Raw genomic sequence first — 72089 nt, forward strand, 5'->3', positions numbered from 1 at the left:
CAAGGATGCCCTGCATGTACCGTCACAGCCTAGAGCATCACATCTCCACGCTGTGACGTTGCACATAAAGTAGCAAAAGCGCATTCCGGTTGCATTCATAAGCGAATCAGGGTGCGCTTAAAGCAGACCAAGAACCACGATTTTTTGAGAGGACCAGAGTTCGGTTGTTTGGTCCGAACTAGAGTTTTGATGCGTGTTCACATATACAAAACGAAGCGGACTAGCTGAGAAAAAGAACTCTGGTTTGTTTTGAACGGACCGAACAGGGCTAGTGTGAAAGTGCCCTTTATGTCAAATCTGCACACTGTTACTTCTTCTGACTGATATTTACACCTCACCAGTCATGAAGCTCACCACACGTCCCTGTAAAACACTGTCAAAACCAAAAAGGTAAGCAGAGTCGTGTTATACTTTGTTTAAAGCAATAGTTATCTTTTAGTATAAATGACTTTAATGTGAAAGATGGTTACTATAAGAACCTAAATATGCAGGGGTGCACATAATTTTTTTGCCCAGGTTCTCAGAGGAGGACCTGGAGATGTGACCTGGTCCTCATTGAGCTTTAGAGCCGACCCGCCTGATGCGATAACTTTATGACAAGCTTTACTTAGAGCCAATTAACTTTAATTAATTATATTAACAATTAATGCTTGATTAACATCAACTGGCACAACAATATTGCCATTACTTTGAAGTGAAATGTAAAGAAATAAAAAGCACCAATTCAAAATAAAGAGCATTATGCGGCTCCCACATTAACTCCAAGCCTTTTTAAAAGTGGGATGTCCTCCTCATAAGACCTCATTGAACGTGCGTGTTTAGCTTTGTAAAATGCGAGCAAAAACACGTTTGTCAGTGCATGTCGCTGTTCATTACCTTTATTCCGCGACTTGTCCATAGGGCGAGTGGGGTCGTGTCTGACATCGATAGTTTGCTTAATTGCCACATGCTCTCTGTTTTTTTCGTGCTTTTCAAAGTTTGGATGGCTGAAATTCTTTGACCTTACACAAAATGCGCTGCTCTTATCGGCAACATTGGGATTCTCACGGCACATTTTGTACCGCATTTCCGTGCGAGCATCATTTGCTTCTAGCCATGGTACCTCCTTTAGCCACTTTTCAGCAAAAGTCCTTTTTTTCGGTAGCTCCGGTGACGTCTCTGTCGTCTGTCTGTCTTTTGACGGGGGTAGGGGAACACGGAAGTAATTACTCAGTGTGGCCTGCCTCTTCGACATTTTGAGAAGTTATTTTCTCGTGTCCGCCGCAAATACAGTGGTCAGCCATCGGTACGCAAAAGCGTATGGAAACCGTTGAGGGCCAGCGCGTTTGTCTACGTCCAGTACGCATGCGCGCATGCGGACCACTTATGTGCACCCCTGTAAATATGCAAGTCAGACACAAAAACACTGATAGACTCATGTATAAAGAAGCAAAATAAAATGAGCGCACACTCCTTCAAGTTACCACACCTCTCCTGGTGTAGCATCCATCCTCTTTTTTCCATTTTCAATGCAGATGTAGCCTATGGTTGGGCGAAAAGGAACACCATATTGGAATCTTTTTTCCACCTGCTCATTGCCTTTCTTTCCCCCATAACATTGTCTTCGTCACACAGCCAAAAGCCAAACACTGTGGCATTCTGACAGCCTGTTCTCCTTGCCGTTTTTCCTGAGCAAAATCCATGTATGAAACAATTATACACTACATGACTGTGGTACAAGCAGATCATCGGTACTATTACCTCGATTTACAAATTAGCCTCAGCTAACTTAATTTGTATGAAAAAACAAGGCCATAAAATTTTAATGTAACAATCCCTACCTGATGAGACAAGCCAAAAGCTATTACAAAAAACAATGATTTGGGTATACTGTATGTATTTAAATTGGGGCAGTTTAAATTGTGTTGTTATTTTATTCAACCGCTGTCCAAATTTCTGCTCAGTGAGGGCTAATTTGGCTTTTGACCTAGTGGCAGTTGAAAAAAACCGAGACTCTCTTTGCTTATGTAAACAAGGGTACAGGGCACACATAGCAAAGCCACCATGACAACAGAAATCTTTACCAACACAGAATACAAATACCAATTCTACCAAATCATTAGTGGTAGCTCATGGAAGAAAATTATTGTGTTTCATTATGTGTTTTGTATCTGTTATTTATTTTCCTTTGTTTTTACTTTATATTTTGTACGTCAACACAGCTGCTACAAGGACTTTAAGCCAAGAGGACATATATACGTAGGATAGGGACAGATTGTCCCCACCAACTTTTGAGCCACCTTATTTGCATTATATAATGAGTTTAGATGGGTAATTTAGATTGTCTTCCCATATGTTGTAAGGATAGAATAGACGCTACCATTATTAAGTGAATTATTTTCATTATGTTCAGACTTACATTTAACCCTTTTCACTTGCTGTATGTGTCCGGTCCATTTTTTTCCCCCCTCAAACGCACGTTGATTGGCTGATGACTTGACCCCCCCCCCCCCCAACCCCTCCTCCCGCCACACAGACAAACACTCACACAACCCTGCCGACAGAAATATAACATGCAGCCTCCTCTACCCCATTCGAAGAGGAGGGATATAAAAAGTTTTTTGGGGGCCAGCACAAGCCACTGTAAGTAAAGTGAAAAGTAGTCAATGTTGTGAAGGTGGGGGAAACACCACTCATTTTGCTACTAAAAAGTTAGCATAGCATTAATCTGTGTGAACTTGCTAACTTGCAAAACTACTGCGGTCAAGACAGCCTCCACAAGGTACAATGAAGGCAAGCTAGCAGTCCCTCATTTGGATCATTATCTGCATTATGTGCATTACCGTAATGCAACCCGGTGGCTTCAGAGTGCAAGTCCAAAGAATGGGTCCACTTTTGAGGGACCCTGACATTAACATGAACTGACATGAAAAAAGAGAAATCTGTGAAATGACATCACATTTCAGAATTTCATGAGAGTACTTTGGTTCGAGTCTGGGGTAGTCTAGGATGCCTCAGATGTAGCACAGTCCTTGGATATCTCAGATTTCTTTTCATGAATTTTTTTCCTAAATCACTTTTGTATTACAAAACTTTAGTTTTGAGTCTAGGGGTGCTCTAGTGTCCCTCAGAAGTGGACAAATTATTGGATTATTGGGTTTTTTTAATAAAGGGACTTGCTTTTCAAAATGTTTTAGTAGTTGTAATAGTAGTAGTAGTAGTCGTAGTGCTAGTAGTTTAGTTTGTTTTAGTACTTTTTGAAACAAAGGTTTGAATCAAATGTTGTATCACGTGAACCAATTCACATAAAAGTTAGTATAGTCAAAACAGATTTATTTTGCTTTGATCCTTTCGCCTATAAATCAATTAGGTTCATATTCATTAGAAATGTGGCCATGACCTCCGTTCAATAATCTCTTTAGTCTTATTAATGTCTCCTATCCAGCAAAAAGTTTACATGGAGGTTATGCTGTTATAGCGTCCCTCAATGTTGAGACCAAACCTACACCATTGCTTTGTTTTACAGTTCCCTGCAGGCACAATTTGATAAAATGTATTGTATTAGTTTGTTTACAATAGGGAATAATTTGGAGGGGGGAACAAATCCGGTGTTACATTTTAATGCTGGGTAAAACTAAAATTGTCATGCTAATTCCAAAGTTACACGCGAGTTTTCACAAGCATTGCTTTAGCTACGTTGCCTCTGTTGTCTTGCATTAATATTATAATTCATATAAAAAGGATGTATTTAGTCGTAAATAATTGTATGGTTTTGGGCATCCCAAAATCAGTTTTTCACTATCCACACTGACTGACTTGTGAATGTAAAACTTCTGTTGACTCTTGAGTTGAAACATGGCCGCAGTATCACGTGAAGAAAAGTTCAACGTATTGACTTCTTTGTAGTTTGAGATTGAACCGGATATTTTACCCTGTAGCCATGAAGAATTTTTGCTGCGGCTCATGCTGCGCTCCGCTGATTGGTGCGTTTTGTTTCCTAAAAAAATGGAACACCCAACACGCAATGATTGCGAACTGTTCATGCCTTCCGTAGGTCAGATGCAAAGCTCACGCATCCCAAGGAACTACACACATTGATTATAATAGTTGCTAATTTAATCCAGCTGGCGTTTGCCGGCGGATTGCAACTGTTCCGCATGCTGTGGAATTAAAGGCCAAATTCTACTGGATGCGTGTGCAGTACCGATCCGCCAAGTTCCGTGTTGACTGCGTGCTCCGCAGTACGTCAAAAATAGGACAAAACATACTGGCTACTCACAACTGCGGGTCGCCAGCTCCGTCCCGTCGTGAGCTCTTGCATGACCGCACGTGATGATGTGGCATTAAAAACAACAACAAACACACCGAGTCTGTACTCAACAGAGAAGTGGACTTGATTTGACTCAACATTTTTTTTCACTTTTACCATGGGTTTGTGACACCTCGATCAAGTCAAAAAGCCGTTCTCTACTTTTTAATTACTGTTTTAAATTACCTAACTTGCACAACTCACCGTCAATCTTCAGAGCTTCTGCAATGGTGTTCGATACAGATTCCTTTTTAAAGTTGTCCTTGTGAAAAGGATCTGCTGTGTCGTAAATCACTTTGTGACTTTCCACTTCCATAATGAATTGTTCATCTTCCATGTTCGCTGGTGTTTAAACGTTGAATAAGCACCTGGCCTGTTGACTCCAGGCCTGGCTCTGCCCATTTGGACAGATGCGTCCCCGGCAAAATTGAAAAATAGCACAAACCATCCGGCGGGTTCCTGCACGGCGGAGCTTGTCCGCAGTCAATCCATAGCGCATATACAGTGGGGCAAATAAGTATTTAGTCAACCACTAATTGTGCAAGTTCGCCCACTTGAAAATATTACAAAGGCCTGCAATTGTCAACATGGGTAAACCTCAACCATGAGAGACAGAATGTAGAAAAAAAAAACAGAAAATCACATTGTTTGATTTTTTAAAGAATTTATTTGCAAATCATTGTGGAAAATATGTACCAAAAGTACCAGTCAATACCAAAAGTTCATCTCAATACTTTGTTATGTACCCTTTGTTGGCAATAACGGAGGCCAAAAGTTTTCTGTAACCCTTCACAAGCTTTTCACACACTGTTGCTGGTATTTTGGCCCATTACTCCACGCAGATCTCCTCTAGAGCAGTGATGTTTTGGGGCTGTCGTTGGGCAACACTGACTTTCAACCCCCTCCACAGATTTTCTATGGGGTTGAGATCTGGAGACTGGCTAGGCCACTCCAGGACCTTGAAATGCTTCTTACGAAGCCACTCTTTTGTTGCCCTGGCTGTGCGTTTCGGATCATTGTTATGCTGAAAAACCCAGCAACGTCTCATCTTCAATGCCCTTGCAGATGGAAGGAAATTTTCACTCAAAATCTCTCGATACATGGCCCCATTTATTCTTTCCTTTACACAGCTGTCCTGGTCCCTCAACAGAAAATTAGCCCCAAAGCATGATGTTTCCACTCCCATGCTTCACAGTGGGTATGGTGTTCTTCTGCAATTCACTATTCTTTCTCCTCCAAACACGAGAACCTGTGTTTCTACCAAAACGTTCTATTTTCGTTTCATCTGACCATAACACATTCTCCCAGTCCTCTTCTGAATCATCCAAATGCTCTCTAGCGAACCACAGATTGGCATGGACATGTACTGGCTTCAGCAGGGGGACACGTCTGGCAGTGGAGGATTTGAGTCCCTGGCGGCGCATTTTGTTTCTGATAGTAGGCTTTGTTACTGTGGTCCCAAAAAATGAATTGAAAATTTGTTACTGTGGTCCCAGCTCTCTGTAGGTCATTCACTAGGTCCCCCCATGTGGTTCTGGGATTTTTGCTCACCGTTCTTGTTATCATTTTGACGCCATGGATAGAGCCCCAGATCGAGGGAGATAATCAGTGGACTTGTATGTCTTCCATTTTCTAATAATTGCTTCCACAGTTGATTTCTTTACACCAAGTATTTTACCTATTGCAGATTCAGTCTTCTCAGCCTGGTGCAGGTCTACAATTTTGTCTCTGGTTTCCTTCGACGGCTCTTTTGTCTTGGCCATAGTGGAGTTTGGAGTGTGACTGACTGAGGGTTGTGGACAGGTGTCTTTTATACCGATAATGAGTTAAAACAGGTGCCATTAATACAGGTAACGAGTGGAGCCTCGTTAGACCTCGTTAGAAGTTAGACCTCTTTGACAGCCAGAAATCTTGCTTGTTTGTAGGTGACCAAATACTTATTTTCCATTCTAATTTGGAAATAAATTCTTTGAAAATTAAACAATTTGATTTTCTGTTTTTTTTCACATTCTGTCTCTCATGGTTGAGGTTTACCCATGTTGACAATAACAGGCCTCTCTAATCTTTTCAAGTGGGAGAACTTGCACAATTGGTGGTTGACTAAATACTTATTTGCCCCACTGTACAGCCGGTATAATTTAAACAATATAATAGAATGGAAACGGATTGGCTCCGCTGCTATATGTGGCGCATCCATACCGCACACACATCCGGTGTAATTTGGCCTTAATTCCTTCAAATTGTGAATTTTTATCCTTATCTGATTACAAATAAGAAATCTTAGTGTGTAACATGTATGCACACTTCTGGAAATGAATTAGTTTAACGTCACACGGGATACATTTGTTATGTCAATCAGATGAACACACAATTGCTCAAAACTGTATGCTATTACAATTTGTTTTGGAAAAATACCAAAATCATCAATGTTATTTTCATTTCAGCTATTTAAATGCATTGATATTCTTAATGTTAGGGTTCAGTGACCCAAGATAACTACCCAACGATTATTTCTCCATATTTATGTGTAGTATAGTTTATGCAAATGTGGAACGCAATGCATTAATTCATAGAAGAAATATACTGTTTAATCAATGTATTGATTTAAAGAAGAAATCTCCTTTTTAACCTATAAAACATTCTTGCGTGTGAAAATGAACTAAGGTAGACATCTCGTGGCGAAATACTAGATTACAGCCTGATAATACAATTCAGTACCAAACATCGGTAAATTACAATCCCAACTCCGACGAAATTGGGACGTTTTGTTTGTTATTAGCTGCCCTCAGTTTTCTCACTCTTTTATACTATCAGTCCCTTTTTTTTTTTTTTTTTTTTTTTTTTTAACCTGTGCAGCCTTACAATTCTAAATGAATGATTATTTGCTAAAAACAACATAATGTATCTGTTTGAACATTAAATACATTGTCTTTGATAAATTTAGGTTGAACATGATTTACAAATCATTGTATCCTGTTTTTATTTATGCTTAACACAAAGTCACATAGTCACTGGAATTGGGGTTGTACAATGTCTTAGAAAAGTAAATTTAATTCAGTGGTACAGTAAAAATGAAAATAATGTACTGTGCTACTTTTATTTCTTCTTCATGAAAAAGGAAAACATATACCAGGAAGCTAATTCACATAACAAAAAAACTTAGATATCATATTATTTATCTCATATTTAATCAGTGTCTAACTAATGTAATACTGTAATCAGCATTTCTGAACAAGAACTGAACAAAAGTCACAACTCCACACTTCTTTAGGACTAAAGAAAATGTTTTCTACAATTGAATGAAAAATTTAAAAGATGTAAAAGATTGTAATATACAAGTTTACCACTAGGTGCCACTGTGGTTTTTGCATTTGGGGCATCAGAACCCGGACCGGAAATGCTGTTGGAAAAACCACCCACAAGGAGGGAAATTGAAAGAGAAAAGTACGTTTCGTTCTTAAAAACAACGTACCTGTAGTAATTATTAATAGACATAAAAGGCACGCGTTTCAGAGCAGTTTTCAAACAAACGAAGCAACTACAAAGGAAGTAACTTTCCTTGGCTTTCGACTCGCTCTTGGAGAGGCACTGCTCTACTGTCTGAAGTAAGCTTCATTGACACTGTTTTACGTTTTTATTTTATGTCGCGTTAGCTCTCCTTTAACATATTTTAGTCGGAATGTTAATGAAGGTTCTCGGTTTGTGGCAGTCATTTATTTTGATGTTACGAACGACGTTTCGGCATAAATGCTGTCCCGCGGTACAAAATTCAATGCTCGATTAGTTTTTCTTTCATGTTAATTGCTTCGAAATGAATGAGGCACAAATGATGATACTCAACTGGACTTAGATGATAGTATGTTGGAAATGTGATTAATGACGTCACGAGAATGATGACCAGTTGTCCAGCATAATTAATACAAACGTAAAAGTTTGGGATATTCTATTGTTGACTAAAGTCACCCAGCCCATCCATTCTCTAAATACAATATACAGTTGCAGTGATGGAACACTTTAAAAATAATAATAATAATTTCTTTCTCAAAGTTTGAAGGAGTAGTCAACGGAATTTTGGTGTCAAGATGAAAAGTGGGACCACCTTCCTCTCGCCTCCCCCTTCTCCATCTGTGCCCCCAATCCCCCTGTCTTCCTCACCTGCACTGACGCTTTGTTCTGAACTTGATTTGTCTGTACTGGCCAGCCCAGGCCCGGAGCACCCCAAAAGACACATGAAAAAAAAAGGAGGAAGAAAGAGAAATACAAAGGTGACCATTAGATGAAATCATTACGTTTTAGCTGTGCTTGAAATGAATGCATGTGACTGAAATTGAAAAACTGTTTGTTAGCAACTAGTCATGTAATCATTGCATTTCACAGGTGCATTGTGAGGAGCCTGCTGTGGTGAAAGTAATATCAGAGCCACAAGTTTCACTGCAGAGTCTCGCACAACCTCAGCAACCAACCAGCAATCAAAGGAGGTGGAGAGATAATTTCCATAGGAACCAGAATCCAAATAGTGAGTCACTCCCATGTTTTATTTTTTTACTGTTTTAGTGTACCATACTTTTGTAGCAATTTCAAAACCTACTGTTTGCAAACGCAATTGTAATAATTAGGCTCGAGCGTTTACGTCACAGCAATGGGGGATCTCGAGAGATTTCGTGAGATTTGACAACAACGCAGCCGTATTGGAAGCAGGTCTGGATCGTGGGACATTTAAACAGCAAATACAATTCAGCTACAAGTGCCACAAGATGGAAAAACTTAGGAGAACTTGCCAGTTCGATACAGAGACAAACTCGTTACTAAGGCGAAGGAAAGATATCTGTTCAAACTTAAGGATGTGAACAATGTTGACCCTTACGAGCAAGCCGAAGACAAATGGAGTAAAGACGTCGACACGCTTCCACCATTACGTGAAATGGACATTCTGCTGTATTTAGTGTTTGGTGTAAGTTACTACACTCATCAGCAATTCCGAAATTACAAATCGCTACAAAGCTACGAACAGTTTTGCTGCAGATGGGTGCAGGACCTGCACATTATGACCGTATCAAACGGCAACACCATCTTTCTTGCAAAGGTAGACTATGTGTGTTTACTATTTTCATTGACATGAACATCTGAATTTGTGCCGTGCTGAGCTGTGATTGTTAAGTGACAAATCAATGCTGTGTTTTAGAAAACAGATTTACCTTGCTCAATGTTTCTCAGTTGGCCTACTGCCAGCAAACTCCAGAAATTTGCATAGACAAATGAAATGAATTTAACGGAGTGGAAGTGCATAGAGCAAACTCTGTGTGTAACTGTAGAATTAAACGTTATGTGCTTTCTTCTGATCGAGGCAACCCATGCCATTCTTCGACGTTTGGTAAGTTCAGATATGAGCTTTCCCTTGCCTTTTCTCCATGTAGGGATCCGGAAGAAGCTCAATGGGGTTCCGTCGATCTGTACATTCTCCTTTCTATTCGATCGGTTGTTGCAATTCTTTACCGCACAATAATTTCCAACCATTTTTAAAGAGCGACCTGTGTCGAAATGCCTCACTGTTTGTTTCCCGGGGTTCTGATACGGAACTTCCTGCTTCCAAAATGGCGAGAGGGGCGGAAATCTCACGGATGGGGGGGCTACATTATACACATGAGCCTAATAATAATAATAATGAAACACACACACAACGCAATTTAAGCAGGGCAAGCTTGTTTGTATGAGCAATTTACAATAGTGGAAAATGAAAGTTCACTTGTTGAAACCTGTACGAACCCTGTAACTTTATCCAGGTAATGTACCGAAAACTGTTTGATGTCACATTATAACAGCAATGTCATGTTTGAATCATCAACTATGAAAACGAACTGCACAAACACTTGGTGACATGACCCCCTTAGCTTTAGCCAGCCTCCATTCGCTCCCCACTGACAAGCGCCATGTTTTTCATCTGCGTTGGTCAAGCCTGCATTCTGTATGTGGTACAGAATGCAACCTGGAACTGTTTGAATTTTAAAATTTCGATTCAATGTTTGGATGCACTGACCGCCGAGTGGGAAAAAAAATGCTGCTGAAAACCACGAAGAAGAAGCCACGAGAAGCGTGTGTTTGTGCATTGCACAACCATAGACACGGTGCGGCGGCACTCAAAAGTTTTGCTTAACTTCACCAAAAAAAAAAAAAAAAAAAGACCAGTCAGCTCAGTGCAACATTTGCAACACAACTATATCATGCAAAGGTCGTTGCATGACCAATTATGCATGACCTGCTTCATGGACTATAGCCTAAGTGCCAAGTTCAAAGCTAGCTGAGTGCTACGTAGTTGGCACGCTGCGCCATCAGAACCAGGTAAGTAAAACAATACATTACGTCTGTCTTCTGCTGTCCCAGCAACCCGACCCCGGATTAAGCAGAAGATGATGGATGGATGGACCTAAGACTGATATTTATATACAAGTTAAAAATAAACCCGTGAGAAGTTCATATAATTCATTATAAATTTCATTTTAATTGTATTAATAATAATAATACTTTTTAAATTCAGATAATTTTTAAAATCGAGAAGTTAAGACATTAATATAAACTAATAAATTTTTAAACTATAGATTTTTTTTACCTTGCCCTTTTTTTTTGACCCTGCCTCTTAAAAAAATCGGAATCGAGAATCGTTCGGAATCGGACTTGAAACATGGAATCGGAACCGGAATCGTTCAGTTTCAAACGATGCCCAACCCTACGAATGAGTATGCAGAGCCCTGATATTTTAACTGAGACTGCCTCCAAAAGTCTCTTTTCTTACATTCAATTGCGAGTGTTCGGGTCGAACAGTCTGGGCGAGCATGCCCCTGTGTACGTCCGTGTGAGTTCCCCGTGGCAGCAGTGCTGTTTCCCCTAGACTCATAGTAGTCTCAACTTGGCGAAAACACTTTTGTGACCCACTTAAGACTTGCTCCTAACTGTTTTTACGTTTCCGGTGCTGATTCTTTGGGCCAAACGCTCGTTGCTTTATTTTCGTGCTTGTACAAGCATGCGCGTCATGCAGAAGCTGCAGTTACGCTTAAGGTTGGAGGTGGCAATGGTGTGTAAAAAAGAGACAAACTGTATTGTCCCTTTAAAAGAATTAAATTTAAAAGAATATAAAGAATTAAACCTTCCAATTACAACTTTGGACCGCTACACAACTGTAGTTTAATGTTTTTCATCAGAGTGGCAAATGCAAAGCCAAGTATTTCTTGAAGTTATCCATGAACGGGTAGGTTTGAGAACCAGTTGACTAGCATGACTGCCGGTGGGCAACTACATGTGTAAAAATGTTCATTGCTAACGCGTTACTGAAAATTGCATTTATGATGCCCTCTCCTTAATAGATGGAGCCACAATCCAGAGTGCGGCGCTAAACGCTGCGGCGTTCTATGACCACCCAGACAATCTTGAGGAGGTGGAGCTCAACACTACATTGGCTCTAAGAGCAAAGATGTTGGCGTTGCAGGTTTGTTCTTCAAGCTGTGATTTAAAAAATTAAAACATATTACGTGAGCATTTATTTACCATATGTATTCTTATCCAGGTGGAAGAGTTTGACACACACAAAGCTGTTCAAGAGACCTTACAAAAAGTGGAGAGAAAAAAACAGATAAACAACAGAGCAACACAAGGTAACCTGAATGTTTTCTGAAAGCTACTGTGAAGTAAAAACAAAAATGTATATCTTGAGAAATTTGAACGGGAAAAAAAAAAGCCAAAAATACCATGACATTAAAATTCATGAAAAATGAAGCCCCACTACATTATTACATGCTCATCATAACGCTTTATTTTTCCACGTTGCGGTAACCTGAATCATAATTTACCGGAATCAGTGTGTTTGTATTTTCATCTGTCTGTGTCAGGCTTTACTCGGAGACTATGAATCACACAGTCGGCGAACTTACTGAGAGGGTCAGTCTTCATCTTGTAAAACAACATAAAAATAACACGTGGGATTTTTTTTTGCCGAGTTAGCAAGGTAGTGCCACAGTATAGTGGTAGAAATATGCCAAATTGTTATCACTAAGTAACTTGCAATTTTACCGCATAGCAATTGATGTGAACAGTGATGCTTAGTTCTAAAACAGTGGGTGAGGGTTGACTTATGTTAAGCCCCTTTCAGACATTCCTTGAACTCCGGTAATGGGACTGTGTTTAGCCGGTTTACGCTCATGTGTGAACACAATGTGCCAGGTCAGTTTACTAAGATATTACTCTGAAATTTACCTCTTTGGAACCTAGTCACAAATCTGCATCCTTTTTCAGAATGCGTTGTCTCAATGCAGCCAGTAATTTTCCCCATCAAAGCGCAGAGGTTGGTAACGTAGCTATCATGTGACTACAGCACCCTCCGGATGTGGGCAGTGATTTCCTCATTCATCTTCACCAAAATGGAATAACAACATTTGACAAAGCAGTACAGTTGTATTAAAAATTATTCAACCCCTATAGACCCTACTCACCAACGTCACAGAATGACGTGTCGCTGTATCCGGCCGCCATATTGTCCGTCTTTGTTTATCCGTATTCTCAATGGTTTCAATTTGTCGTGCAATTCATGGAAGCCCCGGTGCTTTCAGACGCTGTAAACTCATTGGATGCGTTGCATAAAAGGCGTTATGTGGAAAAGCTTCAGTCTATCTATTCGCCAGATCCATATTTGATGCCTAAATCGATATTTTTTGACCCACTGTCTTCGCCCTCTCTGCCTGACATCTGCTACCCTGATATCTACAACTATCTTGTCCACACAAAATCAGCCTATTCTCACGAAAGTTTGAAAAACTTTAAGAGCAGCACTCTAAGCAACATTACCTCGTGTGACCCTTCCAATGTTCTAAAATGGCGACAATCGATAAAAAAAAAAAGTTGACTGCGATGGCCGACGCTTCAAGGATAGGTGGATATTGGACTATTTCTTCAATAAAACACGCAACAACTGTGTCTGCCTCATTTGCAAAGAGACAGTTGCTGTTTTCAAAGAGTTCGATGTGAGGCGATAATGATATTACCGAACAAGACACGCTGACATATACGACAACATTACAGGGAAGATACGCAGCGAGAAATTATAGCAATTTGAAGCTAGTTTAATTTCACAGCAGCAGTATTTCGCAAGAGCCCGAGTGTCGAAAGACAACGCCACAAAGACGAGACTGTTGAAATTATGAATTAAAAAAATAATAACGCAAATGTGACACACAGAAGGGCTTGCTAAAATGTGTTTAAATATATTGTTCTATGTAAATCAGCCAAGGTAGCCCCCCGTATTTTTACCACATCAAATCTGGCCCCCTTTGCAAAAGGTTTGGACACACCTGTTTAACTGATGATCCGTAGACGAGGCCAGCTTCTTTCACTTGGTACCAGCTAAATATTATTCAAAATGTAATGATGGTGGAAGAAATAAGCATCTTGAATTTGAAACTGTATGTTGTCGGCGATTAGCCTCGCAATATCTTAATTGTGGTTGTCAGCCCAAAACCCTCTAAATATATATTAAATGCATCTTACCAGATATAAAATGGCTACTACATAATCTGTGGTAATCGTTTGGAGCCCAGTTTTCTCGTCGAATTGCAGCAGTCCATCTCGCTCTCCTCTCCGGGTCTCTCGGAATACGGTAGAACTTCAAGTCTCTCCGTCTATCTTCTCTGTTATTGCAACCAACCGCCACACACGCCTTCACCATTTTGATTATTAATGTTAACGAGCAAAAAAACACGCCATAATAGGAAGAATTTACGTAGCGGTAATGCGTCAACACGACGAGTTGACGGACAATATGGCGCGGAGGCGTGGTTGTGACGTCATGTGAGTAGGGTCTATTGCTGTCTCGTGTAGCAATTTGACATTGTTGCATCTATCTTCTTTAGTACCAATTTTCTGCCCAACATTAATGAACATCTCTTCTTTCACAGGAATCAACGTCTCTTTGTCTCAGACCCTTTTCAGCTCATTGGTCAGCGTGGATGTGCCTGACAGTGATCTGATAAGCCACGCTGTTAAAGAGAAGCTGGTTTTAGCCCCACCAACCCGAAGTCTTGACAACAAAGCAGCAGCAAGCCCCTCCCCACACATCTTTTTTACCTCTGACTTGTTCAGACAGAAGCCACTCCCCCTGGAGGATGAGCGAGTCAATAGCAACCCTGTCCCGTCACCTCGTCCGGGCTCCTCTACGTTTGACCTTTACAGACGACGTTGTCGTTGGGAAGCCACCCCTTAACACCCCTTTTATTTATATTGTGCATTTGAAGCTGCTTTTATTTATTTCATCCAATATTTTCATTAGCATATGTCCTAATTTTTTGTCAAAGGCAAGCTGAAGCATATCTCAACTAAGTCTGGGCCAGAAGTGCAGAACACCCTAGAAAAGTGCAATTGTTTAAATAAAGTATATTTTTACATGACTTTAATGGTGGAAGTGACTTTCTTTTTATTAATCATATGCTTACCCTGCAGAGGGAAAATTTACACTGATCCATACCAAACTGCTGAAAACATTAGCTGTATCACCAGTATCTTCAAGCAACTAGAGCATATTACATCAGTAAATCTGTAACAGCAGCAAAAGCTCGTCATAAAGTATATGCTACCTAGTGTAAGTAGCGCTGCAGTCACAGTTTATTCCAAGGGGAAGTGTCTTGGAAGTAGTTGTGAGTCACCTAGTGTTGAAATGTTGCCCCCTAAAGGTACAGCACCACACTGCAAGTTTTCTCTATTGGCACAGACGGATTTGTCCTTTCAGGAACACCGGTCACTACAGCAGACAGCTATTCAAAAGTTGGCAAATAAAGACTTCTACCCTTTATAGAGCAGATTGCTTATTTATAATATATGTGTAAATATATATATATATATGTATACATATGTGTATGTATATATATATGTATATATATATGTATATACTGTATATGTATTGGGGCACTTCAGCTCTTTAAACATTTGTATGATAAGTGACTTCATTTAAAAAATGTATGTGGCGGAAAACACTCAGTTGACTCGAAGTTCCGCTCTTGAAACCCCCAATTTGGCCAAATTTCAAAATTGTCCTATATGCATGTGTAATACATCATTGGAAAGCTTAAAATTTCAATTTTCTGAGGGAAGAGCAGAATTAAAGACGCCACAATTTTAACGAGATATTATCGCGTACTTACCTTGTTTCGATCAAAAAACTCCATGTAGCATGTATCACTGAGAGTCAAGACACAGCTGTGAATGGCCACAGCTGGATTTTTTGGGGGATTTTATGGGTGAAACATAGTAATATAACAAGGGTCGCGATGCAGAAATCACAGACATCAAGGAGTGGTTGAGATATTCATATATTTAACCTTTTAAACATTTTTTTTTTCAATTCTTCTTTGGATCGATTATCATCTAAAATATTGAAAATGCGACAGCAACGAAAAAAAATACAATTAAGCGATAGTTATGAGGTAGATATCCGTGACTTTTTTACGAACGCCAATTTTTTCATTGTGATGTAATTTGTTTAAAAGTTTAAAATATGCGAATCATTTTTTTTAAGTCGTTTTTTTTTTTTTTTTTTTAACTAAATATTACACATCAGTTAATGATTCTAAGCTAAAAACGACAGACATTTCGAATAATAAATACGATTACTTTTTTATGGCTAGGTCGAAACAAAAGCGGTTGCGCGACGTCTGTAAACGGGGATTTTCAGGGTAAAACGGACAAATTACAAATCGTTTGGGGGCTTATTGCGCCATGAATCTGTTATGGGCAGCATATAGACATATTGATCTATCAAACTTTTGTTTAAGAGCAGGAGTTGAATCAGTGCTTTGAAAAGTCTTTTCACCATAGGCGGAGTTTTACTTTTGGGGGAGTGGGCAAAACAGTTGATGACCCCGAAACGCAGTGTCAGCAATACAATTAACTTATAAGATATATGCTCGGTTAGTAGCTTAGCCCATGGTCGTAGATGCAAGCATTCCCAGCTATATATATGTGGGTGTTCGTGCGTGTGTGAGCGCGCGAGTTTTTCTGTGGAGAAGTGGATGCCGATTTTTGCGTTCAGCGTAGATATCCAATTTAATGCCAAGTTTTTCCAGTCACTCACACTCTTGTGAAACGAACCCTCAACGTGGTGAGTTTGGAAATGGAAATGACTGAATATTCCATCCAGGAATATTTATAACAATACGTTGAAATGTTTTTTTATTCCCCATCAATTTTATCGAGATTTCTAAGTCAGGCTGCTTAGGACAGCTATGCTTTTTACCAGGAACGTCGTCCATTGAATATGGTACACCTAGAGGTGGCTCTGTTGTACAATTAGTGTGTGTTTCGTGGGACAAACTGAAACTCCGCTCACCCTTTTGGTGGTGCTCTCCGGCGTTTCATGGTCCACATCTTCAATCCTTGGTTCTTGCTCAGTTGTTGTTGCTTTTGAAAGCTTAGGTTTGAAAAAATTATATCCATCTCGCCTATTCTGTCCTCAGGTGGTTTTGGCTAAGCAAAGCAAATGACCGTCTCTAAGGTGCTAGTCACAGGATCTGTTCGAAAATTAATGTTGACCCTTTTTAAAAAAATACTTTGTTCATTTGATTCATTTTTGTTGTTTTATTTCTTTACTGCTTTTAGAGACAAGAATTTACCTGCAAAGTCTTGATTTTAAATTCATATTTAAGAAAGTCAATAACATGCAATGACATTTTTCGGCCACGGGGGCACAGCCCCTTCCTTAAAGTGCTTGTGACACGAAAAAGCATGTTTATTTCATAATACACGCGGTATTTTATGCTCCTGAATGATATGGACCGCTTGGATGTGTGTGGAAGCGATCGCTATATTTATTTAGTTTTTTGAATCCCGCGCCAGGAAAATGAGTGACTTCCGGCTTCGGTCTCGCATTGAGGAGGAGGGCGCTGTGACGTGTACGGTAGAAGACGTCCTCTTCACGCTACAGTGTACTGTTGTGTATGAGGACGAAGGATTCAGCTCATTTTGCGGATTAATACTTTTATTTTTTGCATCACGCCAGCCAAACGGCTGCAGAAAAATCATTCTGTATGCGGGAGAGGCGTATGCGCCTTTTTGGAGTTTCAAAAGGTTCCCATTCACCGTGGATATTTACTGTGGGACCATTGGACTTACAAGGAAGTGAGTAAACATCTTGTTTTGTATTATGTCAAATACGAATACAGTGATTACAAAGTAAACACTATAAAATTCCTTTAAATAAAGGACTACTTACGTTTGATCATTGATAGGCATGTAAAAAGCTATCCTCACGCTCATTAGCAGTTAGCTGTTAGCACGTTAGCTACACAACAATTCCAGCCACCCTCCTCCAGGGAACGAATTGTAAATTGCTCTCCACCGGGCGGTTTGCCGATCCGCAAAGAAACTCGACAACCGGGTCGTCATGTCAAATAATCCAGGCTAGTTATGTGTGATTTTCCACTTCGAAGACTTTGAAACATCCCTCGGTTCGGGTTAGCATGTCGGCTAGCTGTCACTCCTTCTGGTCTGTTTACATTCTCCGAAGCCGGGGAAGGGAAATGACATATGTCCGATTTTGGTGTCATAAAATATCGTTCGGCAGGTGTGACAGTAAAGGTAAAGTCGACTGTTTTGACCATTATGGAGTAATTTTGCCATGTCGTCTTGAATAAATGGATTTTTATTATTTTATATTCCATTTAGCACAAGTTATTTGTCATGACCATGCCATTTATTTAGCAATTGGGGAAAGTACTTGGGTAAAAAGAATATCCTGTAAAAATATTGAAGTAAAGAGACAGAAACAATGACATTTTGCCGCTCTCTTCGTCGCGTTTTCCTCATTGTGAATAGTTCCCCCTCGACGGGCTGACTGGTCCTTCTCAAGCCATTTATATAGCTATTGGGGAAAAATACTTGGATAAAAAGAATATCCTGTAAAAATATAGAAGTAAAGAGACAGAAACAATGACATTTTGCCGCTCTCATCGTCGCGTTTTCCTCATTGTGAATAGTTCCCCCTCGACGGGCTGACTGGTCCTTCTCAAGCCATTTATATAGCTATTGGGGAAAATACTTGGATAAAAAGAATATCCTGTAAAAATATTGGGAGTAGAGAGACTGAAACAATGACATTTTTCAGCTCTCTTCGTCTCGTTTTCCTCGTTCTGAACAATTCCCCCTCAATGGGCTGAATAGTAAAACCGATGAGCCTAGTCTACCGCTGACGTCATCCACCTGTTGGGGACGCTAAAGCCCTATAATTGTAGGCGTGGCTAACCGGCAGATTAAAAGACTAATTTCTCGTCATCTGCGCTTTGCTAAATTGTTGTATATGGTCGAATCGTCTCAAAATATGATTCTAATTCACATAATAATGCCATTTAAGACTTTTTAAAGAGCATACGACACCAGAAAAAAAGTCTTAAATGGCATTATTATGTGAATTAGAATCATATTTTGAGACGATTCGACCATATACAACAATTTAGCAAAGCGCAGATGACGAGAAATTAGTCTTTTAATCTGCCGGTTAGCCACGCCTACAATTATAGGGCTTTAGCGTCCCCAACAGGTGGATGACGTCAGCGGTAGACTAGGCTCATCGGTTTTACTATTCAGCCCATTGAGGGGGAATTGTTCAGAACGAGGAAAACGAGACGAAGAGAGCTGAAAAATGTCATTGTTTCAGTCTCTCTACTCCCAATATTTTTACAGGATATTCTTTTTATCCAAGTATTTTCCCCAATAGCTATATAAATGGCTTGAGAAGGACCAGTCAGCCCGTCGAGGGGGAACTATTCACAATGAGGAAAACGCGACGAAGAGAGCGGCAAAATGTCACTGTTTCTGTCTCTTTACTTCAATATTTTTACAGGATATTCTTTTTATCCAAGTATTTTTCCCCAATAGCTATATAAATGGCTTGAGAAGGACCAGTCAGCCCGTCGAGGGGGAACTATTCACAATGAGGAAAACGCGACGAAGAGAGCGGCAAAATGTCATTGTTTCTGTCTCTCTACTTCAATATTTTTACAGGATATTCTTTTTACCCAAGTACTTTCCCCAATTGCTAAATAAATGGCATGGTCATGACAAATAACTTGTGCTAAATGGAATATAAAATAATAAAAATCCATTTATTCAAGACGACATGGCAAAATTACTCCATAATGGTCAAAACAGTCGACTTTACCTTTACTGTCACACCTGCCGAACGATATTTTATGACACCTAAATCGGACATATGTCATTTCCCTTCCCCGGCTTCGGAGAATGTAAACAGACCAGAAGGAGTGACAGCTAGCCGACATGCTAACCCGAACCGAGGGATGTTTCAAAGTCTTCGAAGTGGAAAATCACACATAACTAGCCTGGATTATTTGACATGACGACCCGGTTGTCGAGTTTCTTTGCGGATCGGCAAACCGCCCGGCGGAGAGCAATTTACAGTTCGTTCCCTGGAGGAGGGTGGCTGGAATTGTTGTGTAGCTAACGTGCTAACAGCTAACTGCTAATGAGCGTGAGGATAGCTTTTCACATGCCTATCAATGATCAAACGTAAGTAGTCCTTTATTTAAAGGAATTTTATAGTGTTTACTTTGTAATCACTGTATTCGTATTTGACATAATACAAAACAAGATGTTTACTCACTTCCTTGTAAGTCCAATGGTCCCACAGTAAATATCCACGGTGAATGGGAACCTTTTGAAACTCCAAAAAGGCGCATACGCCTCTCCCGCATACAGAATGATTTTTCTGCAGCCGTTTGGCTGGCGTGATGCAAAAAATAAAAGTATTAATCCGCAAAATCAGCTGAATCCTTAGTCCTCATACACAACAGTACACTGTAGCGTGAAGAGGACGTCTTCTACCGTACACGTCACAGCGCCCTCCTCCTCAATGCGAGACCGAAGCCGGAAGTCACTCATTTTCCTGGCGCGGGATTCAAAAAACTAAATAAATATGGCGATCGCTTCCACACACATCCAAGCGGTCCATATCATTCAGGAGCATAAAATACCGCGTGTATTATGAAATAAACATGCTTTTTCGTGTCACAAGCACTTTAATCTCCGTGTATGCTTTTCACCTTCAACAATCTTTTTTTGCACGTGTCTCTGATTTTGGTGACCACTAACTTTTTATGTTGTTGTAGAATTGACCTCTAGAGGGTAGTCTTTTACAATCTGTCAGCATACTCTCTTGCGAGACACATTTTATGGTAGGTACAGTAAGTAATTTAGAATAATTAAGATAACTCCGTATAGCCTGTAACTAACAAACATTCCTGGACAGATACACCTCGTGGACATGAAGGATATAAGGATAATAATGCATTCACAAATATGCAATGAACAATCCACACAGTCATGTTTAAAGGAATTTTATTATAAAGTCTGAAGCATACAAAATTTATTTTGGGAGAATAAGATAGGCCTCGTACTCAAAGATAAACAGGACTGATTTCTTCATATACTGTACATTCGTGTGTACGTATCCGTGTATAAAAATGTACATAAATAAATAATTTCCCTGCAGACTTAAATGATTGCCTTTTACTTTCGAACCTGATTCATACATTATACTTCACGAAAAAAAAAACCTCAGGCTTGACCTACAATGCGCACCTTGTTACATTTTTCATGTTTGCCAACATGAGACAATTTTGAGTTTAAAAAAAAAAAGTACAGCTGCAAAATTCAGGAGGTATCTAAGATGCCAACATTAAAAAGTAAAAATAAATGCGCAGCATAGTGCATTCTGGGTCCTGCCCAACGTGCAGCCCCTCTGTAATGTAGTCTTATTAAGGCAACAGTCAATAACTTATTTGAAGGCAGCTAAAATTCGTCATAATTTAGCTCAATGTATGCACATATGTACAATGCTTGTGAAGGCACACCAATGGAGATGAGGCAATCGCTGTAAAGTCTACATGTGTCTTTTCATGTGGAGGGCCAGGTGGTCCGAGCGAGAGAAAGCCCTTTCACAGAGGTGACACTGGAACGGCCGGTGACCAGTGTGTTTACGAAAATGACGTGTGAGCTCGTCTGACCTCGCGAACTTCCACCCGCAGCCTTCCCAGTTGCAGTGGTAAGGTTTCTCACCTGTAGGACGACATGATCAGGATATTCAGAAATTAAATATAGCCATATCTTTTAGAATGTCATTAAAATCACGGGGCTCACCTGTATGAGTCCTCATGTGGGCTTTGAGGTGCGAGCTTTTGGTGTACGTTTTCCCACACCCAGGGAATTCGCAGTTGTGCGTGGCAGCCCTCTTTCGGGCCCACGACCTGCGCCCTCTCTTCTGCTTGATAACGCCCGTTTCATCTTGCCCGTAGAAATCCATCAGAGCCGGTGAGGCTGGCGGGGTAAGCATGGCGCCTTGCGTGGAAGCCCCCTGCCTCTGATGCTGCTGGTGATCGTGGTGGTTGATGAGCGCGAGCTCCGCGTTCATGCTGTACTGCCCCTGGAAGCGCGTGTGCATGTTGTGATGAGTGTAATGGTAAGAGTTGCTCAAGTAATTGTTTTGGAGGTGATTAGTGAGGTTGAGCTGCACTAAACGACAGTCTGTGCGCCCCAGGGGTCCCTGCTGCATGCCGTGCGTACCGAACCCAATACTTGTCGAGTGATTCTGCGGTTGCACGAAAGTGGTTGGCCCCGTAAAGTCCCCACCGGCCAACATACATGACTGGCCACTGGGCTCGGTTTTAATTTTGTATCCAATCGATGATGGATGGTAGTGAGCCGAGTGTGTAGCCGGATTCATCGCACCTAGCTCCATGTACTCTCGGTCATCTCTCGCCATGTTGTCCGCGCACTCCGGTGAACTCTCCCGTGGGTAGCCGACGTCAGGGGCGAGAAGTTCCGTCATGAGACTGGGGCTCGCTTCTGTGAAGCGGATCCCACCGTGGTAGTTGTGGAGTTGCTGCGGGGAAAGCCGATCGGCGCGCTCCGACACTGAGCTGCCGCCGCAGCTCTCCGGGGACTCGGGCAGGGCATAGGCGCACGGCTGGGGCGGAGACGTGTCCCCGCTGCCATCTGCGCCGCTATTCACAACGTTGGAACCGAGGGTGTTTGATAAGATGAAATCAATGTCCAAGAATTTCCCCAGCTCGTCCTCGTCTTTGGAGGACAAAACCGGTGATTTGACAATGCTGAATTCCACTTGGATGTCCGTCGCACCATGATCATCTTGAACACGCTGAATAGTAGAACATTGATTTGATAAGTTTGTAAAGAATAAAGACACGAGAGCAGAGATAAGAAAATAAGTAGTGAGCGACACTCGCAACTTGGCAAAAGTTTTGAATACTTACATTGATGTGAGGTCCCAGCGATTGAAGACATGGAAACGACGCAGTGGTGGTGGACATTGTCAAGCCACTCAAAGCCATGCAGACGACGTAGTTGAAATCACACAAATAATAATAGTAAAAAAGGAATTATCAATAGGAAAACGCACGAAGTGGCCCCTCTTTCCATGGGTTGCCGCGTCTTTTTGGTTGCCGAATGAGTTGTCAGAGTCTCCCATAAGTACCTTGGCTCATACTGTGGGGAGGGGGCGTGGCAACACCTCCCCCCTTCCATCAACGCAAACTTATCATAACATCATGCTCAATCAGGTCAGGTAATTTATCCAGATGTACAATTTAGTCCACTGATGAAATTATGTTCGTCGTTCAGATTCTTTTCAATTATTTTCATCGTTTTACATTCGAGTCAGAATAAACTGAGATACAACTTTATTGTCTCACATATTAAAATACACTCCTACTGTAGTTACACACGGTGCTCGATACCATGTTTTCTAAATGATCAAACTCGAAATAAATATCTTTATCAACCTATACCCCCACCCAACCCCAGTTCCAAACAGCGCCATTAATTTGTCCTGAATTTATCCGCCTGAATGTGCGTTGAGTTAGGGGCCCATCGAAACGACCTGTTAATCTGACTGACAAACAAAGGACTACATGTTTCTTTAATGATCCCTCCTCCTCCGTCCCAACTGCCCTGAAAGGCCCCGCAGTCATGGCTATGATAATGTTGGCCTACAGGTGCTTGTCGAGGAGGGCACACAAAACAGTGGAAATGCATAAACGTACGTTGGATTTTACGGTTATTCATTTATTTGATTTTGCCAGTCAAACACAATCAGTTAAAATTAATACAGCTCCATGTAAAACAATGCAAAAGAACACTAATTTAAAATATGAATAGGACCTATTTCAATTTTTGTGTCCACTTTAAATAATTATTTTGGTAATTTAATTTGGTATTAAAGTGCATGTTTCCAAACTACCAATTGTAAGTAGTTGGAAAACATTTGACCCATGCAGTAATTCCTAAATTGGGCTATATTATTGATCAACATGTCTGTATAACATGTCACATTTACTACAAATAATATATTTGACCTATATTTTAATGGGTCAAAAAGGGACCAACTTAACCCTGGGTCATTTTGATCTCAATTATTGAAAAACCCAATTTTTAGAGTAAAATGAACTTGAGGTTAAGCTGTTTTTGAATCATTCGTTTGCTTAATTTATTATTATATTTTTATTTGTACAACACAAGCCCTGAATTGAAAAGTAATTATAATCATAATTTAGCACATATACTTTATATTCAATGGTCGTTATCAAGGATAAAAGCTGTTTTTTCAAGTTTTTAGGAGAAGCATAATTGCTGTTAGGCATAGGTGCATTCCTCTTCTCGACACATACACGTGAATACAAACGCGTGCAAGTGTGACTGTATTTTAGACTGAGTTCTGGCAAGGAGGTGTACAGGCCCCTGGAGCTTTTCCCTACCATGTCATTAATCCAAACTGACTGGGCATATATGCAAAACAAATTACACCTCTGCCTATTGTCGAGCAAATATGTCAGATCTAAGCAGGAAATGCTGCTGCTTCCATAAAATACAAATATTTAAGGCTTTTATAGTAGATAATAGTGCTTGGGCCCCTCACAGAGAATAGCATCTTTTATCACATGCCATCAAAAGTTTGATTTAAAAAAATAATTATTTCAGTTAGGTAAAACAAAACTGGGGGGGGGGCAGATAGAATGAGATAAAGAACCATCTCGGGCTCAGGTTTCTCCCTTTGTGACTCTTCTAAAAGAGAGGAAGCCGTCCAGCTTGAGTGTTTTCTAAACACAATTACTGAAGATTACAGTCAGACAGAGCTGCGGCATGCCATCTTATAGATACAACAAACTGTCTCAGATTTTACCAAGAATAAATAAAAGATGGGTTTGGTTAAGACTGTTTTGCGCCTAAAATCTTGAAAGCATGTTGACTCACAAAATCTTCACTTTGTCTCCAGCCACCTTAATAAGACATAAAAAAATTAAACCAGATATCCTATTTGCTTTCACTTTAGCTTTCCTGTTTTGAACAATTATATAAGTTACATATTTAAGCTACAAAAAGCTGCACTATAGTTCATTCAACTGCCATTCTCACATTCATGGGATACATTATCTTGTTCATACATACCTTTGTTCATGAATGTGTTTGTGTGAAAAAGTGGTATTGTCGTGCAAACGGTTGACCGTTTGTAACAAGCAGTGAAATACACCCATATCTAAAAGCAATTACAGTACTTCATCCAAAGCATGTGGGGGAAAACCAGCTTTTATCATAGATAAATACCCACGCTTGCAATGCAGGAAAAAAACAGCATTGGCTGCTTCATTGGAAAAATACCAGCAGGTGGAGAATGAGAGGAAATAAGAACAAGCCACAATGGGAAAAGAACTTTATCACAAAATTTACCTTAGGACCTACCGGTAAAATTTAGTCAATGTGTCTCTTCTAAAAGGCAAATCAATCAGTATATACACAGTACATAATGAAATGGTCAGTGTTCCATCAATGATGAACAATGTTTTAAACAGGCTCGTTGGCTCCACATGCATATTTGGGATTGCATTGTGCATGCGGGAATAACATTGGTGATCCCTGGCCTAGAATGTAGAGTTGTTTCAAAATATTAAATAAATATACAGTATTGGATCTTTTGTGACATCATGTTTACATTTCTTGCGTTGCATCGTTAGCGTGAGTCAACAACTGGAACTACTGAAAATAAAATATAGGAATTAGTGTTAAATTATGAGGCATATAAAACAATAGATTTGTAATTTGACTTGATAATTTTGTTATGTTCAGAAAAACAACAACACATTAATCCAAGGGACCGGCACAATGTATAAAGCATTTGCAGCATGAGTTTTGGGTGTAAATTCTCTTGAATGAAATCATTTCAGGACAAAGATCAAGTCTCATGTTTGTTATCAGAATTTGGCACGTTTGTCATGTGACATGATCCCGGATGCTAATTAAACCACTTGTTATATCAAACAAAAGATTACTGTCCCACCTCAGTGTTTAGTTGGTGGTGCTAAAAGGTTTATCTTGCACCATTAGGCAGACGGCTCATGGTGGCTAAATGGTTTAAACATGTTCAGCACTAATGAAGATATCAACAGTGAGCCTAATGAGATCAGGTGGCCACATACTAAGTAGTTTTTCGCGTATTGGTGGGATTATTTAGTCGATGATTGGGACATTGCGAAAAAGTTCATATTTTAACAGGGAACCGTTTATTTGAGTTGACTGTCACCATTTTCCAATTCATAAATAACATCAGCAGGTAGTGTATTGTTTGTGCATGTGAAAAAAAGCACAGACACTGAAAAGTGCTTGATGGAGACACATTTACTGTAACACTCTACTTTTTTTTTTGCTGGTTTGCAGCCACTGTTTTAAAAAAAATACTGTAAATATATTAGCACTATTTGACTGTGGCCCAGTTCTAACTACCTACATACATGGACATCTATAGTAAACAAAGAAGGGTGACTTGAAAAAGCTACATGTAAATAATTATAATGATAAATAAACTTCAAAATAATAATTTTGCACTGGTTTGTGATAAGGAGATTCTCTTCTATACTGCAGGCATGGTGACCTGCAATCGTGTAAATTTTCTACAACTACACTATTTCATTACGATATAATATTGGCGGACCAGCCAGGACATTTGTTGTTCTAATGGTAGTGTCTGAGGTTCTGTTAATTACTTGTAACACTTTAAAAATATACCAGAAAATTGAACAATGTCAGTCATTATTTTTTCTATATTCACTACATTAAAGCAACCTTATCAATAATATGACTGAGCTTTTTGTTTTAAAGTATTTTTGTGAGCAGCACATGGAGGCTTCAAACCCCCCCTTGGTTTACATCGCTGCTGTAAAATAATACAAGTGATCATCTTGAATCGCTATTGTTGCACCGTCATAGTCTTAATCCCCAGGCGAACCTAGTTCCTGTTTAGCCTAGGGATTTGTGGCAGCTTTAGCACTGATGTTACATGACTTCTTACTTTAATCTAGTTTGTTGTATTATCTGCTGATACTAAAATTACTGGGAGAGGTTTTGTGTGTTCGTTGGAGTCACATTGCTTTCAGTAGCTACTTGCCTTCGACAGCATTTTATAGCCTATTCCTTTTCACTGGTTTTAGTATCTTGTCCACTCGTTAATTCATGCTAAACCCAATCACAATATAAACTACACAATCGTAAACAACCTTGCAGTGCTGCTCCCTTCTACTTACAGTATCTCATAACAATGTGTGTTTTATGAACAAATAAATGTTTAAGTTTGATTTAGTCACACATATTTAAATCCCATGTTTCTGGTTCTTGGCCAATTTTTCATTAAGATTGTAAAATATGATGACAAACAGCCCCTATGTACTTTGAATTCCAAAAAGAAAATTGTTTGTGTACTTAAAACCCCAACTCAGCTTTAGCTGCTGTTATTCAACCTGATCTTGCACTTTAAGCTAGGAAGAAACCGGTCTCGCTTCTTTTTTCCTTTTTTTTTTTTTTTTTTTTTTTTTAAATGTAGTTTCAGCTCCCCTCCCCCTAAGTGTTTCTAGCAGACATTGAAGATGCGACCATTGCCTATTTCCAGCTAACATACCTCCAGTGATTATTTACCAGTTCCACCTGTTTGTTGTGGTTTAATGTTTAACAAGAAAACAGTGCTATTAAAGTTTAAACAAATGATAAATGAAGTTCAAATCTGGATCAATGCACAATTCAATAGAAGTGGAATATTAAAAACATATGCCTGTTTAATTTTTGCACAGTCACAGTATTGTGAGAAATATCCAAATGCACGCACACTTAATAATTCACATACAATTGATAGTGGAAAATACCGAGAACTAAAAGAGGTACATCTTACATTTTATAAAATAACTGGCCTGCAATGTGCTGCTTTCCATTTAAGAAGGATTCATTTTTTGTTTCATTCTGAAAATAAAATATTATTGGTGTATATTGAGGACAGACAGGACAAGTCAAAGAAACTAGTGCCTGACTCAGGTTACGTCTACACTAGGACGGATAATTTTTTGCCTTTTAATTTGGACAATATTTTATAACTGTTCGCACTACGTTTAAGGTGTGTTTATAAACGCCCTGCACGGGAGGCCTGCATTTGCGCAGACTACGCATACGCAAAAAAGGAGCAGCCTCATGTGTGACGTCATCATCGGCGTGGGTCACCTCTGAACCAAAAGCTCATCATTTTTCAGCGTTGTTCGATGTCTTGTCCGCACATATCCAAGCATAAGATTTACAAGCTCTTCCAGTTGTAAAAAGAGGAGCAGTAGAGCTGCATCTGTACCATTTGCCTCAGTTTACAATGCTTTAATGCCACAGGAAAAAATGGCAATGGCACGCTCCATGACGTCACTTCCTTTGTATCCGATTATTATACGGATACCTCGGCTATACTAGGCAGCGGGTTCCGTACTTCATAAAATTACATAGCGTAGGAGGCTATATAAATAAAATAAAATCTCCAGACAAACGGTACATTAGTGTAGCTAACCTGCCATATAGTAAATTAATTACACCTTTGAGGCCATTATCCGTCCTAGTGTAGACATAGCCATGGACAACACGGTTTCAGCCTGAATTTAGCCCTGCCATAGCAGATTCATGGCGCATTAAGTTCCCGAACTATTTTTAATTTGTCCGTTTTACCCTGGAAACCCCTGTTAACAGACGTCGCGTAACCGCTTTTGTTTCAACCTAGCCATAAAAAGAAGGTAAGTAATTGTATTCGAAATGTCTGTCATTTTTAGCTTAGAATCCTTAATTGATGTCTAATATTTAGTTTGAAAAAATGACCTTAAAAAACTGTTCAGTCGCATATTTTAAAATTTTAAACAAATTAGGTCACAATGAAAAAATTAGCGTCTGTAGGAAAAAAAAAAACATTTAAAAGGGTAAATGAAAATCTCGACCATTCCTTGATGTCTGCGATTTCTGCATTGCGACCCTTGATATATGATCATGTTTCACCCATAAAATCCCCCCAAAAATCTGGCTGTGGCCATTCACAGATTTGTCTTGACCCTCGGTGATATATGCTACATGGAGTTTTTGGATCGAAAAGAGGTAAGTACGCCATAATATCGCGTTAAAATCATGGCGTCTTTAATTATGCTCTCGGGTGCACTCACTTCCAGTAAGGTTTTTGCGGTTTAAATATATATATATATATTTTTTTTTTCTTTTCAAAATGCCATCCTGTTCAACATTTTCTTCCCCCAGAAAATTGAGATTTTAAACTTTAGCAATGATGTATCACACATGCATATAGGACAATTTTGAAAATTGGCCAAATTGGGGGTCTCAGAGCGGAACTTCAAGTCACCTGAGTGTTTTCCCGCCATATGCATTATCATCACCAAGTGGGCATTGTCATTGTAGATGCTACAATATAATAATAATGAGTTTTTTGTTTTCATTACAAAAAAATAGTCACTTGCCCTAAACTTTTCTTGAATGACGAATCCATAAACTGTGTTGTTTTTTTTTGTTTTTTTTTCCAAAACAACTACAGCAAAGATAGAAGAGGGAAGAGATTCAGAGCCTCATTTGCATATTGAAAAATATATATGTGTTAGGGGTGTGACGGTACACACAAGTCAGGGTTCGGTACAACCGGAAAAAAGCTTTTTTCTCACAGCGTTTGGAAGTTAAAGTTTGTAGAACATTGCCCTTTATATAGGTAAAAAAAAACTGTAATGGCACTGAGTGGCTCCACCATGGATCACCTTTTGGATCTATCAAAAAAAGTGGGTTGCAGTAGAAGTAAATATCACCTTTAGGGCAGACGAGCAGGCGGAAAAAGATTGAATATACTCCATTGCAGGGAACAACTCGCAGCAAAAACAGGGAAACTAATGCAAACTCATAAATGCTTTAACACTACAGATAGGCAAACAAATTGAAACTCTGAGGCTATTGTCACTAATGAAGCTTCGTGTTTCCTCTCAAAGTGTTGGAGTGACAGACGCCAACTGTCATGTGATGGGTGAAGTCCAAAGCTTCTTTAATCCCAAAACTGCTGTGGACGTCAATCATGTGATAGCTTTTGCTTGGTACAGATAGCTCCAACACTTTAGAATAGAAACGCAGTGGTGAATTTGAATTTTAAATGACACAAGCTGGTATTTGTTTACCCATTTCTAAAAACATAGCATTAAAAAAGAAATATATATATATATATATATTAGGGCTGTCAAACGATTACATTTTTTAATCGAGTTAATTACAGCTTAAAATTTAATTAATCGCAATTAATCGCAATTCAAACCATCTATAAAATATGCCATATTTTTCTGTAAATTATATATATATTCTGTAAAATAAATTGTTGGAATGGAAAGATAAGACACAAGATGGATATATACATTCAACATACGGTACACAAGGACTGTAGTGGGCATTTCACTCTACTGTCATTTAAATCTGTCAATGCTGTCCTCACTCCGAAGCGTAGACAGCTAGTGAACAACGCCTTAATAATCAGACTTCTTCCTTTTTCATCTGATTTATTAATAAAATTGCCTCAAACCATTGTCCTCTTTAGACCGTCGTAAAACTACAAAAAAAAGTACACAAGCATTGCATTAGCAACAACGTTAGCTTAGCACGCTATACAGGTTCACTAAACATAAACAAAAAGTGTCTCATACAAAAAATATAACATTTCACTTACAAACATAATATGTACATTCTTTACAACAACCATACTTACGGACAAATCTTGTCCAAGGATCATATAAGCACAACATTACAACGTAGGCGTCAGCCCGAGACGTCGTGCAGCCATATTGAACTGGCATGAAAACAATAAACCATGTCGCAAAGCGACCACAAGAGTTCGCTGTTAGACAGCACAAAAAGCCTTGCTGTAAAACTTACCAAAAGGCAGAATACTGTCTGAGCGGGACATGTGCGTTAATTGCGTCAAATATTTTAACGTGATTAATTAAAAAAATTAATTACCGCCCGTTAACGCGATAATTTTGACAGCCCTAATATATATATATATTATATATATATATATATATATATATATATATATATATATTAGAGGTGTAACGGTACACAAAAATCTTGGTTCGGTACGTACCTCGGTTTTGAGGTCACGGTTCGGTTCATTTTCGGTACAGTAAGAAAACAAAATGCAAAATATAAATGTGCTAGTTGTTTATTACACACCTTTGTGCTTTCAACAATAGGAACATTAACCTATACAAAGCTAGAATTCTGCTAAAAAAGTAGCGGTTATTTAAAGATAATCCAACAACAATTTGCCTTTAATACCCCGCGTATTGGTCAGCTTTCTTTCTGAAAGAAAGAAGAAAAAATAAGTAGAAAACAAATCCCAATGACAAAGATTTTAACATGTACAGTATTTTTCAAATGATATGCCTCAATGAATCTTTTTTTTTTTCTTATGAACGGTTTTCAAAAGCTTTATTGGTGGATTTTCTCAAGTTAAAGCGCTACACAGAAATTAATAAATTTAATTGTGTAAGCAGGATCTGTGTATTATTATTATTATTATTATTTAATACAGGTGTTTTAGCTCATTTCAATTCATTTTATTTAAATGGGCTGTTATTTATTTTATTATGTGTTTATATTTTACAAATGTGATGTAGTATTCATTTATATTGTATATTTTGTGTTGTATAACTTTAGTTCCTATGTGAATATTAGTTCCTACTTGTTTTGTTGTGGTAGGAGAATTTTGTATTGAACACAGCGCTGTGTTGGTTTTTATTATAGCAGAGAAGACAGCAGTAAATCAACAAAGACAAGTCAACTGTGCCCCGATCTACCACTCAAGAGATCTGATGGACTCAAAAAGTGGGTTACGATTGCATATTGGTTTGAAAATCGACCGGATCCACCGTTTTTTTACACGAGTGACTTCCGGTCTGCCTGATCGTAGCTACCGGTAGCAGTATTAACGCAGGAGGGTCGCGTCTCGCGTCAAATAATAAACTTTCTTTTCGCGTGCGTCGTGTTGAGCCGCTTCTGGGGCGCGTCTAACACACGGCCGCACTGCGACTGGTGTGCATTTGCTGATTGACTTTAACGCCCGTGTTTCACTGCGTTCTCGCGGCGGCCACGTTGTCGCGCCGTTGACGTTTCTGGGTTATACTGTCGTACCGTGTTGGTGCTCATTATAGTTGAGAAGACGGAGTAAATATAATCTACACAAAGAAACTGTAACCCGATCGACTCACAGTCTCGAAAAGTAAGGGTTACATTACGTCAGAAACTCGTTCGGTACGCCTCCGTCCCGAACAGAGCACCACATACCGAAACGGTTCAATACAAATACATGTACCGTGTCTATGTGAGAATGAACCACACTGATATAGCTTAACAGGTAACTCACCAAAACTTAATTTTTCCAATCTCTTAGGTGAAGAATCGAATGCAGTCATGAATAAAGGTTTTTTGTTTGAGATGTAATTTTCAAGCTATATAAAAGATACATTAGACAGCTCACGATAGTTTGTGTACAAGCACATCTATTTACAAGCGTGCATCTTGTAAGAAGTTTTTATCACATTTGCTGATTTGATGTTTTGTGCGACAGCTTTAGTAAAATTATGACGCAGCTACTGTAAATGTATTCTACCGTCAGATGTTGCGGTTCCTTCTCGCAGTGAAGCCCCAAAGCTTTGAATTATTTTTTGGTACAAAATGACTGAAAGCTTTAGCGCTTCACAAAACTGGTTGTACAAAAATTAAAATAAAACACAAACCCTGACAAAATAGTTTTTGAAAATGATTTCTTCTTTATGAAGTAGTATTTGTGGAAAACAGGAAATGGTATTGGGTTGCTGTGGAACCATAATGTGTTCAGGTGCAATCTGTATGCCTTTTTTTTTTCTTTGAGGGGCATAGTGTCTCATCTATCTTGCCTTATGTAGTTCGTCTTTCATTGGCTAAGCTGCCTTACTGCTAACCAACCATGACATTCTAGACACACGCCAAAGGGTCAAAATCAGACCCATTGTTACTCTTTTGTTAGACGCACAAGAAAAAAACACTAATTGTGGCACAATTGCAGCCAACCTGTTCAGTTTAAAAAAAGGTTACATGCGTCAAATGATGAAGTACTCTTGAAAAATACAACTATTCTCTCCTTCCCTGCACGGGCCATAGAGAAGCTGAAGACAGCTGCTTCACTACACGGGTGAGCAAAAGGCCAAGAAGAGATATGTATATTGTGGTCCAACACTGTATTCTGTGTCACTTGACTTTGGTTTGGCATTTACCATTGGTCACCAACTCCATACTTCGAGTCCACCTATCCAGTTGCGTTTTCCATGTCTCTCTCCTCAGACACACCTGAATCAAATGATCAATTCATCAGCAAGCTCTCCAGAAGTCTCATCACAATCCTGATTATTTCATTCATTTTTGATTATTTAGTTTTTGGGAAAGTAATCAATAAGAAAATTAAAGATGAAGACAAATGCAACCGCAGCAGTTTGAACTTTCTGAATTAAGATGATTTACAGAATTTTTAAATTTTCTTTCATTTCCTGAACTAATTCATAGTTCTTTATACCATGCAGTATAGCTTAAAGTGCCTATGACAGCAAAAAGCTTGTTTACTTCATATTTCACGCAGTATTTTATGCTCCTGAATGAAATGGACCGCATGGATGTGTGTGGAAGTGATCGATTTATGTATTTTAATTTTTTGAAATGGCGCGGGAAACAACTTCCTGTATTGAGGAATGCGAATGTGAAGTCACACAGGTCAGCATCTCACAATTCAGCATTGCTTTGTAGCATGCAGATGGACTGCTGGTTCAGCGTATTTTGCGGATTAATTTGTTTTTTTTCGCATCAGGCCAACCAAATGTGCTGCAGGGTTTTGTTGCTGCACCAGGGAGAGGCATTTGAGCCTTTCTGGGATTCAAAAATTTCCCGTTCACTGTGGCTAATGGCCAAAACAAGTCCGATAACTGTGTGACTATTGGACCGTGGATGTGTTTTGTACTGTGTCAAATACTGGGATCATGGCACACGTTTTACCAAGGAGGTGGCTTGCATTTTGTGGCTGACAATGCTCCTTGTCCATCGAGAAGGCCACTCGGCCAACGACCGGTGGTTTGTCGCACACCCCCCCTTGGTTCTCTTCGCGTGGTCGCCGGGAGACTGCTATACTCGGCTTATGCTCGTGCGGTTGTCCAGACTTCCAGCGCCTTCTGCCCTCTTCGTGTGCCCGGCAATAGACCACCATTCTTGGGTTGGGCTCGGGCACCTACGCGCTCCTCCGATGTCAGCCGGCTTGAAGCAGGGGAACGACGAGTTTTAACTTGCTCGCCACCGAGGGGGGAGGGGGCGTGGTTGCCGATCGGTGAAGACAATCGACAACCCCGCCGCCGTGTGGTATGATCCGGGGTTGTTTTGTGTGATTTTTTTTTGCCACTCGGTTCGGGTTAGCATGGCTAGCTGTAACGCCTCGTGGTTTGTTTACGCTCTCCGAAGCTGGGGCAGGGAAATGACAAAAGCCAGACTAACTCCAGTGGCATAAAATACCGTTCAGGAGAGGAAGAAGTTGCCAGTTTTGACCATTATGCAGTAATTTTGCACGGTTGTACGGAAAAACTACATTTTTAATATTTCATATTCCATTCAGCACAAGACTGTTATTTGTCATGACCATACCATACATTTAGTAATAAGGGTAAAAAATACTTCAATAAAAAGAATATGCTGTAAAAATATTGGAGTAGAGCGATTGAAGCAATGACATTTTGCTGCTCTCTTTGTCGCATTTTCCATGTTCTCAATAATTCCCCCTCAATGGGCTGAATGGGCTAGAGCGCTAATTTCTCGTCATCTAGGCTTTGCCAAATTGTTGTATATAGTTGAATCATCTCAAAATATGATTCTAATTCACATGATAATGCTATTCAAGATTTTTTTAATGTTGTCACAGGCACTTTAATACACCTTGATCATTTGTTTTTACATACTCCATGAGTTAAGAAAGAAATTTGTAGCTGTGCTTTCAAGTTTAAAGCTCTTTCAGAATGGAATAAAATGATCTGAAATGTACACTTTTGTTGTGGATTCATATTATGTTGGATACTGCCATTTGTTTGTGTTGGCTATTCGACAAAAAAATAAAAACTTGAGGTGACCCGATGACATTTCTACTTTAAACTATGATTGCTCAGCATTTTTGTGGTTTGGGCTGTGGTGACTTCCATTCTAGTTTCTGTTTCTTTTCAGACATAGCAGCTAAGTGTTCTGAAAGCTGGAAGACAGACAGGAGTGCAAATAATTACCTTTCCCAGGTATCTGGGCTGATTGTTGCGGCTGAGCATGAGTGAAGAGGTCTCTGTGTGTGACTGCGTGTGTGTTGGTCCAAATATTGTGTGTCTTTTTGACCTTGCCATGCTGCAGACACAGATGGAGACGGTTTTGTGTCCTTAGACAAAAGTTGTGCTTTTGTGCTTTCACCTGAGCAGAGAAGCCTAGCCAATTACACCTTTTTACCCCCACCCCAGAAGACACGAGACAAAAGGGAACAGCGATGGTTAAGTGTCTGTGAGACCCTTCATGGGTGGGTAAGGAGAATGGGATTTTTTTTTAATTCAGGAACTTCAGTTTATGCATTGACACCAATTACTGTAACTCATAAAATGAACACCAATAGTCAGACTTCATAAGGTACAGCTTTAGAAATATTTCATTAAAAAAAGTATATCCTGTATATTCATTTACTTTCATTACTACTATGTTTCTAGTTAAAAGCGTTGTAGAAGCACATTGAACCCCACAATGAAAGGTCTTTGTAATATTGTAATTAGTAAATTAGTGAATATGGATACATTAGAAATCAAAGCCATCCATGTGATGTTTGACTACAAGCACAATTGACAACTCAAACAATATAAAAAGTGCTGACATCTAAAGGCCAAATTATACCGCACACGTCTGCGGTACGTATCTGCCTAGATTGCGTGCTCCGCAGTACGTCAAAAATAGGACAAAACATACCAGCTGCGCACCACTGCGGTCCGGCAGCTCCATCCTGTCGTGAGCTCTGGCATGATCAAGCGTGATTATGTGGTATTAAAAACAACGACAAACACAGTGAGTCTGTACTCACCAGAGAAGCAGAGAGAGATGTGGACTTGATTTGACTTAACATTTTTTGCCCGATTTTTTTTGCGTTTACTATGGGTTTGTGACACCCCGACTACGTCAACAACCCGTTCTCTATTGTTTAATTACTGTTTTAAATTAACATAACTTGCATAATTCATCGTCCATCCTCATAGCTTCTGCTATGGCATTCCATGCAGATGGCTTTTTAAACTTTGTGCCTTTCCACCTCTGTAATTATTTGTTTATCGTCCATGTACATCCAGAGATGCCGATCGATCGGGTCCGATCACGTCATTTTCAAAGTATCGGAATCGGCAAAAACATATCGGACATGCCTTTTTTTAATATATATATATATTTTTAATTAAATCGTTTTCTATTTGTATTTAACGTTACAGACATAATATGTTACACTCATCCAGAGTCTTTAGTTCCCTAGCTTAAGGTAGGGTTATCAAATTTATCCCGTTAACGGCGGTAATTAATTAAGAAAAAAAATTTATCACGTTAAAATATTTAACGCAATTAACGCATGAGCTGCACGACCCACTCACGCATTGTCGCGTTCAATCTGTAATGGCGCCGTTTTACCTATATATAGAGCTAAAAGGCAGCGTAAAATGAGTAGAGTGAATTTTGGCAGCTTTTGGTGCCTTTTTTTAATTGGCTAAAGCCTTACAATCCCTCTCCCTACGATTATAAATATCGTGGGAAGCAATGTGGGGAAGAACGGTAGTACTTGATCTTTTTCTTAACACCCTGTGTTATTTCCCAACGCAGAGAAGATATATCAATTGGTACCACTACGCATAGTCATGGTTGCACTTCCCATCATGCATTTGGGCAGAACAGGTAAATGGCTACAGTATCATTTACTGAAAGCTCAACAAATACACTAGATGGCAATATTTAGTAGAGGTGTGCATCGGCACTGCCCTCACGATTCGATTCGATTACGATTCGGAGGGCCACGATTCGATTCAGAAGGCCACGATTCGGTTCGATTCGGCAATGCATCACGATGCATTAAAGCCTGGGATGCATTAAAATGCTAAAGCAAAGCATATTTTTCGTGAATAATGAGGCAACACAAGCGGTCAGACATTAAACAACTTTTTATAGGCTCTTGTGTCATTCCTGGTTGTAGTCAAATGAAAATAGTAATGTATATTAAAAAAAAAAAAAAAAAAACATAACAGCATTTAATTAGTGCTTTGAATGAGACCAGGCCTTTCTTTTCTTTTTTTTTTTTTTTACACACAGTAGCAGCCTTTCATTTTTTACACACCGCATAAGTTTGGTCAAGTTTCCCACCAACCTCATAGAAGCCAAAATGTCTCCATATGCCTGCTTTCAATGTCTTTGGTGCGTCAATAATCTTTCGCGCTCCCTCTTTCTCCGCTTCAGCCATTGTTGTTATGTCTTATCTCTCTGCTTTCTCGATTGGCACTGCACAATTGCGCATGTCTGTGACGTTACTCCCGTGAGGAAGCAAATTTGGGTTCCTCGTCCCCCCTGCATTTCTTGTACAGTAGCTCCCTCTACAGGTAAACATGAGAATAATAATACAAATGGGGAAACCAAATCCATTGCATCACTGGAAGATTTTTGAACGGACTTATATATTTTAATATGTGCTGAATCGATTCGGCTTGTTGCCCGCATCGAATCGCATCGTCCATGGCCCGCATCGGGATGCATCGCCGCATCGATTATTGTTGACACCAGTAATATTTAGTCACAATATACAAAGTCACATTTATCCTTTAAGAATTATAAGTCTTTCTATCCGTGGATCCCTCGCACAGAAAGAATGTTAATAATGTAAATGCCATCTTGAGGATTTATTGTCATAATAAACAAATACAGTACTTATGTACTGTATGTTGAATGTATACATTCGTCCGAGTTTAATTCATTTTTTTCTTAATGCATTGCCAAAATGTATATGATCGGGAAAAATTATCGGGAATGATTGGAATTGAATCGGGAGCAAAAAAAAGCAATCGAATCAGGAAATATCGGGATCAGCAGATACTCAAACTAAAACGATCGGGATGGGATCGGGAGCAAAAAAACATGATCGGAACAACCCTAGCCACAACATAAAAGCAAAAGAAAAACGCAGAAATGCAAAATTCCACAATACGATCCCACATTCCTAAAGCGCGATTGCAAATCGGCAAAAGCACGAATCCCAATTGCCACAACATGAATGCATGAATGAATGAAACTCTCTCAATAACATAGAGGTGTCAAAAGAACTAGCACTAACGTATCAAAAACGATAGGCACCACTTCGGGTCCATTTTGTAGTAAATGAGGGGCTGGTATTATTTGAACAATATGATAGAATGGAAACGGGTTGGCTCCACCGCTATATCTTGGCGGATTTGTACCGCACACGTGTCCGGTATAATTTTGCCTTAAGGCAGTGTCATACGTGTTTTTTTTTTTTTTAATAAGTAACATACTTTTTTTTTTTTACTATTCATCCTTTATTTTCCCCAAAATAGTTTTGAAGTGTGCTCAAACCATTGGCTCCTTTAAACCAGGGCTAAAAACGCGATTGTTTACCAAAGCTTATTCATAATTTTACTTTTACTTCAGATTTCAAGTTAGGTATACTGTATGATTATTGCTTTCATTTTTTTGTTGTTGTGGTTGTATTTCAATTTCATGTTTTAATTGTTTTAGTCTGAAATTTCATGATGATTAACGTGATTTTTAAACATTATTTTATTTGTGTTTGGGTATATTTATGTGATGTAAAGCACTTTGAATTATCTTGTGTGAATTGTACCATACAAATAAATTTGCCAGTGCGATTTATAATCTTGTGCACTTTATGTATGAATTCTATGGTTGTGCTTAATGACTTCGAGATTATTTTGTTGGAGCATAACTGTGTTATACTGCTCCAGTGAAGTGCTCGAAACACACATTCCCATCATTAATGTGATCGCCAACCTTTACAATGAAATTTAAAACAAAAATTATATCTCTTATTAAGGGAGCATAAATTTGAATTTATTATATAATAGAAACTGTTCATTTAATGAAAAAATCATGAAGATATTGTTGTACAAAATTGCACACTCTCTTAAAATAGAACTGACCAGTAACATTCAACCTCATGTTGAAGAGAAATTAGCACACAACTTCGCCAATATAATGTGTGTTGTTTTTACATGGTAATGTAAGGCTTGGCAATATAAAGCCATCCTGCCACCTGTTGTCACAGATAATAAACAGTCAGCTTTTACTGTTGCGGTCAGCCTCTTGGCTGCCTTCCAGATCAGACCTTACTTCTTTTCTTTTTATCCAGTTCTTGATAATGTTACTGTCAGACCATATTATTGCCACTTCATGATAATTGTCATCAATGTGTTTTTTACTAAATCACCCTTGGAAATTATTTTTCTATGTCATTTTCCTGGCTAATACCATTGAGGATCATTGCTTGTGCTGTAAAATGTGACTGCTAATTCGCCTTAATATTAATATTCAAATTATTATGTCTTCGTTTATATACTAGTATATTATTATGATAAATTAAACACCAAGTAAACTCTAATGATAGGAGTAGCAAAGCCTCTGGATACGTTGTTTTTCATCCATCTGCTTGGTCACGGTTGGTCTGTCTACAAAGATTAGAAACGGGAAGAGAGGCTCGATGGTCTAAATTATGGTTTGAATTCCACCACAAACAAAACAAAACAACCCCCCCCTCTCCCCCCCCCCCCCCCCCCCCCATTAAAATTAGGATTGCTTGTCTTTGTGCACCATTGGCCCTAATCACTCAAAGGATTCATGATCATTCAATTTGTGTCACGTACAAACACATTTCCCAAATGTATGCCTTTAACTTTTGAAACAAACTATAATTAAACTTTAAGTAAAACAAAATCTTAATTGCAGTAAATCACCATTTATCAGCTGGCCTGCAAAATTCTCATGAGGACATGTTCTCGCGTCACGCTATCTCCAGTGTCATCAAGCCAAACACATGTACTGACCTTCTTACCAGGCCAAGAAGATCTAATTTGTGAGCTCATCAGGTGGCAACTGAGAACATTTATCTTAACTTTTGCATTTTGTCAGAAAAAGCTGTCATTCTGAACCTCTTCTGTTATTATTCTTGGTTAATGGTCCAATTTTCTTAAGGTTATAGCACTGACAGGGTAATTCCTCTGCGCTGTGTAAACCTCTGTGAAATGCGAAGTGATCTGTAGACATTCTGCACACAACTTAGCCAGCATACATTCATCTTTTTGCCTTTTAAATGGGGTTGACATGTTTTCTCACCCCCAATTTGTCATGATATGAGCTCACTAGGTTTGCTATGTAAAAACCCTCCTGCCCCCAACCTTCTGTCACATTTAGAGGCCTAATGAGATCCACTTCAGATAACCGTTGTTGACCAAGTCTGCCTCCGACCTTTAATGGTATGTTTCAACAAGTAGAGCAACAAAAACAAACCTGAGAATAGAGATAATGCACGGCACCGATATGTGGCTGAGATCCCGATAGAAACTTGTGTACGTGTAATTATTGACTATTGAATACATCAAATGATGGTTTGATGGAAATATTCAAGTGTCGTCAGTGCATTGCTTATTCAACTATAGTCACCACCAGTGTAGTTTTTGGCAGCCTTTTTAACTTTCGTCTTAGTCTTTGTCTTTTGGACTATAATATTTATCAGTCTCAGTCATATTTTAGTCATTTCAAAATGTGTTTGTCTTCGTTTAGTTTTAGTCGACGTTTATTCAATATTTTTGTCTATAAAAGTTGAAAGTTTCACTCCAAAAATAAATAAATATAAAAACGTTTCCAACTATTTCGAATGAACATTGACAGATGAGCACATACTGTAGCATCTACAAGCATCTACAAATTTGTCAGGTGATAGTACAAACTCAGCAGGAAAACAGTCGGCTACATTATTTTCAATTAGTTATACCCACCTGGATGCCACGAACTGTATGGAAAATAAAAGTTGTCCGAGAGTTTAGGAGGACTCTTGCCGTATGCAATACCCTGAAGCTAACGCAAACATGAATGCTATGCTAACACTAAGAGTTACATCAAATGTGTGATGATCGCTCAGTACAGACCTTTAAAGGCTATAGCAACATTACATATTCTCTCTTGCCGAGATAAGAAGACAATTCTTACCGTGTGTGTCTCATACAAGCAATGAGATACATGCCGAAAGTAGACAGAAGGGAAATTATGGAATAACAGGAGCAAATTTAACAACTTTAACGGTTGATTCACATTAAATTAATTGAATGTAGTTTAAAGCTGCTGATACAGAATGGGGACTTGAGTATTTTATTTGCGGTTTTGAACTGCTATAATAGTAAAATAATAATAAAAAAGAATATGTTATTTAAGCCTGAGAGGATTGTTGTTCAATTTTTGTAACTAATATACAAAACATTAAAAGCAGATAATAGCGGGGGGTGGGTGGCATCAATAATCGATTTATAATCGAATCGTAGCCTCTGAATCGTAATCGAATCGTTAGATTCCCACCTCTACTGCGTGGTGCCCCCAGTCACAGAGGCGCGCGATCAGTTTTTTTCATGACATTTCCGCCTGTCAAAACTGTCGCCACTGTTATGCACAAGCACCCCTGGTTGCGGCTTCCAGGAAATATACGCAGCGCCACACCATATGTTTCTATTTGTTATATTCCTACTGGTGAGTGCGAAACTGAGCATCGATTGTAACATCCCAAATAACGATGTCATGCTTTTGTTGTTTTCTAAAGATTAATTTCAATCACAACCCGGCGACTGCTCGTCAAAGCCGAGTGTGCCCTCAGTCCCTTCACTCTAGCTCCCGCGTGATGCTTTCAAATAAGTTCATGAAAAAAACAGTGATCACAAAACGAATTTCCTCACTCCTGCTCTAGAAGGTGTACTAATTTAGAAATTTCCCGCCAGCGAGTAATGAGTTTTTGATTCAGAAGTAAACGGCGCGGGCGATGACGTGACACATGATTCTGCTCCTTTCTACACATTTTAGGGTCGCGCAAATGCAGGCGCACCTCGCAAAAGCGAGGGGGAGCCTTAAACGCACCTCAAACATATGCATATGCATATGCATGCATAAAAATAGTCGGCAAAATACCCTGGAGAAAAATATCTGTCCTAGTGTAGACGTAATCTAACAGTCCTCAGGCAGTACTGACTAATGGCTATCAGTCAATTTTTTTAGCATTGGCAGATGGGTTTCTCAAGGATCTGTCTTAGGTTCTTTTCTTAATTTCCTTGTATATTATTAATTTGGTAACACTTTACAATAAGGGTCCCTTAATTAACATTAGTTAATGCAATTTTAGACAATAACTAATGTTTAGGTAACATTACAATAATTAATATTATTGCTTATCTAACATTAATATATTAATTAACATGAATTAATGCATTAGCTAGTGCATTAGTTAATGCATTATTTAATACATAATCAGACAGTAACTAATGGTTTGGTAAAATTAAAAATGTATATATAGGATTAGCGTTAGGGTTTAGAGTTTGTTAACTTAGCATTTATAATTTCTTAGTTAAGGGACACATGTGCTACACTTTACATTAAGGGTCCAAAAAGCATTCAGTAATGGTTAATGGAGGTTAAGGGGGGGACTTAAGCATTTATAATTTCTTAGTTAAGGGACACATGTGCTACACTTTACAATAAAAGTCCAAAAACATTCAGTAATGGTTAATTAAGGTTAAGTAATACTTCTGAGGTACGTTCACATGAAATAATACCATACTTAAGGTTAGGTTAGCAGCGCCCAAGGTCTCACAGAGCAATGTTTCTAATTTTAAAATATCATAATCACTTACTAGTGCCAGTATACATTAATAACTGTTTATTAATGCACTAATGTATATGTGAATTAATGATAAATAATGTATTATATATATTATATATTATAACCTAACCTTAAATATGGTATTATTTCACATGAACGTACTTCATAAGTATTACTCAACCTTAATTAACCATTACTGAATATTTTTTGGACCCTTAGTTAACAGTTAAGTTAACAAACTCCAAACCCTAACCCTAATCCTATATATACATTTTTAATTTTACCAAACCATTAGTTACTGTCTGGTTATGTATTAACTAATGCATTAACTAATGCATTAGATAATGCATTAACTCATGTTAATTAATATATTAATGTTAGATAAGCAATAGTATTAATTATTGTAATGTTACTTAATGCAATTTTAGACAATGACTAATGTTTAAGTAATGTTAATTAAGGGACCCTTATTGTAATTGAAATTACAATAACTAATTTATTGTATTGAAATTGTTAAATGCTTAAGTCCCCCCCCCCCTTAACCTTTATTAACCATTACTGAATGCTTTTTGGACCCTTAATGTAAAGTGCAGCACATGTCTCCCTTAACTAAGAAATTACGGTATACCCTAACCCTATATAGGCCTATATTTTTTTTTAGTTTGATCAAACTATTAGTTACTGTCTGCTTATGCATTAACTAATGCTTTAACTCATGCAATAACTCATGTTAATTAATATATTAATAAATGTTAGATAAGCAATTATAGAAATTATTCTAATATTTGTTATTGTCTTAAAATGCATTAACTAATGCATTAACTCATGTTAATTAATATATTAATACATGTTAGATAAGGGATTAAATGATTTAATGTCATGTTACTTAAACATGAGTTATTGTCTAAAAATGCATTAACTAATTTTAATTAAGGGACCCTTATTGTAAAGTGTTACCATTAATTTAAACAAAGGAAATGACAATAGTTCATTTCACTTGTGCACTAATGACATGATTGTTTATTCTGTTCAAACTTCTGATCTTGCTTTTGAAAGGCTACACTCCGAATTCGTCACTGTAGCGCAAGCATTAATTAATTAAACTATTACTTAACCCAAACAAGACAAAATTTACATTATCTACAAAAATGCACTAATCTTGCTCCTTACTTGGTGGTGTCTTTACAGTAGATAGTACTACTCAAAAAAAAATAAATAAATAAATTATAAATAATTTTGGCGTCAAGTTAGATGATAGTCTTTTTAATCTCCCATTTATTTTAAAGCTGTAAGGAAATTATTTTTTTTTATTTAACATAGCATGTTTAAAAATAGATTCAAAAATAGAAAATAACTTGTTCAGCCATTTTATAACTGCACTTGACTATGGCGATAATGTTTACATCTATGCCGTTTCCTCTAAACTGACAATTTTACGCTTTAGTTTATTACATGAGATATGTTCCGAACCCATTGCTGTGTTTTTGTCAAAAAACAAAATGGACGGCCAGCCCAAAGTGTAAGGAGGGAGCAACACTTCATGGTTTTTATTTACAAACTTTTACTTTGTGTTTTACCAGGTTATCTTTCCGATTTACTTGGAGTCTGTAAACAGCATACAGAAGATGCATTGGTTTTAAAAATTTCCAGTGTGAGAAAAGAACTGGGGAAAACTCCTTTTCACTTCCATGCCTCCCACTAATTGAATAATATTCAACATCAACTGAAACTGGGTCATCTTATTTCTTTAAATAGCTGGAAGAACTCACATTTGAATGTTATGAAGCATGTATGTAATTGTGAACCACCCTATTCAAAATGGGGAGGGGGTGGATGAACGGCAAATTTATGGTCTGTAGCATCACCAAAAAGTTTGAACAGTTGAGGAGACGGACAGTGACGGAGAGAGTAGGCCTGAACGATATTGGAAAAAACTATTGCTGCGATTTTTTGCAAGGTTGCAATATATTGCGATATTATATTGCGATATTAAAAGAAAAAAAAAAAATATATATATATATATATATATATATTGCGATATTATATTGCGATATTAAAAGAAAAAAAAGAAGAAAAAAAAAAATATATATATATATATATTTTTTTTTTTGCATTGAAAAAAGATACATATTATACATATATTGGACATGTTTTTTTCAAAATGTTCCCCCTAAAATATGCTTTACAAAATGTATATGGCTAACTTTAAAAAATGATTCACTCGCATATTTTCAATTTTTAAACAAATTATGTCACAATGAAAAATATGGCGTCTGTAAAAAAGTCACGGATATCTACCTCATAACTTTCGCTAAATTGTATTTTTTTGTTACTGTCGCATTTTCCCTGCTATGATAGATGATAAATAACTTACCCGAAAAAAGAAAAATTGGGGAAAAAAACGTTTAAAAGGGTAAATATATGAAAAAGAAAATCTCGACCACTCCTTGATGTCTGCGATTTCTGCTATAGTACCATGTTTCACCCATAAAATAAAATGAAATAATCCAGCTGCGGCCAGTCACAGCTGTGTCTTGACACTCAGTGATACATGCGACATGGAGCTTTTGGATCGAAACAAGATAAGTACGCGATAATATCTCGTTAAAGTCATGGTGTCTGTAATTCTGCTCTCGCATGCTCTCACCTCCAACTAGGGTTTTGCTGTTTAAAAAACATTTCAAAAAACATTTCTTTTTTTTAAAAAAATGCCCTCCTGTTAAAAATTTTTCTTCCCCCAGAAAGTTGAGATTTTAAGCTTTCCAATCATGGACCACACGTGCAGATCATCGAATCATTTTTAAACAAGAATAATGTACTGTAGTAGAAAAATGCTTTGCTTTATTTAATGCTTCTGTTTATCTACCTTGGCTGCAGAATCACTTCTAGTGTTTATTTCCAGGACACAACACAACAGGTGTACAAAGCATACCCATTCGTCAGAACACCGGCTGTCCCCAACGTTTCCACGCACACACATTCATTCCAGCGCACGCTTCCTTCATGCAACACGTGCTTAACAAGTTAAACGACGACTGAAAGATGCGGTGTGATTGAAGTCCGCCTCTGTGGCAAGATCAAACACAACCATCGTTAACTTTAATAAGCAAGTGCGCAGAGGAACAAAGACCTAGGAGAGGGAGGGAGGGAGAGGGACAGGGAGGTTGTGTGAGTGTCACTAAAGCGATCAACTCAGGACAGAGAAAGCATGGAGCAACATACATTTGTGGATTAAAAAAAATAAAACTATTGCAAGTACTTGCGATGGGACTATTGCACACGTGCACATCGCGATGGCGATGTTTAAACGATATATCGTTCAGGCCTAGGAGAGAGGGTGATTGAGAGAGGGAGAACATGAATATTTTCTGGTCATTTGAAGAGCAAGACAGACAAAATGAAACTCATCATTTACCAGCTTGACTGGATCACCAGGATGTTTCTTTCATGTGCTTCTAAAATTTATCTTTCATTTAGGCAGAGCTATACTACGCAAATCATCAAGGCGTAGTGACTGAACTGGGGGAAAAAAAAAAAAAAAAAAAAAATCTGCTCGCAATTAAAAACCAAGAACAAAATTATCCACACAAAACTTGGTTAAACTGCTCATAAATTGTGGGACCTGCCAGTCAACACTTGGTGCTTTGTCATGGTTTCTGTGAAGCTGATTATCACCTCACACCAATAATGCTTTTCAGAAGGGTGGAATTTTATCAGAATCTGGCTTCTTGCATTTTCGTTAGTGGCAGGACGGTATCGCTCTCGTCCAGCATTCTGGCATCCACTGATTATTGATATGAAAGATATGACTCATTTAATTTTGTCAGGCCGAGAAGATGAGGCGGACTCAGTTGCGGAGGTGCAGGCAAAAAACTTTATTTTGAAAACAGAGGTTCTTCCGCTGACATGCGGGGATGAGAAAAAATACAAACAAAAAGCTCTCCAACGGAGGAATAAGTCAGGGCAACCACAGTTCAAACAAAAACGCACTCCAAAAGGGAGGAAAGGCAAAACCTAAAAACACTCCTAATGGATGAAAAAGTCAAGATGGCTAAGATCAAAAAAGGCTCAAACACAAAGCGCTCCAAGTGGAGGATAATATTCAGTATCACTATGATAGGCTATGGCAAGAGGCTGACGTGACTGACCTTGGTAGAAAGACACTTCTGCACAAGACTAGGGGAACTAGGCCATTATATACACACAAGGTAATTGGGAACAGGTGGAAACAATAGGTAATTAGATGACAAGAGGAAGGGCAAGTACGCAACTATGAAGAGGGTGAAGCCTTCAAAATAAAACAGGAAATTACGTGACAACTCCCCCATGACGTGACAATTTTTTAAAAATTTTGAACTGAAAGGGGTGGAAGACATATCAATATATAATCACCATCCCTTTAAAAACTGCAAATAACACTTGGCAAAGCCATACTTTTTAATAATTGTGGTAAAAATAAATAATCATACATACAATAGTGGTTCGAGCAAATGCTTTTTATACAAGTCTACAAGTCATAATTATTAACCTTATAGAAGATTTTTTTTTTTATTACTATTAGGGGTGTCAAAATTATCGCGTTAACGGGCGGTCATTAATTTTTTAAAATTAATCACGTTAAAATATTTGACGCAATTAACGCACATGCCCCGCTCAAATAGATTAAAACGACAGAACAGTGTCATGGCCACTTGTTACTTGTGTTTTTTGTCTCCCTCTGTTGGTGCTTTGGTGCGACTGATTTTATGGTGAGCATTGTTTATTTTTTGATTGAAAATTTTACAAATTTTATTAAAACGAAAACATTAAGAGGGGTTTCAATATAAAATTTCTATAACTTGTACTAACATTTATCTTTTAAGAACTACAAGTCTTTCTATCCATGGATCGCTTCAACAGAATGTTAATGTTAATGCCATTTTGTTGATTTATTGTTATAATAAACAAATACAGTACTTATGTACAGTATGTTGAATGTATATATCCGTCTTGTGTCTTATATTTCCATTCCAACAATAATTTACAGAAAAATATGGCATATTTTATAGATGGTTTGAATTGCGATTAATTACGATTAAATAATTTTTAAGCTGTGATTAACTCGAATAAAATTGATTAAATAAACTCGATTTCAATCGTTTGACAGCCCTAATACTATCTTACAGGTTGGTGCTAATGTTATCAACTCAATTCAATTTCCTTTTCAAGTACTGTATGTACTTGCACAAGAATAGCACAAATGTGGTAGTGTGGTAGTGATGCATGAATAAAAATGCAGGGGACTGTTGCAGATTGTTAATTGAACAACAAAAATATTTTGACCAAATAATAGGAATTTTTATGAATATCACCACAGACAATAAATTAACAACTAGTTTTTGTGGTCAAGACCAAACTATCTGAGACATTGCCTGAGATCAGACTCAGATAGCTATCCAACACGTCTTTAATATGAACGCATATCTACAGTGCTGGCCAAAAGTATTGGCACCCCTGCAATTCTGTCAGATAATGATAAATTTCTCCCAGAATATGATTGTAATTAAAAATGCTAGGATAGTAATATCTTCATTTATTTTGCTTGCAATGAAAAAACACAAAAGAGAATGAAAAACAAAAATGAAATCGTTATCATTTTACACAAAACTCCAAAAATGAGCCGGAAAAAAGTATTGGCACCCTCAGCCTAATACTTGGTAGCACAAGCTTTAGACAAAATAATTGCGAACAACCGCTTCCGGTATCCATCAGTGAGATTCTTACAACGCTCTGCGGGAATTTTAGACCATTCTTCTTTGGCCAACTACTCCAGGTCTCTGAGATTTGAAGGGTGCCTTCTCCAACCTGCCTATTTCAGATCTCGCCGCAGGTGTTCTATGGGATTTAGGTCTGGACACATTGCTGGCCACTTTAGAAGTCTCCAGTGCTTTCTCTCAAACCATTTCCTAGTGCTTTTTGAAGTGTGTTTTGGGTCATTGTCCTGCTGGAAGACCCATGAACTCTGAGGGAGACCCAGCTTTCTCACACTGGGCCCTACATTATGCTGCAAAATTTTTTGGTAGTCTTCAGATTTGCACACGGTCAAGCAGTCCAGTACCAGAGGCAGCAAAGCAACACCAAAACATCAGGGAACCTCCGCCATGTTTGACCGTGGGCACAGTGTTCTTTCCTTTGAAGGCCTGTTTTTTGCCCCCTGTAAACTCTATGTTGATGCCGTTTCCCAAAAAGCTCTACTTTTGTCTCATCTGACCAGATAACATTCTTCCAAAATGTTTTTGGCTTTCTCAGGTAAGTTTGGGCAAACTCCAGCCTGGCTTTTTTATGTCTCTGGGTCAGAAGTGGGGTTTTGAGCGCCTTGAAAGGTGGAAAAGTGCTATACAAGTATAACACCATTTACCATTCCTCGGTATCCTACCATAGAGTCCCTTTTCATTCAGACGCTGACAGATAGTACGGGTTGACACTGTTATAGCCTCAGACTGCAGGACAACTTGAACTTGTTTGAATCTTAGTCAAGGTTCTTTATCACCATCCGCACAATCTTTCGTTGAAATCTCTCATCAATTTTTCGTTTCCGTCCACATTTAGGGAGGTTAGCAACAGTGCCATGGGCTTTACACTTATTGATGACACTGCGCACGGTAGACACAGGAACATTCAGTTTTTTTTTTTCAGATGGACTTGTAGCCTTGAGATTGCACATGCTTCCTCACAATTTTTTCTTCTCAAGTACTCAGACAGTTCTTTGGTCTTTTTCTTTTCTCCATGCTCAATGTGGTACACACAAGGAAACAGGACAGAGGTTGAGTCAACTTTAATCCATTTTAACTGGCTTTACGTGTGATTTAGTTATTGCCACCACCTGTTATGTGCCACAGATAAGTAACAGGTGCTGTTAATTACACAAATTAGAGAAGCATCACATGATTTTTCAAAGGGTGCCAGTACTTTTGTCCGGTCCATTATTGGAGTGTTGTGTAAAATGATAATAAAATTTTTTTTAAAAATCCATTCTGTTTTGTGTTTTTTAATTGCAAGCAAAATAAATGACGATATTAATTCCAAAGCATTTGTAGTTGCAATACTTTTCTGGGAGAAATTGAGCATTATCTGACAGAATTGCAGGGGTGCCAATACTTTTGGCCAGCAGTGTACATGAATGCAACCTGTACACTATCAACAAGTGAGATACGTAATGAATGACAAAACAAACAGCAGACACAAATGAGCAATCATGGACAAAGGCACAGTGAATATCTTTTCCTTCTTCATGCCATACATGAAGCTATCAGGTATAAAAATGTTGGCTCAGGTAGCATAAAATCCTCAAAATTGTCACAAAACACAAAAGTATGATGGCGGAGTCCTCACCAAAACTCCATAAACACTGCGACACGTGAGGACATGTTACAGTACTTACGCGTGTAATGTCATGGACAAATCCATGTCACACTGTGAGATGCATATGATTTTGCAATATGATATGCACAAAAAAATCTGAATAAACAAAAAATCAGAATTGGGCATCAAGCCTTGCAGAGGGAATGTAGCCTAAGACAGGCTGAGACTGAGATGAGACCAAATGAGATAAACATTTATGTTTTTGTCACGACGTTAAGGTTACAGTAGTGATGGAAGCGCTGATCTTGGTCAGTTTGGACATACAATCCTAAATCCCAAGAGTTTTTGGAGACAGAAAAGACCAAGATGCTCAAGATGTGGTCTTGAAAGCAGCCTTCAAAATTACAATACCAGTTTTATAGGATAAATACTTTCACTTAAAAAGTGCAAAATTATTTGAGAAGAAAGACAACAAGCTCATAGATGAGAGGTGAGGCAAAATTTATTTGAATAATAAATAATGGCAAAATGGAGTGGTTCACAGGTATTTATTGACCCTTCTTGATTTTTTTCTTAGACATTTCATGGAAAACGAATTAACTTAACATGGGTGAAACCTTTCAGGGCTAAATTGAATGTAATGTACAACTTTTGACTTTGAACGTTTGTAAAGTATTTGGACTTGAAATGAGTCACCAGTGATATCCATCATGATGATTTGGTGATGCAAAGAGGAATTTTTAAATTCACGTTTACCCCAGAATGGACCATAATAAGTTACGTGATGTGTAACTGATGCTGAAGACTACTATCATTCCACAAAACACATTTATTGTTCCTTCTCTCCCATACCCAGACATCAGCAGAAACAGGCGCCCATCTTTCATTAACAGACCACACATTTTGCCACAAAGGAGATTAGCAGTTTCTGTATTTGATCCACAAATGGCGCCTGCGGTTTAGAGATAGCATCACTCCCTGTGACCACATGAAGAAGAAGAAGAAAAAAAACCAACATCACCAAACCAACAGTCATTTACTACATACAGCATTAGTGCTGCAGGAAGGAAAATGACCAGAGGTGGGTCGAGAAGCCAAAAATTTTGATCGAGTGGCTTTACTTTAAAATAATATTACTCAAGTATAAGTAAAATTAGTCATCCAAAAAATGTACTCAAGTACAAGTCAAAAAGTATTTGGTGGATAGAATACTCAAGTAATGAGTAACATTTTGAGTAACTGCTTACGATGTTTTTTTTTTTAATTGTATTTTTTTTAACATTGGTATTTTTTCTTCTCACTAAAGTTATCTATATGAACTGTTATTATTAAACCTTACTAAAACCTCTTACATAACCACACTAAGCCAAAGAAATGTAAAATTAAAATAAAATCATTGATTTCCAGCAAGAGAAAAAAAATCTACAGAAAGCATTATTCGTACAAAGAGCATGAGTGCCTTCTAGTGCAGAAAACATATTTCCTATTATGAAACTAAAAAATGATCACATCTTCGGTTTTCCGTGGTCAATAGGTGCCAAATAAAAACTGGGAGAGAGGTTATAATCTGCACTTTCAAGTCATGTTGATGGCAGCGCTCTATGTCAAATACAGTGGGGCAAATAAGTACTCAGTCAACCACCAATTGCGCAAGTTCTCCTACTTGAAAAGATTAGAGAGGCCTCTAATTGTCAACATGGGTAAACCTCAACCATGAGAGACTGAATGTGGAAAAAAAACAGAAAATCACATTGTTTGATTTTTAAAGATTTCCAAATTAGAGTCGAAAATAAGTATTTGGTCACCTACAAACGAGCAAGACTTCTGGCTGTCAAAGAGGTCTAACTTGTTTTAACGAGGTCTAACGAGGTTCCACTCGTAACCTGTATTAATGGCACCTGTTTTAACGCATTATCGGTATAAATGACACCTGTCCACAAGCTCAGTCAGTCACACTCCAAACTCCACTATGGCCAAGACCAAAGAGCTGTCAAAGGACACCAGAGACATAATTGTAGACCTGCACCAAGCTGGGAAGACTGAATCTGCAATAGGTAAAACGCTAGGTGTAAAGAAATCAACTCTGGGAGCAATTATTAGAAAATGGAAGACATACAAGACCACTGATAATCTCCCTCGATCTGGGGCTCCATGCAAGATCTCTCCCCGTGGCGTCAAAATGATAACAAGAACGGTGAGCAAAAATCCCAGAACCACATGGGGGGACCTAGTGAATGACCTACAGAGAGCTGGGACCACAGTAACAAAGGTTACTATCAGTAGCACAATGCGCCGTCAGGGACTCAAATCCTGCACTCCCAGACGTGTCCCTCTGCTGAAGCAGTACATGTCCAGGCCCGTCTGCGGTTCGCTAGAGAGCATATGGATGATCCAGATGAGCACTGGTAGAATGTGTTATGGTCAGATAAAACCAAAATAGACCTTTTTGGTACAAACACAGGTTCTCGTGTTTGGAGGAGAAAGAATACTGAATTGCACCTGAAGAACACCATACCCACTGTGAAGCATGGGGGTTGAAACATCATGCTTTGGGGCTGTTTTTCTACAAAGGGACCAGGACGACTGATCCGTGTAAAGGAAAGAATGAATGGGGTCATGTATTGACAGATTTTGAGTGAAAATTTCCTTTCATCAGCAAGGGCATTGAAGATGAGACGTGGCTGGGTCTTTCAGCATGACAATGATACCAAACGCACAGACAGGACAACAAAGGAGTGGCTTTGTAAGAAGCATTTCAAGGTCCTGGAGTGGCCTAGCCGGTCTCCAGATCTCAACCCCATAGAAAATCTGTGGAGGGAGTTGAAAGTCCGTGTTGCCCAACGACAGCCCCAAAACACCACTGCTCTAGAGGAGATCTGCTTGGAGTAATGGGCCAAAATACCAGCAACAGTGTGTGAAAAGCTTGTGAAGAGTTACAGAAAACGTTTGGCCTCCGTTATTGCCAACAAAGGGTACATAACAAAGTATTGAGATGGTATTGGCACATTGTGTTCACACATTTTAACAGTATTTGGTATTGACCAAATACTTATTCATACTTATATAGACCTCTTTGACAGCCAGAAATCTTGCTTGTTTGTAGGTGACAAAATACTTGTTTTCCACTCTAATTTGCAAATAAATTCTTTAAAAATCAAACAATGTGATTTTCTTTTTTTTTTTTTTTTTTCTACATTCTGTCTTTCATGGTTGAGGTTTACCAATGTTGACAATTACAGGCCAACATCATTGCTCTAGAGGAGATCTGCTTGGAGGAATGGGCCAAAATACCAGCAACAGTGTGTGAAAAGCTTGTGAAGAGTTACAGAAAATGTTTGGCCTCCGTTATTACCAACAAAAGGTACATAACAAAGTATTGAGATGATGTTTTGGTATTGACCAAATACTTATTTTCCACTATGATTTGCAAATAAATTCTTTAAAAATCAAACAATAAGATTTTCTGTTTTTTTCCAATTTCTGTCTCTCGTGGCTGAGGTTTACCCATGTTGACAATTACAGGCCTGTCTAATAAGAGGGAGAACTTGCACAATTAGTGGTTGACTAAATACTTATTTGCTCCACTGTACTTCATTTTTACCGGCGCTTTAAAGATGCCCGTGATTGAACAGGCCGGCGTGATCATAGAATGGCAAGTTTGAGTCTGATTGGTATAATGGAGTCATGTGATTATTGTTGCAATGTCTCATTGGTGAAACTGGTACAGTCACTGTTGGCATCTCTGGCAAAAAAAAAAAAAAAAAAAAAAAAGTAAAATCTAAAATGTACGTAGACTAAAGAAGAAAAATATTACGACTAGTGTAGTCCGAAGTAGCAGAGTAAGAGGAGTCTTTCTTTTTCACAAATCTATTCAGATAAAAGTAAAAGTTGGTTAAACTACACTTAGAAGTACATTTTAAAGTTACTCAAGTAAAATTAGCAGAGTAAATGTAACGCGTTACTACCTGCCACCTCTGAAAATGACAGTGCCAGTGGCATTAAGAAAAGAAAAAAAAACAGGTACTATGTGTATGAAATTAGTAATATTATACCTTTCTAAACCAGTTAGGTGTGAGAGAAAATCCAATTCAAACAAAGTAGCAATCTTAGGAACAATTAAACAAACAGCTGAAAATTATTGGGTGGTGCAAAGGAATTTCACATGATGAAAATGCCAAGGACGGACGAAAGAAAAACTGAAACTTTATAATTACTGTATTAATGAGTGGCATTTTCTTATCTGATTCACACTGCCAAGTAATGAAAGCACAGGCACAAAAACTGTCAATCATGATTCATCTATCAAAACAAAATTTAAACGGAGAAACAAAAGACAGCTTTAGGCACTTTGTACAAATGAAACCTTGATTATACATCTGGCCAATTGTAAATGCAAATATATTTTTAAATACATCTATTTTTTAATCGTACTATTTTAGTAAGGAGAAAACACATCAATATGTAGCATCCGTCTTTGAAATAAATGAAAAAGTCACGGCAAAAAAATCATGTGCGATTTGGTACTTAATGTAAAATCATGTTTTTTTGTGGGTAGTCAAAGACCTATGGCTACTAGTATATATGGAAATAGTGTTGTTATTGTAATAATCCAGAGCCTCCATATTGAACTATTCATGAAAACATAGCCCTGAAACTTAAATTGCCTTCTATTTAAATTAAACTGGAGAAATGTATGAATTGGAATGTTGAATTTTCTAATATTTCTCCATATTGTAAAAAGCCAACTGTTGTGTTTTAATTTTGTATATATATATATTTCTTTTTTATCATAATGATTTATTGTTAAATCTATAGTGATGAGTGTTTAAAAAGGTTGAATGAATGGTTGATGATTTACACAATGTCTTAATCATATTGTTGTTTTTATTTAATCATTGTTAATGAGCTACAGTTATTCACCAAATGGCTCATATTGTGTGCAGAAGTTCAATTACAGTAAAGAATTTTAGCACTTAAGATTTTTGTTGTGTTTTTAACTTGTAGTTCAGGCTGCGTTTATTCTTCAGAACATTGTTGTCATATAAATAAAAGGTTACACTGATATAAGGCAGTCCTGAAAAAAAGAGCCACAAAGGCTTCCAGAGACAGGTGAACTCTGATTGATGTCCTTGACCTTTGACCTCTTGACACCTTGTATGCCCTAGGGATGAAAGCAATTATTTAGATGACTCCTGGTCCAGTGACATGCTCTTTTACATACTCTTTCCGTGTTCAAAGACTCATCTAAATTGTGTTTCTATGCCCCATCTCCTAGAAACAAACTAGATTGTGCTCCCAGAGTTATAAAGAAGTCATACTGCTAATACAGACATTTGTTATGCTGTTTTTAGTGCTTTACATCATTGTAACATTGTATGATAATCACCCTTAGATAATCTCAGTATCCTAATGTCAGTGAAAATGGAACACTAGTACTTTGGAATTGTCCAGTTTTTAAATGTAGTTGATGTATACAATCTCATAAATTGTAAAGGTGTGCCTGAGTAGTCATCAATGACAATGCAGATATTAACCTAAAACTTGTCAAAACAGGTAAAAGTAAATCATTCTTTAATATGTGGTCATTGTCACTTAAAGTAAATGCACAGCTTTTTATAGATTCTATTTTTAAGAGTCCCATTCATTTCAATGTGAAACAGACATATGGATGAAGTAGCCACTCCATTCTCTCTGTTGTATGCTCTTTCTACATAAGTCCTTCAGAGTAACTTCTTACTTCCTTAACCTCAACACATTTTTTCTTTCACCATTATGTTCTCGCCCCTCACCATGTCCCTTTGTTTCGCTAGTTTTCCAGGCTCTCATTTTTTTTCTGTCTGTATCATCACATGCCCACATGAAAATGTGGTATTCCCGTGGGCGAGTCACAGGATCAAAGAAAATGTTTCACATGTCTAATCAATCTAAAGTAAATGGATGCAAAATCTCTCATATGCAGGATCCTCACGCTCCTACAAGCCTCTTTCATGTACCACACTGCCAATTTCTGTGTTTTACGGCTTCATGCACAAAAGGTTTTGGGCCTCAGGACACATGGGCGGAAGATACAATGCCTGATCGTCACCAGATCCTGCTGCACCTCCAGTACCGTGACACTTCTTACTCAACCTTTACCTTAACTTCTAATCCTTCCCTAACCCCATGCAGGAAGCACGTTGATTACTAAATCAACAGAATGTCCAACATGATTAATTGAATCTAAAACGATTAAAAAAAAAAAAAAAAAAAAACACACATTCTGTAAAAATTAACGTCAACTAATTAAACCGTACATTTCTATCCATCAATAAATTTTAAATTATTTTATATTTTGTTCAAAGTCCTATATACTAAAAAAAAAAAAAAAAAAAAAAAAAAAAAAGGAAATTGTGCATTCATCCTGCTGACTATGGAGTAATTTTAATGTCAAAAAGAAACATCTATGACTAGTCATTTGCAATTGTAATTTGTTGCCAGTACTTTAACCTGAGATTTTTTGTGTAATTACCATATATTTGTTTTAATATATGACAAATTTGTTTGTATTAGCTTTTTTTTTTTAATGAGTACAGTTCTTATACTTCAAATGTTTGGGTGACAAATGTTTTAATGTGTCAATTTAATGATTAGTTATCTAAAAACTGAGGGTGCAAAAAACTGTTCACACAATAACTGAATCTGGTTTGCAGGTATGAGTCACAACGTTTGACATGACTTCATGCAGTTCACAAATCACGGAAAGTAATTGAAAAGCGATCCCCGCCACACACACGTAGAAGAAAAAGATGGCTGTTAATTACGATTCTAACTCATGTGAAGCCTCACAGATAAGCAAGCAACTGCCTGGCTTGACTGTCTGCTGTCCCCGCTTCTGACAACTGCATTTCGCAGGATTTATGATAAATTTTACATAACCCATAACCATTTTAAAGTTTATAATGTTCAAGTTTAGTTTTTATGCACGTGTTGTAGGAATCAGGGATGCACCGTGTGTCCAACTAGTTGAAGATGCGCAGACCGATTGGGTAGTTCGGCCCTGATGAGTAGTAAAAGTGCAACAATTAGCTTCGAGTACGCTGCTACACTCGGAAACTCAGTTTTGTTACAAAAAGGAGCACCCATGATAGTAGGTAGGGACTCTAAACGCAGCCAAAGGGTCAACATCACCATGACGTAACTGGCCCTCAGAAAAATGAATGACATAAACATATACTGTCCAAAAACTAGCATAATGTTGGTTTGCCCATTAAAAAAAAAAAAAAAAACAACCCCTAAATATGCCACGTTGTTATTAAAGTTGCAGTGTTCAAAGGGAGAGAACATAGTAGGTGGCTTATAGTAGGTATAATAATGGTTATAATAAAAAGGCAACTACTAAACAATCTACAAAACCTGAATTGTTTTATTATGCAAATTAATAATTAAATGTTTCAATTGTTTTCTTTTGCAATTCCGTGTTGTGATAAATTCTACCTAATCCACACTCAAAAAAAAAAAAAAAAAAAAATAGGCAAATGCTGATGATGATAGAAGATAGATGATAGAAGTATTAAAAAAATATATAAGACATTAAAACAACCAAACAATACATATAGTAATAGGTCTTTAAATAATAATGAAATCATTTGTCTAATGAGCCTTCTGGCCATTTTACAGTTTCCTGTAATGCGGTAATTTCACCGCAGTCTCTAATCTGAACCACCCCCCCACCCCATCCATCCGCCCGCAGACTAGCAAGCAAGCAAGAAGAGGAGCATAAATGTCATAAAGACAGAGGTTTGTTGCGATGAAAACAACTTCATTTGATTGCATAAACACGTATACTTAGCGCAAACTTACAAAGAGTTTAGATGACATACTGCAAAAGCTAAATTATACTGTATCATTAGCCAGGCCTGTTTTAATTATTTTCAGCATTCAGCCAGCTGTGGATTAGTGTCAGCTAAATTTACTCCCTCTCCCATTTTAGGGAAAGATGGACAGAGTGTATGGGCGACTAAAATTTTCATGTGATGTGAAGCACTTTTAAACGAAGTTAAATTGTGCTATTCAAATAAATTTGTCTTTCCTAAAAGTGCTAAGGTTAATCAAATAAATACACCATTAAATATGCAATTAGTAATTTCATAGTTCTGTCTTTTGGGGGACTAAAAGTGCCATGGATTTAAATGCAAATGTTTGTTATTAAATGTATCATTAATTAATTAGAATGGCAATCCCTTTCATATAAAAAATATTCAATTTCTTTTTTTATTATCATATATTATTGAATTCATTATTATTGAATGGTCCTGTGTAGTTGCAGTGCTTAATGAATTTATTTTATTTTTCAACCTCACCCGTTAGTGGCCGGGTCCGAACACCTGATTGAGCCAGGCACAGTAGGCTGCTGAAGTTAGGTGCTATTATTGTAATGTCATGCTGGTTTCACAGTCAACAACTATTTGACTAATATAATGTGACATCGCGATTTCTTCTCTTTCTACTGTATATACTCTTCTGAAATATTTTCCTTCCATCTCTGTACATCCCGGGCCATCTTTTACAGCCGCATTATCCACATCAGCACCAAGTCCGCCAAGTCCAGTAGCATCGCACACAAAAACTGCTAGTGGAAAAAGAAGTCAGCCAATATGTTGCCTTGGGTACCAAATTGGTCAGGAACGGCCCTGTGCAGCTTGCCTGAAATTGTAAGGTAAAACTGTTGACAGAAATAATATATGACACAAACCAGCACGTTCCACTCAGTTTTCTTTTCCATGTAAACTAAATGTAGCTCAGTGGCAAATGTTGCAAAGCTTATTCCCTGGAAAGAGGAAGTGGAGTTCAAAAGCCAGCGGGAGTCACAGTACAGTGCCAATCTTCTGATCTATTTGCAGGCATAATAAAAACAGTTATTTCACCTGCAGGACCAAAGGTCAGCCTGCACAAGTTCTGGAGGCTTTAGATGAATAGAAATTTCCAATAGCATTTAATTAGCAGATTTCAGGGAACACGAGCAGGCAAGCGGTGTGGACCCAAATAACGCCAACAAAAAACAAAATACAAACAAAACGACCGGGTTGTTTCAGGCTCATAAGTCAGGCTCACAAATCAACTTACTGGGAACGAAGTAGGACGAGGGCACAGGAACATGAGGAACAGGCAAACTGGCATTGAGTGCTAACATGTCGAACATGAACAATGTCACGACCAAAACTACAAAAACAGGGAGCTTATATACATACAGACAAGGGGTAACAAGACAACGAGGAACAGGTGGGTGACATGGGAGGAATCTGGTTGAAGGATACGCAAGGAGCAAGCACAACAGGTGAAATCAAGTCACACTAGGAGCAAACAAACACAAAGTCTAGCAGCAGAAGGGAGCACATCTTAAAAAATTGTAATAAATGACAGATTGGCTAGTTTATCACATTATTAATTTCAAATGAGGAATTACCAACTGTAAATCAAACGGGGAAAAGACAAAATCACAAAAGAATACCTATTGTCAAACGCAACAAGATCAACTAAGTGTGACAAATATTTCACGCCACAAACAATAATGTGTATTACAGTGGTACCAGAACGTCTCTACACACAAAGAAATTTCAGATACCAAAGGCAAAATACAGTATGGTTGGTACTCGCAGCTCCCAGAGTGTACTGAACGTAACATACAGTACTTATAGCTGCTCTGACATTGGCTATTGCCTAGCATTCCTGGCATCCAATTGGCTAAGAGGGACCTCTATCGTGTGTGTATCCCAGAATCCTCTTCATTCGGCCCTTTACACAGATCAGTTGTCCATGTCCCTTTGCAGAAAAACAGCCCCAAAGCATGATGTTTCCACGCCCATGCTTCACAGTGGGTATGGTGTTCTTTGGATGCAATTCAGTATTCTTTTTCCTCCAAACACGAGAACCTGTGTTTCTACCAAAAGGTCTATTTTGGTTTCATCTGACCATAACACATTCTCCCAGTCCTCTTTTGGATCATCCAAATGCTCTCTAGCGAACCGCAGACGGGCCTGGACGTGTACTGGCTTCAGCAGGGGTACACGTCTGGCAGTGCAGGATTTGAGTCCCTGGCAGCGCATTGTGTTACTGATAGTAGCCTTTGTTACTGTGGTCCCAGCTCTCTGTAGGTCATTCACTAGGTCCCCCCGTGTGGTACTGGGATTTTTGCTTACCGTTATCATTTGACGCCACGGGGTGAGATCTTGCATGGAGCCCCAGATCGAGGGAGATTATCAGTGGTCTTGTATGTCTTCCAATTGCTCCCACAGTTGACTTCTTTATACCAAGCGTTTTACCTATTGCAGATTCAGTCTTCCCAGCCTGGTGCAGGTCTACAATTTTGTCTCTAGTGTCCTTCGACAGCTCTTTGGTCTTGGCCATAGTGGAGTTTGGCGTGTGACTGACTGAGGGTTGTGGACAGGTGTCTTTTATACCATAATGAGTTAAAACAAGTGCTATTAATACAGGTAACGAGTGGAGCCTCGTTAGACCTCGTTAGAAGACGTTAGACCTCTTTGACAGACAGAAATCTTGCTTGTTTGTAGGGGACCAAATACTTATTTTCCACTCTAACTTGGAAATAAATTCTATAAAAATCAAACAATGTGATTTTCTGTTTTTTTTTTCCACATTCTGTCTCTCATGGTTCAGGTTTACCCATGTTGACAATTACAGGCCTCTCTAATCTTTTCAAGTAGGAGAACTTGCACAAGTAGTGGTCGACTAAATACTTATTTGTCCCACTGTATATATAATCAAAGTGGAATGAAAATCAACCAATGAAATCATATTGTGATGCCAATTCAACAGCATTGTCGGGGGGGGGGGGGGGGGGGGGGCTCAACAAGAATGACGATAAAGTCTCATGGCTGCTTGTATGCTAAAAATAAATAAAATAAATAAATACATGAGTAAACTCATGTTGCACCAGTAAATGTTTAGTTTAGTTAGCCCATATCTTATAAACATAAAACTGCCTGTTACCCATGAGTGGCAAAATCACAGTTTAACATATAATGATAAAGAACATCGCTAGATAAACACACACTAACACTGAAGGGCACTGTGAGTGATAAGACATCAGAGATATTTGGATAATTGTTCAGCTAAAGGAAGTGTAGCCATAGTTATTTCTTAGTTGCCAACAGTGGCATAATGTAATTACCCTCTTCAAGGGATCATGGGCATATGATCACAAGCTGAAAACCAACCATGGCGCATAATAACAGAACTAAATATCAGATATTTACCTTAAACTAACAGTTTTGCATATTTTGAAGAGTTGAGGGTCAATTTGTTTTTTTCATTTATTTTCTTTGGCTTTGGCATTTTCGAGACTTCAGTAGTTAATTGGTCTGGTACAGAAATGTCAAACACTAATTTGGTATTCGAATTGCTTCTTTAAAAAAATTCTAAATGGGTTCATTATACAATAAAAAGCTTCATAATGTCACACATGTATACCAATCCCACCCACCCCATTTTTCTATATATTACTGTGCAATGCTAATTCACCTGAGAAAAGGCTCACTAGTTATTACTTAACTATTGAAATGTATTAAATCAAAAAGAGTATGGAATTCTCTCTTACTACTCAAAGTGGTTTTAACTGGTTTCCAGTATTTTCACAAGATGATTAATGTTAAAACAATCTGCCACCATCTAGGTGTGGACTGATTGGGGTGGAGTCACTGCATTAGACAACTTGTCCAACAACAACTAATTACATTATAAAACCAAGCTGGATAAAATGTTATGCATGTTAATCCTAAGTGTTATGAAAATAAAAAAAATGTTGAATCCGAGCTGAGTACATCATTCATTTTTCTTGCCCTTCACTTGTTTTACATTGAACAGACTACAAGTGAGAATAACATGCATGTAAATCCTCATTATTCCTCCAAAAAAGCACTGATGAGATTTGACCGCTGACATGCGGGGGGCTAAACAATCAAAAATAATGAGACACACATTTTTAAAGTAATCAAACCAGTAATCAATTACATACAAAAGAATTTTGTTTCTTTTTCCAAACCAATTGCATTGTTCAAGTATGCATTAATTCATGTAATAAAGCTGTACTTATAACCAGGAATTACACTACATTCAGGCAAAATATTTTTTAAAACTGTGATAAAAGATGGGGTTACTCCAATCTGTCAACGATTAGAATTTATACAGTGTTGGCTATTTTTAAGTGAATTTGTAGCTTTTAATTGTTGATGCTGGACATTTATGATTTGCCGTGCTTCCACTGTCCCTGATGAAGTTGTCCAATGTGCCTCACAGCAGGGGCAACATAATGGTCCATCCCCTTTGACTGAAATCCTGACTACCATAAAATCACAAACATTTAAAGCCTTAGGATCTCCGGAGGGCCAGCTCAAGTTACTCTGAGGTATTTAGGACGGGAATGTGTTGTAAATATATGTACATAGTAAAGGCTGAACAATACATTTTTAATTAAACCCGCCAAGGGAGATGGGCTGATGTGCCATTAGTTCACCCCATGGGGTTGCAAAGGTGGGTTAATAGCAGGGGAACACATACCTGGCCAACACCTATTCCTCTGGGCTCCATCACAATCTTGTGTCTCTCATTCTCAATGGTGAAGTTAAATAAGATGACATTGGCCAAGAAATATCCATTTTGCTAAACTGGACAAGAGCAATTTCATTAGGAAACTGTTCCAAGACGGAAGGAGCTATTATCGTTTTCACAAGCACATTTATGGAATCCTACCAATAAATTATAATTTCGCTTAAATAGAAATTTCACAGTTTGTTTTATATCGTTCATTAATAGGTGACACCAATAGGCCTCACAGCAGGGGCAACAATAGCTTCCCACCTTTTCCTGGGCCCCCTATTACCATAGAACACTAACCTTTATTTATGGATGGCTTACAGCTCAATTTCCTGTCTTAGGTTTGGGGTAATTATGCTGTAAAATGTATATATTGTAACACTCAAAACCATGTTTTGATGGTCTTTGTCAGACGTGGGCAAACCCATCCACAAAAGGGCTGCAGTGGGTGCGGATTTTTGTTCAAACCCAACTCCAGGGTATTTGGCCAACTATTTTGATACCTGTCCACAATTACGTTTAAGGTGCGTTACCCCCCCACCCTCCCCCCCGCTTCTGCATTTGCGCAAACTACGCATGTGTAAAAAGGAGCTGCGTCATATATTACGTTTATAACGTTATCAACCACGCAGTTTATCTCTGAACCAGAAACTCATTCCTCGCCAGCGGCAAATTTCGAAATTACTACACCTTGTCTAGACTGTCATTATTTTGTGATGAACCCAAATCCTAACCTTGTGCATAGCAGTGGCCATCTTGGAAGTGGCAACAGTTTTGCCAGGCAGAAATGTCATGGGAAAAAAATGATCGCGCGCCTCTTTGGGGGTACCATGCATGTCACTTTTTGGGGTTTAATTTTCCTCTACGCATTTTTATATATTGTATTTTTCGTACTATAAGTCGCAGTTTTTTTTAATGTTTGGCTGGGGGTGCGACTTATACTCTAGAGCGACTTATGTGTGAAATTATGAACACATTATTATATCATTTCACATGTTATTTTGGTGTTTTGTAGTGACACTGATTGTTTGGTAAACTTGTTAACATGTTCTTTATGCTATAGTTATCTGAATAACTCTTAATGGCTATGTTACGTTAACATACCGGCCACGTTCGCATTTCGTTGTTCATGCATCAAGTAACATTATCATACTGTACACTTATTTAGCATGTTGCTCTCTACTGTATTTTTATTTTAAATTGCCTTTCAAGATGACATACTTGTTCAATCTGTTAGATTTTATCAAGTAAATTTCCCCCAAAAATGCTACTTATATTCCAGTGTGTCTCATATGTTTTTTTTCCTTTTCATTGCGCATTTTTTGGGCTGGTGCAACTTATACTCAGGTGCGATTTATAGACCCTACCCACGTGACGTCACAACTCCTTCCTCCTGACTGGTGCCGCCCAGTTGTCCGTCAACACATCATGTTTACCTGTTACGGCTACGTACATTCCTCCTATTTACGACGTGTTTTTCTGCTCGTTAACATTAATAATCAAAATGGTGAAGGCGTGTGTGGCGGTCGGTTGCAATAACAGAGAAGATAAACGGAGAAGACGGAGAGACTTGAAGTTCTACCGAATTCCGAGAGACCCGGAGAGAAGAGAGCGAGATGGGCTGCTTCAATTCGACGAGAAAACTGGGCTCCAAACGATTACCACAGATTATGTAGTAGTCATTTTATATCTGGTAAAATGCATTTAATATATATTTAGAGGGTTTTGGGCTGACAACCACAATTAAGATCTTTGCTAGGCTAATCGCCGACAACATACACGTATGTATGTAGTGAGAGTGCTATCGCTAAACCATATAAACATTAAAAGCCCTAACTCCATTGACAAACGACATGAAATACATTAGACTTGACAGTGGATGTTAGCAATAACAAAAGATTTTGAATTGAAAATTTCGTAACTCACCTTTCCAAGCACAAGATAGATTCCTGCCGAATTTTCGGGGACGAAGACCTGTTTCACCCAACCAGCAACGAAGTATTTATAAGCCTCCAAGCTCTTAAAGTTTTTCAAACTTTCGTGAGAATAGGCTGATTTTGTGTGGACAAGATAGTTGTACATATCAGGGTAGCTAGCAGATGTCAGGCAAATAAAAGCCTACTGCTTTAAGATGGCGGCTGTCATTTTGCATCTAGTTATATCTATATACAGTACATGGGTTATCTACCATGTCTACCATATCTACCATAACATAGTAGTTTGTCCGGCTATCGGCTACAACATGTATTATTGGAGCTACCTAGCATCGCGTTTGCTCGGCGTCACAACTTTCTTGCCTCCTCCCCGCTCCTGCTCTGCTCTGTCGTCTCGGTGAGTCCGTCTCCCTCAGACTTTTCGACCAATATAGTAACGCATAGTAACGCATGCCTTTCCGTCCTCAGTAACGGTAACGGCGTTGCCAAGATGAGAAAAGTAATTAATTAGATTACCCCCTACTGAAAAAAATAACGCCGTTAGTAACGCCGTTATATTGTAACGCCGTTATTAACAACACTGTTTGTGACGTCGGTGGGTAGGGTCTATAGTGCGAAAAATACGGTACTCATGTTCGGTCATTGAGTTGGGAGGGGTCAGCCCCACAGCTGGCTGATCTGACACAACGTGGGAGAAGAGCGCTGTGAAAAAACGCTCATCTCCGCGTCATCCGCGATGGGAGGACCACAAATGGGCACTGAATTGAAGCATATTATTGAGACGTAGTTTGAAGGTTCAGGAAAAATGTGCAGGAATGCCACGTTAGTATCGTCTGCCTCCATTGTTTACGATGCCGTCACTAAAAATGGCGACGGCATGATGTCACTTCCTTAGTATCCGATTGTTGTACGGAGACAGCACTCCATATTAAGCGGCGGGTAATAGTACCCGCCTGCATTATCCGTCTAACAACTAATCTGGATAATAGGCATACTAGTGTAGCCAACATGCCGTATAGTCCAACTAATTACACGTTTAAGGCCATTATCCGTCCGAGTGTAGACATAGCCTAAGATGACACCTTTTGACCAATGTGTTTTACATGTGCAAGCAATTGAATACAGTCAGGTACTTCTTGTTTCTGCTGAAGCTTCTATGGGAAAACTATCTGTGCTGGATCTACTGGAACAAAGACCATGGCCCACTGTGGCCATCGAGGACCGGTTTGCCATCCCGGTCTAGGTCTTGTCTTGATCTTAACTCTAATAAGTCTTGGTTTGTCTTGGTCTCGGTAAAGCCATTCCATTAATACCAGCACTGATCCGCTATTGTTCAACTTGATTAATGTGATAATAATGAGAAGAACGAGGGAAAACATAAAATGTTCTTAATTCCAGCGTTAGGAATCCCACATACCTTGTAATGACTGCAACACTCGTGGTGGTGTTTTTAAGAGACTCCTGATCAAAAAGAACAAAAAGGCTCATGTTACTTAAACAAACCAAATACATTCTGAATGATTCCTGATACTTTTAAGGGAATATTGTATTGACCGATGAGACAAAAACGTAACTTTTTTGAAGCTGTCTCTTTACATATCATGTAAATATAAGACAGTGTTTCAAAGAAAGGGCAGAATACCAAGCGTCAAACATGCAAACATGGTGGTGTTAAGGCCGAGTTATACTTCCGCGTCAGACTTGCGGCGTCAAGGAAGACCCGATTTACGACCCTGCGCCGTAGCCTGACGCGGTCCTATTGATTTTTCAAACCCTAGCGTCAGCCTAGCGTCACGTCAACACATATGACGTTGCGGAAATGGACTTTGGTTCTCTCAGACTGTTGTTTCTGGTTCAGCGTGAAATCACCGCCATTGTAAAACATTATTTTTCTACATGCAAAAATGGACCAAGCCGACATGAGTATCATCGAAGAGCAAGTCTTGTCAAGACATTATTATGATTGCCAAATGACAAGGTCGGCGATTGAAAAAAAAAAATGGAAGAACCACCGAGACGTGTGTGTTCAGAATCGAGTGGCCACACGAAGCGGTGACCCAGTCGGCCAAAAACTGCCAACTTTTTATCACTTTATGTCGTATTTTTGGTTGGTGCACTTCATCATTTATTGTGTACTTATGTTTGCTGTGAGTCTGTGACTTATTTACGTGTCACACTTCAAATATACTGTATGAAGAATAAAGCACAGGTTTGGTGTCAAAAGAGTTGTTTTGATCTTTAATTTTCAATAACAGACAGTTCACACACGATACATCGTCACTGACTGAGAGTGCCTCGGTGCTTTTTATGATAACGTTAAAATCAAGGCTCCCTACGCAGTTTGGGAAGTTCCATAGATGCCAGAAATCTGGTATGGCTTTCCACTGGCTGGTTGTAGGACACGGCAAACAAATCGGGCTGGAGGGCTTTGCAGACCTTGGACGCAGTGCTCGACGCCAGTTTGAAGCTAGCCGCCACAGCTAGCTGTCTTCACCTGAGTCTAGAACTCTCTGTGCGGCATCAAAAGTCGGCCAGACCACCTCGAAACCGTCTTCTCTTTCGCCTGCCCCTCAACATTTGTATGATCAACATTTTTTCAATGTTGATGAGCAGAAGATTTACATTCTAGCATTCCATCTTGCATTGTTTTTTTTTTCTCCGTTAAACTAGACTAGCGGAAGTCAACAAGCATGCCCCAAAACCGTACTAACATAACGCCACACCCCTCTAGTGGCTTGGCGGTGAATTACAGAGCAACACGTTCCCTCACTGCAGAACTATCGAATGCTCATTGACGCCATAATCACTTCGCCGTCACCGCAACACAGGAGCATAACTCCGGCTTTAGAGTAATGGTCTTGGGGTGTTTTGCTACACCTGGATCTGTATGACTTGCTGTGATTTTTTTTACTTCTTTTTCACATTAATTTATTTTGCAGATTAAAAGTAAACTTTGAGAGTTTTGACAATTAACAAAGATGTCCAACCAAGAAGCATGCTCCAGGACTGAACAGCGGTCAGTTATCAGTTAAGTTTTTGGTTGATTAAGGGCCAAAACCACTTGAAATTCATAGAAGAATGTCAACTGTGTATGGTGACATGTTTCAGCCTAAAAATGTCTGAAAAAATGGCACGAAGTTTGAAAGAGATGATGAAGTTAAAAGTGTTCTGAGTGATTGGCTGAGACATCAGTCTAAAGATTTTTACGCTAAAGGAAAAGCTTGTGCACAGATGGGAAAAATGTGTGACACTGCTCATAGACTACGTTTAAGAAAAAAAAAAAAAAGTAATCTTCTATTAGAAGTCCTTCTACCAAAAAATTCACCTTATTTATTGAATGACCATCATATCTCTACAGGGATGTGAAAGACTAATTTCCAGTCATATACAGTGTATCACAAAAGTGAGTACATCCCTCGCATTTCTGCAGATATTTAAATATATCTTTTCATGGGACAACACTGACAAAATGAGACTTTGACACAATGAAAAGTAGTCTGTGTGCAGCTTATATAATAGAGTTCATTTCTTTTCCCCTCAAAATATAGCCATTGATATCGAAACCCCTGGCAACAAAAGTGAGTACACCCCTATGAAAAAACATACATCCCTAAATGTCCAAATTGAGTACTGCTTGTCATTTCCCCTCCAACACAAGAAAGCCCGCAAACAGTTTGCTGAAGACATGTCAGCAAAACACATAGATTACTGGAACCATGTCCTATGGTCTGATGAGACGGGCGGGCTTTCTTGTGTACCGTCTTCAGAAGAGGCTTCCTCCTGGGGTGACAGCCATGCACACCAATTTGATGTAGAGTGTGGCGTATGGTCTGAGCACTAACTTGCTGACCCCAACCTCTTCAATCTCTGCAGAAATGCTGACAGCACTACTGTAACAAGTCACATGACATTCTGGAGGGAAAATGACAAGCAGTACTCAATTTGGACATTTAGGATGTACGTATTTACTAAGGGGTGTACTCACTTTTGTTGCCAGGGGTTTAGATATTAATGGCAATATTTTGAGTTATTTTGAGGGGAAAATAAATTAACTCTATTATATAAGCTGCACATAGACTACTTTTCGTTGTGTCAAAGTGTCATTTTGTCAGTGTTGTCCCATGAAAAGATATACTTAAATATCTGCAGAAATGCGAGGGGTGCACTCACTTTTGTGATACACTGTAATTAAAATTTCACATCTTTGTTTGAATATGCCAGAAGCCTACCAGCAAATTGTGAGTGTGTCTGCTTGGTACTTGCAGTGACATGCCTTGGGTGAAGGTGTTCATGAGTCATCGCGTGAACCCACACTGCAGTTGCACCATCCATCGCTCACCTGTCACCCCAACAGTATCCTGCAGTGGGAGAGGCCTCACACTGTGGAATGCCTGTTGCCATTTAAGGACCATTACTACCTGCTGCTGTCTTATTCTCCCTGCCCTCTATTGCCCGGGGTTCATATTGGATAAGAGCCGTAAAGCCTTTCGTTTCATGGGGCTGGTTTAAATGTAATTGGAGAGAGGCAGGCCCCTCATTCCAAACACAGTTGGGGGCTACAATCACTGACTAGCCCCAACCTTTGGGCTGCACCACCAGCACTTACGGTGGCACCACAGGGGACAATATCAAACACCCCTATAGTGGTGGGATAACACTGCAGGAATGGGAACACACTCAGTCAGTCTGGTAGTCAGTCTATCAGAAGTTGCTGCCACGACAGAAAGCATTGTGTTCATTTAAGGGACAAGTAAAAATTGAGAATTTTTAAGATTTAACAAATCTACAAAGTTAAGTTGATGGTGTTATTTGGCTCTTGATTCATTATATTTTTAAAACATGAGGTGCATTCGTAGGCTGAAATTGTACGCCAAGATTTACTTTTTACATTTTACACAACTTTTATGATGAATTTGAGTCCAATAACAGAGTGTGTTGCTACGACAGTACATTCTAATCATCATCTATCTCACACAAGACATCCATTCTACTATAATATAGTGTGAACTACAATCTAGGATGCTAGTAAAAATCATATACACCATATACACATCGATGGTTCTGTAAACAAATATGCATACAAAACCTGTCTGACTTTACAACTTGAGGATCAAACTTGTCAATCCACATAATTTCAAATAAGCATTGACTTATTTACATTACCAATGACAACAGCAGGGTCAGACTCAGGATGTTTAAGCAGTAATCTCTCATGTGGGGATCAAAGTATGTAAAGAAGTGCAGTCAGGTAAGTACTGTAAGGAAGTGGTGTCAGTAAGGGCAGGGTCTTTGTGTACTTAACAAAGTGCGGCTTGTTTTTTTGAGTGTGTGTGTGTGTATGCATGTCTGTCACGTACACACATAGAGACGCAAGATATCTGTTTCACATGTTTTATGTGTTGACGCGATTGCGTTTTCAACAGTGTGTATACTCTGTATATACTCTAAATGTATATGTGAACTGAAAGTGTACAGGTCCAGTGTTCCTTTCCGTGTGGATGGATGCTCTTTCAACTGGAAGCCACAGTGACAGAGCAAAGTTGAACTCAGTTATTCACTAGGTCATGTTGAGTTAGTACTAACAGAATGATGAAAGCCTGCATCAAGTCACACACATGTACTCTGTAGTCTGGGTTGAGTGGAGGGCATGCAGGACTTGACCCAGTGATGCTCAGTGTTGGGCACGTTACTTTAAAAAAGTAATTAGTTATAGTTTATCACTACTTCTTCCACAAATACAAATAACAGAGCAGAGTAGATTCGCTACGGCTGGTAGTTTCTTCAATTTATTCAGAGTAAATAACGCACCACTTTTGACCGTCAGTAACGGTAACGGCGTTGTAACGGCGGAACAAATAATTAGATACATTCCCCGTTATGTAACGGCGTTATTTATAACGGCGTTATTCCCAACACTGGTGATGCTACAGTCATGTCACAAGATTTGGTATCAAATTCTCATTTGAATAAGCTTTTGCCCTGCTGCCACAGTTGTAAAGACAAAGCACTTCATATTGCTGGACCACTTGCGATCTCAATGAAGGTGGAAACAGAGAGCTTGTCTCTACACGTCAGGAAAATGTTCCCCGTCAATGTACCTGCAAACTCAAAGATGTACGTTTTCAAATACTGTTATTCATGTTCTCATTTTGTACTTGTGTGTTTGATTATTTGTACTGTCCGATAAAAGGCAAAATCAAATACAGTGGTACTTGACATGTGATCGCTTCGACATATGATCTTTTTCGACATCCAGCATAAAATTTGACTAGCCATTTGTTTGTACATCCGATGACATGCTCGAAATTTGACAATTTATGAGAGCGCCGCAGTCTGCTTTGGTTTTCCCGCAAGACGGACGCACGTCTCTCTTGTGAGAGAAATCAACATAGGTTCCAAAAATGTTAGTAACTGGTGGTGAAAAAAGGGAAAAGGTGAAGAACGAGGATGATGAAGATGGAAATGATAGAAAAATATGAGCGCGTTGTGCGCGTCCGTGAACTAGCTCGACAATACGGCTGTAGAATGTCTACAATCTCGACGGTCCTCCTCTGACCTTCGTTTGCAGTTCTTTGTAAGTTAACGTGACAATTATTCTTAGTGTAACATCGCCATAGAAATTGCCAGCTTCGTCAGGTTTTTAATCATTTCAGAACTTGTGCAACACAACACGCCAACTGTCTGCCGCAGCTGACGCCCAACGACAGAACATGAAAAGTGAAAGTAAAAACTCCAAGGCACTCTCTGTCACTCTGTCTTCAGCCACGCCACCCAATTCATTACATTGTTACATTACATATTATTATTCCGATTTTTATTGATGATTTATCTGTTTTGATCTGTGTAACTGCTATCTGCAATAGTACCAGCAGAATTTATTGAGAATTTAGTGTAGGCTTTCGGGCTGTGGAACGAATTAATGGAATTATAATGTATTTTTATGGGAAAATCCTGCTCGACATACGACCATTTTGACTTACAAACATGGTCCTGGAACGAATAAACTTCGTATGTCGAGGTACCACTGTAGCTGCTTTCCTTTATTTCCCACTTCACTCAAATGGTAGTGTAACTGAAGTTTGTACAGTCAATTTTTAAAGCCCAAGCAGTGTTATAATAATTTGAGAAGTGTAGCAGTAGTCTCAACATCTTACCAGTTGGATCTAGCTCTGGCCCTGCTGTAACCGTCTGAACGACTAACTGCTATTCTTTGTGAATATTACGTTGTATTTGGATAAGTCCTTTGGTTAATACAGTCTAAACCAGTGGTTCTGAACCTGGGTTCGAGCGAACCCCAGGGGTTCGGTGAGTAAGTCTAAGGAGTTCGGTGAAGGTAAAGAAATGCGGAGCTGATTAAATCAAGGCAATGTGGCTGCAACGTGGCTTTTTAGACTAGGTTTTGAACTGGTTTGCTCCCAATTTACAGTTTACAATTTACCCTTTTTTTTTTTTTTTTTTACTGCTAGTCCTCGATCTTATGGGAGGAGAAACTGGTTTGCTCAGTGGAAGGTTGACTTGCACTTGGTATGAGGGAATACAACAGACCAAAGGGCAGCGTGGTCTC

At 38.6% G+C, this 72089-nt stretch overlaps 2 protein-coding genes across 3 annotated transcripts; one reads left to right on the forward strand and one right to left on the reverse strand.

Moving 5' to 3' along the window:
• Nucleotides 1-7667: 7667 nt before the first annotated feature.
• On the forward strand, nucleotides 7668-14705 carry ppp1r35 (protein phosphatase 1, regulatory subunit 35). Of its 2 annotated transcripts, none has more exons than XM_057856580.1 (6): nucleotides 7668-7732; nucleotides 8336-8553; nucleotides 8666-8804; nucleotides 11644-11765; nucleotides 11844-11931; nucleotides 14224-14705. In XM_057856580.1, the coding sequence occupies exons 2-6, from the start codon at nucleotides 8371-8373 to the stop codon at nucleotides 14526-14528; spliced, it is 837 nt and encodes a 278-aa protein (XP_057712563.1). In that variant the 5' UTR covers nucleotides 7668-7732; nucleotides 8336-8370; the 3' UTR covers nucleotides 14529-14705. The 2 variants fall into 2 exon arrangements, with proteins under 2 accessions (XP_057712563.1, XP_057712564.1); XM_057856581.1 differs by having other exon boundaries at nucleotides 7674-7893; nucleotides 14224-14703.
• Nucleotides 14706-20648: 5943 nt separating this feature from the next.
• klf17 (Kruppel like factor 17) lies at nucleotides 20649-22808 on the reverse strand. Its single transcript, XM_057857856.1, has 3 exons — nucleotides 22600-22808; nucleotides 21467-22484; nucleotides 20649-21385 (listed from the first exon to the last, which is right to left on the reverse strand). Exons 1-3 carry the CDS (start codon nucleotides 22675-22677, stop codon nucleotides 21210-21212), a joined length of 1272 nt encoding a protein of 423 aa, XP_057713839.1. The 5' UTR covers nucleotides 22678-22808; the 3' UTR covers nucleotides 20649-21209.
• Between the last annotated feature and the right edge of the window lie 49281 nt (nucleotides 22809-72089).

Source organism: Corythoichthys intestinalis, chromosome 14, assembly GCF_030265065.1.
Source record: "Corythoichthys intestinalis isolate RoL2023-P3 chromosome 14, ASM3026506v1, whole genome shotgun sequence".
NCBI lineage: Eukaryota > Metazoa > Chordata > Actinopteri > Syngnathiformes > Syngnathidae > Corythoichthys > Corythoichthys intestinalis.

Coding starts and splice junctions, on each gene's coding strand:
- ppp1r35 (XM_057856580.1), top strand. CDS start 8,371: ATGAAAAGTGGGACCACCTTCCTCTCGCCTCCCCCTTCTCCATCTGTG. Junction 8,805..11,643: donor TAGGAACCAGAATCCAAATA/GTGAGTCACTCC, acceptor TCTCCTTAATAG/ATGGAGCCACAATCCAGAGT. Junction 11,766..11,843: donor CAAAGATGTTGGCGTTGCAG/GTTTGTTCTTCA, acceptor ATTCTTATCCAG/GTGGAAGAGTTTGACACACA.
- klf17 (XM_057857856.1), bottom strand. CDS start 22,677: ATGGCTTTGAGTGGCTTGACAATGTCCACCACCACTGCGTCGTTTCCA. Junction 22,485..22,599: donor CGCTGGGACCTCACATCAAT/GTAAGTATTCAA, acceptor TCTACTATTCAG/CGTGTTCAAGATGATCATGG. Junction 21,386..21,466: donor CCACATGAGGACTCATACAG/GTGAGCCCCGTG, acceptor GTCGTCCTACAG/GTGAGAAACCTTACCACTGC.